The sequence below is a fragment of the Protopterus annectens genome, chromosome 1.part1 (assembly GCF_019279795.1).
Source record: "Protopterus annectens isolate FY-2018-M chromosome 1.part1, PAN1.0, whole genome shotgun sequence".
Taxonomy (NCBI): Eukaryota; Metazoa; Chordata; order Ceratodontiformes; family Protopteridae; genus Protopterus; species Protopterus annectens.
This window is the reverse complement of record NC_056726.1, coordinates 929,181,959-929,254,047: the sequence shown is the minus strand read 5'-3', so window position 1 is coordinate 929,254,047 and position 72,089 is coordinate 929,181,959. Positions and strand designations below refer to the sequence as shown.

Here is a 72,089-nt window from a genome sequence, read left to right as displayed (position 1 = left end):
TGCGGACAGCAGAGCTGCTAGTATGTCCCTGTCCACCCTGTAGCACACTACAATCTCCAGCTCATGTAGCCCATGGAAGGTTACTCTGGGCCTGAACACTCTTCACCTTCTCAGGCTAGGCCTATTGCCAGCATCAGCACTGACCTCAGCATCTAGCACATACAGATGTAGCAAAACAACAGCAGCCCCTAAAATTCTCTCAGTTAAAATTCCCCATGTCTGTACTACAATGGTGCAGAGTATGGGGGAAAATCAGATTGTAAGGTGTATGCATACTATATAGTGCTCTGCTACAGATATAGCCTCTATGATTGACTAACTATGATGCATTCCACCTGCTAAGACCATCATTGAGGGGTTGGAATGGCTAAGTTTAGGTGGAACAGGGGTCATCAGTAATTTATATATGATTGGCTTTCTCAGCCAATTTATTTATTTTTTCTTTTTTTGACAGCCTTCTTAGCTAAGCTTTGCAGCATGATGTGCAAACCTGTGCTACAGGTATAAACAATGCTCAGCAGTCAATAGACACACCTCCATGAACAGGCATGCTCGGCACAGCTCAAACCAGATGAAACACAGGCACCAAAGCTAAACACAGCTTAGCAGCACTGGACATACACCCCCCCTGCTCAGCTCAGTGGAGCGGTGCCCAGACAGGTGCTGCTGTGCTCCAATGTGGTAAAAGAAATGGAGACACATCCCTTTTTGATGTCAGCTACCTCTTCTGTGGACATTAACATGGTTCTGGGGCTACACTGGTTTGATCTGAGGGCACAGATAACCATTTTTGCTATTTAGTAACCCCAGCTCATTTGCATACAGATCCGTGCACATAACCTGGATACTACATTATTCCAGGACCTGCCTCCTTACCAACCACAGACATCTACCATTGTACATACACCATGCAAGGACCTATAATGCATTATTGTCACATATTTTATTGCTTTCATTTTTACACATTTAAATAATTGTTTTTGCATAACAGCATGTTTGTGCACTGCTGCATGCTGAGAAAACATATGGGTATTAAAAAAAATTATTTCAAATTTTGTTTCATTAGTTTTTGGACACACAGTGCACAGCTTTCCACATATCTGTGTCTGCTTTGCTGTTTTTGATCTTCTAACAGGGCTTTTACAGCCCCTGTTCACTTTTTAATTTCATATACACAGAATATTTCCATGTACACTTCTAACATTAACACGGGATCTGCAAGACTGCCTATCTGCTTGCTGGATCACTCTACACCCTCATTTGCATGCAATTCACCTGCTTATTAGGTGATTTGCATGCCACAGGACCTTCCATGTTGGCATGCTCATGCACACCCCTCACTTCTGTTTACTGGATCGCATAGCTGCTTACTTCCATCTAAGCTCTGTGCCACTATGCCTACATAGAAAATCAATCCATGTAGGCTTTAATGAATCCCCCTGTAAGTAGAACAAAACACTTAATCTAATAATAAACATTTCTTTTTTATGTGCTTTGCTCATGCATTTAGTTCTTTTTTATGTACTTTGCTAATGCATTTTTATTTTTATGTAAGTGTTTAGTTTATGTCATTGGCTATATTTAGTTTTTACTTTATTAACTCCCCAGTACACTCCCTAATTTTTTAAACTTCACTTATGGTGGTATGTATGTCATTAAGACTGCCCAATTACAACCTTCGATCCAGCCTTTAATTCATACATGTCTGTTGTTTTTATCTTTTTATCATTAGTCTTACCTTCCATCTTCACTGGATAACTCCTCCTCTTTGTCTTTTATTCCCCCGGGTTGAGATCACTACTGCATTTTTCCAACCCCTCTTAGTCTTTATGCTCTTCTATATTCAAATGCATCTCCTTCAAGGTAGTACATTGAGCTTTAATTCTCTTGATATGTGTTAATAGCTTGTCTCTTTTTATTCTATTTCTTAATCCATTACCTTCCCATGATTTAATATCTACTGTCTCATGATGCATGCTTTTCCTTGTGTATTCTTCATTAAGTTCTTCCTGTCTCATAACAGTTCATCCTTTTTGTGTCCTTTCCTTCACTTTCTTTCTTTCTACTCACAGCTTTTAATTCTCTCATTCTGTCTTCTTCTTTTATATCCTTGCTACCATACCACTTCTGACTATCCACTTTCTTATTTCATCTCTGTTTTCCTAGGACCTTATTACACTCATTACTTCTCATCTTCTTTATACTTCATCCTGCATCCTTCCCCTATAAAACTATATAAATACATACACCTGTAGCCCAAGTCAGATCATAGTCAAATGGGGCCCTAGGCAGGGTAATGGATTGGGGCCCCCAATCATTAGCAGCAGCTGCCTCCCCGGCCATTCAGTGCCCCATTACTTGACTATTTCTCCCCACTAAGCGTAAACACTGTTCAGACATCTTAGTGTGCATATTATTATTTTTTTTACATCTACAATGATTACAGATATTTGGATTTAATTTATGAATTAATTTATTTATTTATCATTTGCTTACTGATAAAGTCCGGCTGGATGATAAAGTACCCATTTTCAGTGGAGGCCCATGGAGAAAAGCTCCAGATACACATTGTTAACAAATTAGTTTATCAGAATGACAAACCTGACAGACATTATAAAGTCATAATATTTAAGCACGGAAATATGAAAAACTATTGGTTCACATATATTATCATATAATTCAAATTTTATAGCACAAGCACTGATAGTCATTTGCTAAATATATAAATACAGTCTATCAATGAAAACAGATTTAACATGAATAGTAAACCTCTCTGCCCTTGAAACTTGCATTCATTGGGACAGCATTGAAACCCACAATCAAAGAAAATCATAGGCCTCTTGCACACATTTTCAGTACAATGCATACGTGTGTGTTTGTTGATTCAGCACCCTAATAGTATTAAATTATATTCCTTGTATAATACAGCACCACTTGTTAAAATGGGTTTTAAATCTATTGAACATCCTTTCAGTAAGCAGGGAAACAAAATATATGAACCAGTAATGAAACAAACTACCCATTTCAAAGCATTTTAAACATAAAAGGCCATTCAAACGCCTGTTGTTTTCAACCAATATCAGTTAATATGCACAATCTCTCTCAAGTAAAAGTAATCTGAATAATTTCATGTTGAAGAGATCTCGAACTAATGAAGAAGTAGCTCCTGCAAACAATATTTCACTGCTTCATCTACAAATTCAGAGCCTGCTGCTCTTGAAGAATAAATTGCCTACATTTAAAAAAAATTGATAAGCTTTTAATATTGCAATAGGGAATGACTGGCAAACCAAGAACAGGTTCATAACAACCAGACATTTCATCAAAAGGAGGACACAGTCAGGAGTGCAATACCCCCACCCCCACCCCCTTAAAGTGCACCACAGTATCAGCACTTTATCTACATGGTGCCAGAGTAGAACTCACAGCTTTCTGCAGCAAAGGCTAGTATGCTACTAACACTACTTTCAAAGTGTATAGCACAAACACTGATTTTCTAAACAAAATAGTTGTGCACTGAAGACAGGCTTACATGAGCAAAAGTGCACATCTCTTCCCTTGAAATTCACAATTCCTTGAATATGCACTGAAACTAACAATTCCTTGAGTAGTCTGGTAGTTGGTATAGATGATGCAGTCTCTTGTCTCCTGTAATCAAGGTACAGGGTTTAATCCTGAACAAGTTAATTAACCAACCTGCTATCCCTAACTAGGACAATTCACACACACACACACACACACACACACACACACACACACACACACACACACGCACACACGCACACACGCACACACACACACACACACACACACTTGTTGTTCACATCTGCACTTACTGTTCTGTCCTGCTTCAGTCCCTGCCTGACTTCTGTTCTCTGGCTGGTTGCTGTACTGCTCCACCATTCAGCATCTGTTTCAGTCCTTAGGGCACCATAGCAAATCTCTGTTGATAGTTCTATCAGATGTTGAACTGCAGTGATCATTTTCAAGATCTCCCATGGTTTACATTAGGACAATGTAACATTCTAATGCTGAGATTTCTGGGGCTTGCTGTTCTTGCAGAAAGACTCCTATTTGGTCCTAATGCCCTGTGGTGTTTATGGGCATCGTCCGGTTTATGATATTTATGCTAGAGATTTTTATTTTTTATTGCCTGTCAAGCCAACTCGGTAGCCAACATTGGCCCTAGGCAGCTGTCTAGATTGCCTAGTGCTGGATCCAGCTCTGCCTGTCGCTTCTCTCATCAGAGATTGATTCTGTTTGACACCACAACCTCATGGGCCCTTTTACCTGTCATTACCATAAAAAGCATATCTGCCTAAGGACCTCTGCTGCAACATTTGTCTCATTGATTTGCTTTATTTCTCACTCCAGACTCTTTCCCATTTTTCCTCAGGTCCCTCCTTGCTCCTTCCCCTCCCTATGTTTATTATATCCGGTTCTGCAATCCATTCAGATTCATTCCTCATCAAAGGCTTCATGTTTTTTTTCCCTGCTTTAGGCCTTTTTCTCTGGTTAGCTTAGTAAGATATTTTTTTCATATTTCTCTCCTTCATTACTTTTAATTTATTTGTTGTCTTCTGATATCTTTATTGCCATTCTTGCAATCTCATTTCCATTTTTCTTTCTCCTTAATCGGGTATTTCCTCCTTCTGATTACTAGTTCATTATATATTTTAAGCCCTAGCCTTCCCAAGCCCAGGCCCACTCATAATCTACTCCTGTATTTATTAGGCCTTATCTTGTTCTGACTTTAAGGGCATATATTGCCTTTTCTTAACAATATTTAAATCTCTAGGTTTAGTGTTCCTTATACTTATCCTTTATTATCAATACATAGCCTCTGCTTTCTTTTAGCATGTGTTCAGTTTTTTCCCCTTTCTCTTCCTTAGCGCTCATTAATCTTTGGGGGCTTCTACCTCCCATTTCCCCCTCATTTGTATTCTGGTTCACTTTGCCCTTCATCTCCTTTAATATGGATCAGTTATTGGCTAACACATTTGTCTGCCCATTCTTTCTTATATTTGAAATTATTATAGCATCTCTTATCCAATATCCATCACCCATGCTTTAGTCACATTGTATAATGATTTTTTTTATATAATTCATACTGTGTATGACTGCCAGGTTGCTTTTTATACACTTAACTTGGATTTACTAGTCTCTTTAGGATTTATTTTTCCACCCATGTGAGCTTATTTCAAATTATTATGAAATCTTTCCTCTTCTGTCCCCCTTCTCTGTCTTATTCTCACAGCACACTGTTTTACATATACTCTTCACATTATTTTTCATGAAATTCGTGTTTTGTTTTATACAATTCAAATTGTGTTTACCTGTCGGTTCATTTCTTACATGCTCAGCAGACATTTAATGATCTGTTAAAATTTTATTTATTGCTCCCATGTGAAATTATTTCAAATGATGTCATCTTTCATCAGTTATCCCTTTCATATATCTCATCCATATATCATGCCAGCTTTATTTTATAGAATTCACTTTTTTTTCAAATTATGTCTTGCAGGATCGACAACTGTTTATCACTTTACTGTGTATTTATTTCTAACATATGGGTTTTTATACACATTATTGTTAGCGTGTATTTTCCTTCAGGACCCCAATCTTCATTCATTACCCATTATTCTTTTTCAGTTCTTTCAGCATCAACCCCTCCTTCATGTGCCCATTTTGTTTACATATTTATCCCTGTCCTTTACTCATATTAAAACAGCCACAGTCTTTGTCAAGATCAAAGTCTTAACTGTTCTTTCCATCCTCCATCTTTCTCATGTACCTTATCTTCATTGCAGGCCAAGTTAGAAAGTCCCTCGCTTCTTTCATTCTTGCCTCTCTTATTTTCTCTACCTTCCCTTGTAGCTGCTGCAGGTGGAGGAACATAGGAAAGTAGTCTTTTTCTTTTGTCTTACTCATTTCCCCTTCTTCACCTTGTTTCCTCCTTCCTCTCCTCCTCCCAGGTGTAGATTCACTGGCCTTCTCAAGAATAGCATTGCCTCCTTTGGATTTTTGAATGATTCAACATTGTCATGTGCATATACTATGATCATGGCCAAATAGATCATTCTCCACCCAATGTTCTTTTCTTTGCAGGCCGTAATGAAACCATAGCATTTAAGTTTTGTCTCGTATGAGACTTTATGTTCAACAAAAACATGTATATCTTGCACTTTTAGTTTATTTCATGGCTCCATGGCTCTGCCAAGATGATTTATTTTAAATCACGTGGTTGGAATCTCACTATAATTGGTTGTGGACAATGTCCTTCTCTTGTGGAACACCATGTTGTGCAATGTCTTCTTTCAGTTTTTATTTTTGCCTATGGGATTCCAGCAGATTTTGGGAAAACTCCAATCATGTCCATTAGACAATCTGCCCACTCAAATTGTTCTAGTATTTCCACTATTTTGAAATTTTTTTTTCTTGTCTTATCTTCCAAAGCTATAGGTTCATAGATTAGTACTAGGCTAACTGCCTTTGCAGGCAATTTAACCTATCCAATTACCCCATTGGAGTATCAAACCCTGCTCCTTAGGTCTATAAGATAAACACCTTAACAATTATTCCAACCTCCCCGGCTTCAAGGTAATCAAATCTCACCTCAGCTCTTTCAGTCTTTGTTTTCTGCTTAAAGTTCTTGGATTGATGCAATGTTCTGATTTAGCCACTCAGTTACTTGTATCATAGTCTTCCTGTCTGGTTATGTTTTCTGGCAGTGTTTACGTCACATCTTCTATTTCCTGCTATATTATCTTCAGGGTTACTTGCTCTACAGACTGCATCTCTGTTTCATCAGCTGACATACCCCCTCCCCCCGCCTGTAATTGTCTTCTGGATTTGCCTCATATTAAATGATGGGAGTCTTAATTGGGTATTTTTATTTGATTCTTGGTGAAGCATTGGGTATGAATTTATATGTTGGAGAGACAAAGGGATTGAAAAGCTGGGTTTTCTGGGATGAATGTGATAGTACAATTATGGGAGTTAGGTGACATGGTCTGTGCTCATACTTATATTGTTCGGTTAGATATTGTTTGAACTGAGGACAGAACTGCTTGTTGTTTCTAATTTTAGTAAGATGAGGTGGCAAATGCTGCAAAAGTTCAGTAAAAAGAACAAAGAAGCCATGGTCTGTGAAATAAAGTTAAGTTGATGTTGTTATGAGAACAAGGAGATTAGTGATTTGGCTTATTTGGTTATAGTGTTGGTTGCATGTAGGTATGTCTTAGTGTAAGAGTTTGTAGAGAAGGGATCCAAAATGGATGCCTGGTTCTGCCCTGAATGACTAGCCAATTTGCCTTTTCCAATGTGTTGCAGTGGTGTTCATGCCAGTAAATAGTGTGGGAAGAAATAGCCAGGGAATTGTTATGGCTAGGCTTGTGTAGGCCCTAGGGCTGATAGCCTAGTACCAACCTATGAACCAATGAAATTGCAGATTTTATTAGAAAGAGATTGCAATATGATATTATTTGTTTTGTAAAGTAGTGGTGAATAGGTGTAGGCAATATATTATCAGCATGTTGTGAGAGGAAATGAGATATATTTTAGAGCCAGAATAGAAAATAGTTGACTCTGGATATGACTTTCTGACTGTGGTCTTGGAAGTTCAGGAATTGGTTAAGCCAAATGCCAAGGTATCTATTTGATGTGGTGTATTCATTTGGGGTATTATCTAGCTCTTTGATATGGAGAGGGCTGGTGGCTTTAGTGAGTCTTTTCTTTGTGATAAACAGCATGGACCTGTTGATTTTTTTAGGGCTGAGGATAAGTTCTGTGCAGGAAAAATCCAATTGTTTAGTTGTAGAAGGTCATATTGAAGTTGATTTTTGTTGATGTCATGACATAGGATGGATCTAAAGATAGCCATGTCATCAACATAAAGGAGTAGTTCTAGATGAGATGCATCAAAAAGCAGTTTATTTATGAAAATAGAAAATAGTATTGGTTCAAGAACTGATTCCTGCTGAACTCTGAAAGAGTGAAGGCTGTATCTGATAAGGCAGGCCCCAATTTTAACTGTGAATGTCCAATTGGTCAGAAAATCTTTGAACCATTGTATATATTCAGAGTATACACTGACATCTCATAAGTGGGATAATAAGATGGAGTGGCCAATTAGGTCTAAGACAATGTCAATGAATATTTCCCAGTGAGATTACCTGTATCCATGTTAGTCAAGATGTCATCAGTGAGGGTCTAGAGAGTACTTATGGTATTTCTACCTTCCCAAAAGCAATTCTTCTTCCAAGAACATAAGTGGTATTTGTCAAGGTTGTGGCAAGCTGGTTATAAATGATTTTTTTCAAGGATTTTACAGAGGGTAAAAAGTAGTAAGTACTAAGATGGGACAGACCTGGAAGGATGAAAAAGGTTTAGGATATGTTGGTACAGGATTGACAAAGGCTGTTTTCCATACTGAAGCATAATATTGGTTGTGAGGCTAAAGTTGTAAAGGTAGTTTAGCGAGGTGACTATGAAATCACTACAGTTGTAGAGAAACCAAGGGCATAGGTTATCTGGACCTGAAGGTGAATCTAGAGGATTGCAGAGGTACAATTTCTCTGCTTGAGATTTTGCAAAAGTAGAAGGATAGAAGATATTCTGGGGAATGTGAGTGAATTTGTGTAGAAGAGGGTGTAATGTCCTGCTGTGTTTGAATATTTTAAAATTATTTGAGAAAATCAGCTGGTGAATGGTTCCCAGTAGAGCATCTGTTATCTTCTTTATGTTTGTATTTGTTTGTTTAAATTTGTTCAATACGAAAGAGGCTTGATCATAGTATCTTAGGATCATAGGAGATTACTAGGTTATCAAACCATAGGTCATTTCAAGCCTAGCCATTTCATCCCAATGTAATACCATAGTCAATACCCAAGATTGCATTTAGTAATGATTGTCCATGTCCAGGAGGGTTGTGGGTGATATCCCTGGTAAGAATGTATGGTGCCCCATCCACTCGTCCAAGTTCCTTTTGAATAATGTCATACAGGTGCTCTTTTTCACATGAATTGGTAGCCTATTCCAAAGAAGTGGCAGTTGCTGGGAGATAAATCTGTCCTTCCAGCATGTCCTATTTAAGTTGCAGGCCATATTTATGTCCCTGGAATAAGTAGCCCTAGTCCTGTTTGTTTTATGGATGTGCAGTATATTCATTAGCTTTGGTTCTGAGATAGCCCTGTAGGCCAGGCATAAGTCTCCTCTAAGAAGTCTGTATGATATAGACTATAGTGACAGGGGCTTTAGTTAGCCTGTGTAAGGCACGTGCTGGAGTCCCTTGATCTTCTTTATTAGAAACCTCTGAGTTCTCTCCAGTTGCTGCAGGTGCTTTGCACGGTACATGCCAAATGGGGCATTGCACTCAATTATGGTCCAGATTAGTGCCAAATATAGAGGGGTTATATCCTCTTTTTTTCTCAAGGTGATGCCTTTGCTAATCAAGTTTGCTACATAGAAAACCTTCTTTACTACAGTAGACACATGGTGGTCAAAGATAAGGTCACAGTCAACTTGTGATCCCAGGTCTCTTACCACTTCATGGGTACTTAGGGTATCGTTGTTGATTTGATAGTGTGAAGGGACATTGTTTGTGGTGATGGGAATGATGATGCATTTCTTTGCATTCAGTATGAGACCATAACTAAGACACCAGTTGTTTGCCTGAGTAAGACCCTCCTGGAGTATATTGACAACATCTGGAGATTCAACAATTATACCCAGATTGCAGTTATCTGAAAACTAGATCAGCCACGACCCCTTAGTTTTGACTTGAACTTCTGAGAATTTTATACCAAACAGTAGGGGGCCCAGCACTGACCCTATGGCTCCCCACTGGTAACATGTCTGTTGGTTGATGTAGAGTCACCCACTTGGATAGTGTGTGGCTGGTTTCTGAGCTACTTGGAAACCAATCTTACATTGAAGGGGTTTACATTAAGTTTGCTAAGTTTACCAGTAATGTATGAGTGTGGGATTGTGTCAAAAGCCTTTTTTCAAGTTGAGGTATGCTGTGTGCACAAATTTGCCCTTGTCAATGGCCCTGGTCACAGTTTTGAAGAAATCCACTGGATTTAACAGTCAGGATCTGCTCTTGACAAAGCTGAATTGGGTAGGATCCAGGGTTTGGAAGTCACCTGTGTCTTTATTTATGAGGTCCATAATGATACGTTCTATGGCCTTACAGATGAGAGTGGTCAGCCTTATGGGTCTGTAATTCCCTGAGTCTGTTCCTAGGCCACCTTTGTGGAGGGGAATAACTGTGTTTCTTCTCCAGTCCACAGGAGCAAAGTCTGTTGTTAGGCTATATTTGAAAAGGTTACTTAATGGTGATGATAGTTCATGTTTTACCCTGTTTAGAAGACAGCCTGGGATGCTGTATGGCCTCATAGAGGCTGTGTTTTTTGCCTTGGACAAGGCTTTGACGACCTGCACTTCAGATGTGTAGGGTGGGGAGGGAGTTTGGATGAAGATTTGTTATAAGTTTGGAGGGGATAAGGAAGTAAAATTTTCAGTAATCCTATCTGCTAGCAGGTTTGATATCTTTCTGGGGTCAGTGTGTGTGATATCGTTGGTCACTAGTTCTGCACATGCTTGGTTCCTACCTTTTTGGCTGTATACATAGCTGTAAAAGGCCTTATGATTATCTTTGGATGTGCTTGCTAAGTTTTTCTCAAAGAAGCTCTTAGAGGATTTGACAAGTTGTCTTATTTGCCTGTTGAAGCTGAGGATGGCGCTTTTCCACTGTGGGGGCCTCACCTTTGTTTCCTTGGACAGTAACTTTTTACATTTATTGTAAAGTTTGTTGAAGCTGGATGCCCACCATGGTGGCTTGATTTTACTTGAGGCTCTGGCTTTAATTCTTTTTGGTAGAACTAAGTCTATATACTTATGCAAGTGGGGTTAGGGTTAGGGTTAGGATTAGGGTACAGGGCTTTAGTGTAAGCTTTGCTGCAGTTACCACTTCCAGCTGGGGGTGGGGCTTGGAATGCATTTATACCTTTACCTAGGACGGTACAGATTGTCTTGGTGAGGTTTTTTTAGTCTGATTTCACCGTTTGTGAGTTCTGTTGTTCGCACCAGCTTGAAGATGATTGATTTGTTGTCAGATTTAACTAATGAGGGTTCAACATTTGTGGCAGTGCATCTGTTTGACATATTAGTGAGGCCCAGCTCTAGTATGTTTGTTCCTCTTGTCAGAGAAGGAACTTTTGCGCTAGCAAGTTAGGGCTACTATAGGTTTTCCATTTGATGGTTGGATAACTGAAATCCCCTATAATCAGAGTGTCATGACCTATGGAGGGCAAATCTCTCAACCTCTTAGAGCAAGAAATCTGGAAAAAGCTATTAATAAAAATGGGACAAATGCCAAAAAAATGGGGACAATTTTTAATTATTGCTCTAACAAACTTAAAAAGTCGATAAAGTAACAGGTTTTGCATTCGCATGAATTTTCTGAAGGATATGATGTCTGAAACTCAAATGCCAGTCATTATTTTCTAACTTCAGGCTTTAATGACTTGCCACTAATTTGCCGGAAAACCACAGATTCATGAAAAATGGACCAAACATTTGAGGCAAAAATCTGGACATTTTGGGAAAATCTGTACAGCTGAGAGGTATGATTGAGGGAGATCTATAATTGGCTATGACTTGAATGGAACCATGTAACCTGAACTTGGAGTAACTCCATGGAGTTGTCCAGTCTAACTAGATGGGGGGGGGGGGTGAATTTATCTCTAATATAGACAGGCAATGCCTCTTTGATTCTCACACTTTCATTTTGCAGTCTGAAGGTGTGAAAAGCATTGTAGACTTGCAAGGCTGGGGAACTCTCTGGGGTCTTGAACCAGATTTCTGTAACTACACAGACATCTACATCTTCCTGTGATAGAAATGATCCAGGGTGTGCAGTTTTTGGTTTAAGATCATAGCATTTACCAGCATGATCCTTATTTTGTTATGATTGGCAATTTTCACATCGGGAAGTTTGCTTTCAAGACCTTGCCTAACAAACGCACTATGTGGGAGGTAAGAGCCTTACCAGGAGCTGAAAGCTAGAGGTGCCAGGTGCAAACTATCTCTGGCAAAGCACCAAGGTTTGTCGACCATGCCTTCTTGGCAGACAGGAACTGGATACCCTTTGAATGACATCAAAAAATAAGCCAATTATTGACATCAATCATTTTTTGTTGATAATGTGGCATAATTCTAGATGAGGGTAGTCTTCTGCTCAAGGCTAGAGACATACCTGTCTGAGACACATACTCAGTGAACTCAATCATGTCTGTCTTCATGTCGTCCAGTGAGGTATGTCTCAGGTCTTTGAACGGGACAATGCTAAGGATGAGGGCTACACTAATGTACTACAGCTATATCTAAGGAAGACATTTTGAATTTAACTGTCTGGCTATGGTGCACAATTGCTCAGCAGTGCCTGGTGCTGCACGATGTACAAACGCGCAGAAACCTGCTAAAATGCAGGGCTTAAATACCAGAAGCTAAAAACTTGAAAAAAACTGTAAAAAGGTTCAAAAGCACTAGTGGGAATGATTAGCTCTAGTACAACCACCCTACACCAGACAGGTTCCAATCAACACACTCCTCTTATTTCAGTGCAGAAAGGCCCCTTCCAGTCCAAGATGACCTGGAAAACATGCTCAGAAAAAACAGCCATTACAAACAGATCCAGATGTAGCAAACCTGATCACAAATAATAATTTTCAATCTCAGTCTTAGAGTCATTATTAAAGTTGACAATTACAGATATATAGTATAAATGATAAAGTATATGTAATTATAGAATTCTTGAGAATATAGAGGAATTATATAAAGTAAAAGATATATATATGCATATATATGCATTTATTAAATTTCTGTAGAGTTATAGAGACAGATGAGCAGGTTTATAAAACATACATTGCACTGTTTTATACAGCTATACACAAATTAATATATCTTTTAGCAGAGGTATATATAAAATAAAGCTTGAACTGTATTACCAGTGCATTAATGTGATGAGAGTTTTAAGTATATAGGGGTTAAAGCAAAGGAAATTAGGATGATGCCACTGAATCAGAGTATATGGCTTGATTGGTTTATGTGATTTGATATAATATGCTGGCCTTTTACTGAGATTGCCACGGATTGCCAGATTCTGAAACTTAGTATAGACAAACAATGTTTAGTGCATTGCAGTTTAGTTTTAGGGGAACAGCAAATGAGGATGCAGAAGGGTCAATATTTCTAATGCTGTAGATTGGAGACTCTTGCATTAATCTTGAAAACTAGTGGAGAGAAAGCTTGGTTTTGTAGTGGTCTGAAAAACTATGATTTAAGGAGGCCTACCATTTTTTCAGTTAGCCATTTTGTTTTTTGTTTTTTGTAGTATTTTGCAATGGTGTTCTTCTTTTGGTGAGTGTGTGATGAACTTATAAATTTTATTGGTGACTGTTCGAATGAGTGTGATTTATGTTTGAAGGATATGGTATTAAGGAAGGTCGTATAAAAATTAGGATAGAACATTGTTTCCTCTAATTTCAGTTTGGGAGGAATTTTATTTATTTACTTATTTAGTTATGTATTTGGTTATTTATGTACTTATTTTAGGAATATGAATTTATTTGTTGACATCTGTGCATGTCACCACCCATTATATGTTATTTCTGTTGTTCCTTATTAAAGTGTACAAGTGCTCACATACTCTTTGCCCATAACACATTTGCTCATTGCCACTTGCTCAAAAAGGCAAGTGCTCAAACTCCCACTAATTCAATTTCCTGTACCTAGCCCTCTTAACACCCTGTCCTATAAAACTATATTGCTCTACCAGAATCCTAACTTAACCCTTAAAACACCAGTCTCACTCCATAACTCTAAAACTCCCTTCCCCGTCTCTCTAAACCTAAAATGACCCCTGATGCTGCCTAATCCTAAGACTTCATTTATGCTTCCTTACCCTCATACTCACTTTCTGTCCCCTAAACCCAAAGCCCCATTTCCACTCAGAAACCCTAAGCCTTCCTTCTTTCTATCTAACCCCCAAACGTCTGTCCCACTCCTTAAATGTAAAATCCCATCCATGTTCTCCAAAACTAAGACTTCCTTCTCATTCTCTAATGCTAAAACTCCTTTTCCATTCCTTAACTTAAAATACCCTTCGTTAATCCTAAAATCCGCCTTCCTAATGTAAATCCCACTTCCTGACCATTGCAAAAATCTCTCACTTGAACTCGAAAAATATGTTCAGATAAGCTGCAGTATCTGCTTGCCTGAACTCATATTTGAGTTTGAGTATAATGCAAACAGCAACCTACCTGTGTTATGAAACAAGTAAGACCTTGGTTTTGAAATAGGAGTACTTCAGGATTTGTGCAACACCATCCTTGTTATGATTGTGTACCAATATGCAGTTTCATTTAAATAATGAATGAACATATAGTAAAACATTCTTTGATTTTACAGACTCATTTACTATAATTATGTGTAGAATATATTCTATTTAAGTGTCTTTGATTTGGAAAGGGATAGACACTTATAGTCTAGGGCCAAGTATGGAAAAGCTATCATCTGTGTAGTAGAGTTTTGTTTTGAGGAGCTGTAATTGAGTGCAGTGCAGTATGGTCATCTGAAGCTCCTGAAGATGGTTTACAAATAAATAGAACAGAAGAAAGTAGATGACTAAAGGGTCTGGGGAAGTGCAGACTACAGGTTTACCTAGTCAGAAAAGCAGCAGTATAAGCAATAATGCAATAATTCAGCAAGAAACATTTCAGAATGTTTTATTAGAAACACATTTAAAAGCATTACTATACCTTACATTTTTCTTTCTGTTTTGTTTCTTGTATTAGCAATGAAGTGGACAGACAAATGCTATTGCTTCATTTCTACCACCATTTTCTGGTCATATTGAAGCCACATATTAAAGAATATGCATAAAAGAGAAGCTAACACATGGTCAATAACAGTACAATTGTTCTGAGTTTGATTAATGGAGTAAACAATACATTAAAAAGAATATTTCAGTACTGGGAGAACCCTTCCATAATTCCTTGAAGTTATACCATCATAGTTATAGTGCAGAAACCCCAACCCACCCAAATATTCAATGCATGGGTTTTAAGAACTGCTCTTGGGTTTTTCTCTAACTGAATTTTCTAGTCTTCATAAAGCACATGATCAATCTCTTTGAAGTCAGATTCTCCTCATTCACAGTTCCAGATGCAAAATTTTCTTCCTTCTTTATGAAAGCAATTACGAATACAGTGTTTGAATGTACGCCTTCCTCCTGTTTTCAGAGAATCATCATCATCATTAGTGGTTGCACCTAAAAGATGAGAAATAAGATTACTGAGTTGTTTCCTAACTTCCTGGGAGAAATCACCTCACAGACTGACCTACACAAATGCAAAAATTCTTCAGCTGTGTAACCATTTTGTAACAGATGGAATTTCAAAATATGCCAGTTTACATTTCTGAAATGAGCAGAGTTAACAATACTTTAGTGGTCAGAGATCACCTGGTCCAAATAATCTGTTGATTTTCTTGTTAAAGTAAGTGGATGCTCTTTATTCAGTAGTGCTCTTACTTTACTGGTAGCTACATTAAAGCTTTGTATGTGTACATCATATGTTGAAATCCACAATTTCATTTTGAATCTCTATATATGTCATTTTCAACAAAGCTTCCTGTGTATTTGCAATCCTGACTGTAAAGGGGGAAACCACTCACCTCCATTTCCATAATAACTCTACTTCTTCTTGTCCTTGCTTCTTTCAGAAAAGTGTTCTTAAAAAAAAATAAAGAATTCTGTTGTGTTTGAATAGAATGTTCTGAAATATGTTTCCTCTCCTCTATTCCTGCTTGGTATGATGTATATATATATATATATATATATATATATATATATATATATATATATATATATATATATATACATACATATACATATATGGAGTCACTTTATAATTTAGAAATACTGAAATCCCGAATTTCAGTATTTCGAATCCATAAAGTTGAACGGCCTAAATCCCTAAACTACAAAATCACGAAACACACAATCACGAAACACACAATCACGAAAAGAAACAAACCATATACCACACAACACATACATCATCCAACCCAAACCACAACAAACAAAACACACACAAACACAAAAACACAAATAAATAAACCTACACTACATATAAGCAGGGGGGCAAGCCCCCCTGCACCCCCCTACTTATATATACCAACTCCGAGATCTCACAAACACACACAGAAAGGAAACTCATCCCCACACATTCTATAGCCCCTCGCACACACACACAAACAAACATTAAACATATACAAACACCACCACATCCAACACTTACACACCCATACTTTCACCTGCCTACCCTAACCCACACATACAACTAACAAACACATTCACACAAACTCAAACTCCCACACAAAACCCTAACAAAACACTCACTTACCTTAAATTACACCTAAATCCATACACAACATGAAACACCATCCAGTCACAACACCGCACGCAACGCACCGTAAAGCCATAACTGCGAATTCCAGATATTCGGATTCGTGATTATGCACTTTCGCGATTTTCAACGTTTGACTTTATAAGTTTGAGATACTGAAATTTGAAATTATAAAGTGAACCCATATATATAGATATATATATATATATATATATATATATATATATATATAGAGAGAGAGAGAGAGAGAGAGAGTAGATTTGCCTGTTGTATGTGTGTGTGGGGGGTGGAGTGGATTTTTATGTGTGAGTATGTTTGTGTACTGTGATGGACTAGTGTCCTTTCTGGGAGTGACCTTACACCATCTATATGCTAAGATAAGTTCTGTTTCTCACACAGCCCTGAATAAAAAAAAAGTAATTATACACTAATAAATTCCTGAAACTGAACGGAAATGAGCAGTACATAGGAGAACAAAGTAAAGTACAGCACAGTATGGTGTAATAGAATAGAACATTATACAATGATAAGTCATTACTATTCAAAAACATGCATGCTGATTGGACAGCCCAACTAGCATGCCCATTGTAAATTGAGCATATACCAATAGAAAAAAGTCTTGACTTTTTTCTATTAGTATATACTACAGAGGCTTACATTTTAACTCTCCAGATCTTCATAGAATGTCTGGATTTTTGCCTCACATTTTTGGACTGTCCCTCATTAAATTTGTGGTTCTCAGACAAATCAACGAGGACGGAAGTCACTAGATAATGGCATGCATTTCAGTTTCAGAATTCATATCTTTCAGACAATGCATGATAGCACAAATCTTGTATTCTGACATCTTTCTAAGGTTATAAGAGCAACATTTACAATCAGTCCCTATTTTGGGGCCTTTGTCCCCCATTATTGAAGGATTTGTCCAGGTTTCCTGAGCTAAGCAATTGAGAGTACGTACAGAGGGCAGAGCAATTACAAGGAAAATTGGGTATGTTCTGCAAAACTAAAGAAACATACTTGATTTTCTTTGTATTTTTGCCCTGGCTCTCTTCTATCTCTAAAGTGCCCAGTTTTTATAGTTAAAAAAATGGACATCCTCCTTTCTCTGTTGCTTGTTTTCAACAACACTGATGTACTGTACAAGCATCGGAACATAAGTCCCATACACATGTGCAATACATCAACAAGCCTGGAAGAATGAGGAAACAATGTGGAAGAACAGTATGGTGCCATCATGCAAAGACATTATTTAAGAAAAAATAAGCAATTTCTTTCTTAATTAATGTCATTGTATAACAGCAATAACTGACTCTGTGGATGTGGGTATATGAGTATTTACCCATGGTTGGCTTTGGTTAATCACTTGGGCTTCACCATCATGATTAAACCACATCAGCCATGGGTAAATCCTCAATATACCCACACCCACTCATTCATTACTGCTTAAGAATAGAATATAATAGAACAGAAATCTCTGTAAGCTTTTTCATCATGTGTCTGCCAAGACCTATAATTTGAGAAGTGCTTGGTCTAAAACTTACTAATAGATATTGCTACAGCAATGAAGACTTTTGACATTTCTAGTAACTGTGTTTTACTTTTAGATTTAACAACCTCAAAGAGAGGTGCCAGATCACTATTTATGAAGTAATGCTTTCTTTCTTTATCATAAAAATAGATTAAACATTTTGTGCAGCTTTCATTAAAATTCATTACTGCTTATTATTGTGATGGGGATTGTGCAGCATTTTTGTTACTCTCTTCTGAGCATCTTTTTCTGTGGGTAGGAATTCATAAATTAGTGGGGATGAGGTTTCTGAAAGTGTATAAGTGTTCTAAGTGCAGTTTACTGAGAAATCTATAGATAAAAATAAATGCTTCCTTTTTTCCTGAAAGTACTGCCTTTCCCTCTAAATACACACATCATCCTATCAGCACCTGTTTTTTTCTTCTCTCTTTTCACAGTGACACCTTCATTTACTTATTTTGATGCCCAAGACCTTCAGCATGAACTTACACTCTTATGTACATGATGTGCTAATAATGTGCTTAAACTAAATGCTGAAAAGTACAATATTATCACATTTAGTAGACATTCCCTTTTAAGCAACATATTCATAAAGGATATGCACATCTCCAGACTAGTAGCCCAGCATAATGCAACTGAGATACTTCAGGTACAACTAACATTGGGTAAGACAGCGATCCAGGCCCCCCACCATGTCCCTAGACTCTCACTCCACATTCCTAAGCACCCTGGAATTTATCAAGGTACAATCCAACAATCTCATACTAGGAGATTTCAACTACCCCTCCATCAGCTGGGAAAACTACTCAAGCACCAATACACTGGCCCAATGCTTTCTGGAATTCATCAGTTCCAATGCCCTGGACCAGATCATTCTGGCTCCCACTAGAGGAAGCAACATCCTTGATCTGGTTATTACTAACATGGGTGACCGTTGCTCTACACCAGTGGTCAAACCCTCCCTGGTCAGATACAACCATAAACTAATCACCATGGGAATCCTAATCTAAGCCCCCCCCCCCCCACACACACAAAGGTAACCACCTTGAAAAACTTCTGCAAAGCTGACTTTTGGGTCCTAAAAATAGAGGTCGGTAACTTCATGGCACTCATGCCAATGGAAAATAGCTGCATGACTGCTAAATTATACACCAATGCACTGTACAAATATGTATATAGATGCATGGAACTAGCCATACTCAACAGAACCAAGATGCTCTCCTTCAAAAAAAGGAAGCCAATCTGGTGGTCTTCTGCCATTAATCAACTCTACAACAGAAGGAAGAAACTGTTGCAGAAAAAGATGAAGTCCCAAGACTAGAAAAACTCCCTTATTAGCCTCAACAAAAAGTTGATATCCTTCATCAAATCCTCTAAAGCCAGCTATGAAGGCAGAATTGTGGCAGACACTAAAAACAGCCACAAAGCCTTCTATAGTTACATCAAGAACCTCCACAGCAATACCCAGATTTGCTCTGAGTTACTGCACAATGGTACCTCTTATACTGACCCAACAGATATTGCCAACATACTGGCCAACAGATTCAGTGCCAACTTTACCACTCTCTCCTCCCCTAAAGGACCAATCACAGTACCAGAAGAATGCTAGGCACCCAGCATTATTGCAGCACAGGTTAAAGCTGCATTATCCAAGGCCAAGAATACAGCTTCCATGGGTCCTGATAATATCCCTGGCTGTGTTCTACATGAACTACAAAGTGAAGTGGCACCACATCTGTGTGCCCTGTTCGGTCACAGCCTCACCTCAGGCTTTGTCCCTACCAAATGGTACACTGTTAAAATCATCCATCTCCATAAAGGGGGAGTGACCACAGACCCTGGGAATTATCGCCACATTAACCTGCCAAGTCTGATATGTAAAGCTATGGAGCATATCATCCTGGACCTGATTAACAAGGATGTAGGAAATCTCCAAATTCTAGACCCCACACAATTTGGCTTTGTGAAAGGGAGATCATGCCTGTGCAACCTGGTTGACTTCTTTGAGTCCGTCATCAAGGCTGTGGATGAAGGTAAGGCAGTGCATACAGCCTACCTCAATCTGGCCAAGGCCTTTGATACCATTCCTCACTCGGGAATTATTGATAAACTCACCAAACTAGCCATCAACCCCTATATCACTAGGTGGGTTGCAAATTGGCTCACAGATTGAACACACAGTGTAAAAGTAGCGAACTCCAAGTCAGACTACTGATCAGTCATGAGTGGAGTCCCACAGGGATCAGTCCTGGGTCCTATCCTGTTCAGCATCTACTTCTCAGAAGTCCAGTCCAACACAAAGTGACTCTGGCTGACCATGTTCGCAGATGACTGCAAGCTGGGAGCCATTATTAACTCCCCAAGTGATGCAGACATCCTACAGAAAGGCATCACTGAGACCAATGACGGGTGTCAAAACCATGGCCTTAAGCTTAATGCCAAAAAATATGTTGTCATCCCCTTTGGTAAAAACTCAGTTCCCACTAATTACCAGATCAGTGGGAGCCCACTGAACACTGAATGTGTTATAAGAGATCTAGGGATGCAGGTTGACAGCAACCTCTCCTTCGACCACCACATTGCCACTGTGGTCAGAAATTCCTTCTATGTGGCACATCTCATTACCAAGGGTTTTGCATCCAGGAAGAAAGCAGTCATCATTTCTCTCTACTCTTCCCTCAATAGACCAATCATTGAGTATAATGCCCCATTTGGCATGGACTTCACTAGACACCTACAACAGCTGGGAAGCCATAGAAGTACCTCATAAAGAGGATCCTAGGCATTAAACACATGTCCTACATGGACAGACTCAAAGACTCCAGCTATTCTCTGTCTCATATCGCCTACTTAGAGTGATCTCTGCTTGACTTACAAAGCCATGTCTGACCCAACTCTGTTAGAGATGCTACATCTAAAGAAATCCCAATTCCTCTGCACCACATGCTCCAGAGGGGTCTACTTTATTTACGCGAAAGCGTAAAACCACGAATACATATGGATCGAACCATAAGCATCGAAAGTGCAAGCCATCTAAACTTTATACAGAAATCTCCGTAGGTGGAGATTTCCATTTACTTCAATGTAGTGCGATCTCGGAGTTGGTATATTTAAGTAGTGGGGTGTGTGGGGGGGGGCACAGTCCCCACATGGGGGGTGCAGGGAGGCTTGCCCCCTTGCCTACATCTTTTTTTTTTCTGTGCTTTTTTTTCTTTATTAACATTCAACCATTTAAAAGTTCGATGCATATGTGTCGATCTTTATGCATTCGAACTTTTGAATGTTCGAGTTAATAAAGTAGACCCACTCCAGAGACCTCAAGCTCATTACCACAAGTATAGAACATACTGGAGCGACAGGTTCCTCGCCCAGAGACTGCCCATGTTCTGAAATAGACTTCCAATTCATGTCAAGCAAGTACCTTGCTGTCCCTCTTCAAGAGAAATCTTGATGAGTGGATGGGTAATAGGAAAGTTCACTCTGGGGATCACTCCATTGGCTCCACTTGATAGATGCACTGGAAACTAATGTCAGGTGGCATGATAACAGGGCTCTTCTATGGGCTAGGCTTGTAAAGGCTCAAGGCCCATTAGCCTAGTACATACCTATGAACCTATGAACAATATAGATAGCACTCCACTCCAAAATTATAATGTTGTTAGGGATCTTGGAACTTGGGTTGATAATTCCCTCTCTCTTGAAAATCCTGTATTAACATTAGTCATAATGTTTTTCTTCTTACCAAAGCTAGTCTTCAAAACAATACCATCCAGCTATAAAGAGGTCATTGTCACCTTATATTCATTGATCAGACCTATTTTTGAATAAAATGCGAAATGAAACTCAGTAGGGATATCAAACCCCTGAAAGTTCCCAGATGTTCCTGACTACAAAGATTACTGTGTTAAAACCCTAAGCAACCTGAACTAGCTGTCCTTTTATTCAATATCTTATAGACTTCTGAAAGAAGATCTAGGCCTTGCTTTCTGTGCCATTAGGGACCCATTGGGCCTGAGTCTTTTGTATCTTAACAAATCAAATAGTACAGCAAATACCAAAACCAAGGCTCCACATCTTCACTAAAAGATAAATAAAACATGGCGGAAAGATAAGTTTATTGTACAGCACCTTCCCTACTTCAGGAATAGACTCATTCTGTAAATTAAGCAGTATAATACATTATTTTTGTTCAGATATGGACTGGATGACTGGATGGGTATTCACAAATTGTCCCTTCTGTTGACTGGCCTATGTTCCTCATAAAAAGGATGCATAGTGTAAGGATGGCTCCTGGCAAGGTGGAAATGACCACAAGAGCCACTTGCCTTGCATTTCCCTTGATCCTATGATTTTATGGTCCTACAAACCCCTTAAGGATCATAATTCTTGGGTACTACCTAACCATATAGGCAAATATACTGAATCCAGTGATTTTATGCTAATCACAGCATTAATTAAGTAGCCCTTTCAATACAATACTGACTGTCTCAGAAAAGTATGTGACAATAAGAGATTGTAATATCTGTGAAAAAACAGAAGCAGGGTGTGTCACGTTTATTAAGTTCTCATAATAAAAATAAGCTCATTTGCCTTTATAAAATACAACATAAGCAAATTCTTTAAATTTTCTTGGCTGTATAAAACACAACATAAGTAGCATCTTTAAATAGTTCAACATTCTATAAACTCAGCTCTGAAAATTGACTGCCCCAGAACTTCCAGGATAGTCCCATAATGAAAGTCTCCTTCTGAGTTAAGTCTTCCCAGCTTCTGTCTTTTATATTACAGCTCATATGATTGGCTAACTGATTATAATCATCTCTATAAGAATATTTCTATGCTTCAAATTGCCAACCACTTAAAGTAATACAAACTTTTTAATCAACATGCCACATAATCATAACTTTAACAAAACTTTACTCAGTTTTTACAGATTTAACAATTTAAACATAATACAGTATTTATAATTTGAAAGTGAAGCTTATGGTGGTTAAAACAGGGACTTCAATTTCTATTATGCTTCCTTGCTTTCTGGCACCTCTGAAACACAGTTTCACCTAGTGTACCTGAGCTCTCTCAGCTTCTCTGAAAAGTTTATTGTCTTCAAAAGAGGCAGCAAAATGAAGTTTTTTATAATTAACTATCTTGGAGATGTTTAGCTATTGTACTGTACTGAATTTGGTTATACTGAATGGATATTCATCAAGTGTGGTTCTTGTAAGAGAAGCACAAAGCAAGCTCACTAGAATAACTGGACAACACATATGAGGGAGAACTAGATGACTGCAACAGTGTCTCCATGCAGTCACAGCAATCATATCAGGTAGAAGACATGCTGTATATTTATTCTTTGCATACTGTTGAGCCTCATTCTAAAGCATTGAGTATCTTTTACCATGTTGATCCTGAGTGACTCTTTCTCAGCTATTAGTCTTGAAAATGCTTCTTTGAGTACACCACTGCTTAACAGACCTCATGAGAACACAGGCATAGCTGTGCTGATAGCTGCTACACATGATTAATGCAATATTCTGAGTTTCCAGGCTGTTTTTCATCTACCCCCGTGTTACTGAAGCTCCCATCAGACAGTAGTCCTTTCATTCTCCTCTCCTAAACATGGCTCAAGGACACCGAGAGATGGTAGTCAGAGCCTAGGATTGAGAGCATCATCTTACAATGACCAAAGGTTTTTCTGCTGGGTCCCAGTCTAACTTGCTCCATTGGCCTAACAAACAAACTGCCAATGTGGCTGCATTAATTGCCCTCAGATATATGTGTGCCTCCACACACCTGCTGAAACTTGGTTAAAACACCACCTGCTGCTATGTAGGTTGAAGAACACAATTCATGAGTAAATAATTCTGTCTAAAAGATATGATGGGGAGGATGCCACAGTAGAACCTAACACTTAATTAAGCAGTTTTGTGTAACAAAAGGATACTTAGTCAGCCTGCTGTTATAAACTACCCACAGTGGATGTAGATCGATGAACTTGTGGATCACCCCTCCAAAGAGATACTTGTACCTCACACCCTAATAATTTTACTTGGGTGACAAACAAACACAATAAAAATCCTGCATTATATTTTAAGTGGAAGCCTTGTGTGCATATCCACTGCCAGTTTTGCATCTAGTTTCTGTTATAGTTATTCACTTTGATTTATTTATTGATATGAGAGTATATATCTCAAGCAGTGCTGTTTGGTAAAATGTAAGAAGATATACTTTGTAACCCCCTATGTTGCCTTTCACCTGCCATAAAAATAGTTGTTTGCAGCTAATCCAAGTCAGCCTGAGTTTTATAGGTGAGTGAGATGAATTAATGTGTCCCTGCACTATGTACTCACCCAAACATTAATATGTAGTAACCATCCCAAATGGAATGTTTCTAATCCTCTCAATATTTGCAACATTGTTTTCACTTCATAGAGACACCATTTTATGTGTAATAGAAGCAAGGAATAAAGTGAGTCCAAACTTGTTACTCGGTCCTTTGATGAATTATCCTTTTGCACTAAATTTCTGAAGGTGACCTCATCATATGCTAGAAAACTCTACTGTACAATGAATTTATGGCAGTTTAGTTTAGGGGTTAAAGTTAGAATCTATTGATAAACTTCTTCCTGTAGCATACAGTCTGATTCTCTTAATTTCCACTTGCAAATTGTGTGACTGAACACATCACTTAATTGGGCTGCTCCTAAAAAGACACACGTCTAGTGGGCTTAGTGTGAAGAAATGAATAACAAACTAAATAAACGTTCAACAGTTACCAAAAATCCCAGCAGAAGCACAGCGGAGGTGAAGAAGCAGTATAATTGTTTTCCCTTCAGTATATCATAAAATGCCAATAGCAAATAATACCCGAGGCAGAAATATATTAGCAGCAGTCCAAGTTGTAAATATCACAGGCAAGTAATCGTAGAATAAAAGCATAGTTTATTATAAATCAGGGTTAGCACATTCACTGTAAAACTTCATCAGACCACAATTATAAACAATGAACTAACATTTAAATACTAACTACCAATAAAATTGTACCTTTTTTCACCAATCAGATTCAAACATCACAAGTTGTTAAGTTACACAGCAAAAACCTCCAGTAGCAAAAACACTTATGAAAACAAAAAAAAAAAAGATATGTAAAAATCACTTTTTCAGTCTTCTCTATTTTACTACAATTTCTTAAAAGTCTGAAGGATCAGACAACAAAATAAAAAAAAATTGTGACAAGGTGTCTCCTTGCTTTGCTGGGTTGACTCATGATACTGGGCTGCTAGACTGCAGCTCCCTCCCCCACTTTGATAGAGTTTTTATTAAAATATTTACTCAAGTTAAGCAAATTGTAGCAGCTGCATTTTGTCTGCCCACAGAACTTGAGTGTGCAAGCACACAGCTCAAGTTCGGGTGTACCTTGTTTTAAAAAAAAACAAAAAAGGAAAGCACAACTGAGCTGTTTTTAAAATCAGCTCTGAATCAGGGTCTAGATAAAAAAGTTGCCATTGTGGTTTTAACTGAAGAAATTTACTTGGGGACCAGGATGTTATTATCTGCAGCTTGTCACGTGATCACTGCTTGTATGTGAATGGGATGCCGATGAAAGTGAAGGAGGGAAAATCCATGAAGAGGCAAAACCAAGGAGATCCCTTACTATGACTTTCGGGAGTGAGAAAATCAATAGCATAGCATAGCATAGCATGTGCCAACAATATACTGTGCTGTATAGAACATTACTAGTGAGCAGCTGAGCTGTTTCTTTCATGTAAATTTGGATGTTGGCTTGTAATTTGACCAACTAAGCATAGTTAGTTAACCACTTCACCTTCTGACTTTTTTTTTTTTTTGCTCCCCAGCATCACTGCCCTTCATTGTACCAGCTTGTATTTGTGAATGAAAAAAAATATGTCCTTGCTGTTTACTAATGTAATTCTGGCTTGGCAAGACTAATGTACATTTGGGTGAAGTAAGCTCTGAGCACTAGCTGATGTTTGTGTGAAAAATACAATAATGCAATGTGTCTTCTGTTTTCATTTTTTTAACCTCCCAATGCCAATCCAGATACTGTGGGAGTACCCTGCCACATTGCAAGTAGTCCCACCCCATCTGGTTGCCTTCTGAAGCACCACCAGTTTGAAGTCACCAGCCACCACTGTTTATTTGTACCATTCTAAATGGTAAAGTACATAGAAACTACTTCAAAGTAGTTAACCTGAAATAAGGCACACACGGAGCTCAGCAAACGGACAACTTCTTTAATGGACACAAGCACAAATAAATCCACAGCAAACAAAATCACAGCTGCACAGCACAGCAAACGAACTCACAGCAGTGTTGTGCTGCTGTGATTTTTTTTGCTGTGGATTTATTTGTGCTTATGTCCATTAAAGAAGCTGTTCATTTGCTGAGCTCCGTGTGTGCCTTATTTCAGGTTTACTAGTTTTAATTTTGGGCACTCAGACCACTCTTTTGGTTTATTAATTCAAAGTAGTTGCAATATATGAAATTTTCTCCTATGAAGACAAAATCTGGAGCAATCCCCAAAACTTTTAATAATCCTATAGATGATCTCAATAAATGGAGTTGAAGGGTTTTGAAAAATCTAGGATATCAACATCTAATAGAACAGGGACACCATCTGTACATGTCACCATTGCCAAAGCAGTCCTCATGTTGACATTACTGCACATTCTTTTCATAAAATTAGTTTATGATGAAATATATAATATGACATAACTCAGTGGTTACACAGATTTTAGACACAATCTATATTCCCATTTTGGGTCTATATTACATAGTTGAAGTTCCGTAACTTCGACTACCATATGTACGAACACATATGTCCAAATTTACAGAACTTTGACTATGTATAAAAAATAAAAAAGGGAAAAGAAAATAAAAGGTTATATGAAGGGGGCAAGCCCCCCTGCACCCCCACACCCTCCACTCTTTAAATATACCAATTCCGAGGTCGCTCTACAGTGCAGTTAAGGGAAAATTTCCTTTACTGCACTGTAGCGCAACCTCAGAGTTGGCATATTTAAAGAGCGGGGGGTGTGGGGGTGCAGCCCCCCACATGGGTTGTGCAGGGGGGCTTGCCCCCCTGCTTACAACCTTTAGGTATGTTCTTTTTGTTTTTATTTTTCCCAATCGAAGTATGACAAATTCAAACGTATGGTTTTGACCATATCACGTTCGAAGTTGTCATACTTCGACTATGTAATGTAGACCCGTCTATAATTCATAACTACTTTGTGTCTGGAGCAGTACAGTTTCTGTGGGGCTTTCTTCATTCAGAAACTGTTGAAAGTACTCCTTCCATTTGGCTTGGAAATCATGTGTACTGGTGATTAAGTTATTGCTGGTATATCTTATGAAAATTGTCTGATGAGTATCCTTTTTATCTTTCTGTCTTTGCCTTGCAACCTGATTGATTTTCTTTGTGCCATCTGCTGAGTTACTTTCTAGAAGCTAGTAGAGTGCCTTAGATGTCTTATTCTTTGCTAATGTGACTGCTTTTTACCCTGTCTGTTAGCCAGCCAGTATCCTTTCATAGCCAGGTATGTCTTTTGTATCTCCCACTTTTTCATGCACCCCATCTTTCTTTTGATAACTTCCTGGACTTCTGGATTCTACCACCAGCTTTCCTTATGTACCTTACTTCCACACAGGGCTTGGCTACATTTCTAAAGTCTTGGGAAGCTGGCCTAATGCTTAAGGTATAGCATTTGATTCTTACATTGGATCATTAACTAGGCTTAAAATGGCCGACAAGGGCAATTAACCTAGTACTAACCTATGAACCTGGATATGTATCTATCTATGGTGTTGACTGGTGTAGTTTGGATGTGTTAAGAAGGATCTATTAATTTGGAGAATTTTAATATTATTTCCAAGTGCCAAGAGGATTGGGACTCTGTGGATGATTTGCCACACTCTACTGATGCAGTGGGTGGGTTAAGCATGAAAACTTACTTTAAGGACAGGTACTTTTCATCTCTATGGCCTTATGATTGGTCAAACTCAAGAAGTAGGGATATTACTTTTTTGAGTTGGCAGGAAGAGTTGTGTAGTAAGAGGATAATTCTCTGTTTGGATAATGTAGCCTTGGTACACTTATTGCTGAACAAGTGGATAAAGGCTGATATGATTCAACACTTGTTGAGGAAGTTAACCTTATATTCCCTTAAGATTATTGTTTCCTTATCTGCTAAGCATATTCCAGGGAGAATTAATGTGCTTACTGATATTTTGTCTCATTTTCAGTTTTACAGGTTTCATAAGTGATTGGCGACAACAATTCTAGTGAAGGTTTCGGAGACTAGAAGATTATAGCATGGTTGTTAACTCTGAGGTCATGGTCGGTGTCTACTAATAAATCAGACAGCATTATGTTGTTGACTTTTAGAATTTTTGGGGTGGAATTATTTATGCAATTGGAAGTGGTCACTGAGCAGATGAGAAATTGGTGAGTCACAAGCTTAATTTGTCTCCACTTAGTAGTACTAAATGTGACTGCTAAATGTGTAGGTGCTGTTGATTTCATAAAGCATTTGTAATTAGGAGATTGTCAAATGGCTGGGAGAGTGTTAGAAGTGTGCCAGTGGATGGTAGGATGTAAAACCGGATTCAGGCTGAGCCAGTTTGCCTAGGCTCACTTGCTTGGGTGCCCACTGGGGGTTGCCACAACAACTTTTTTAGTAAGTCTGATGCATTGCTGTACATGCTGACATAGAACACATGCACAGCAATGCATGTTAGATCAGGCTGCTTGCTTCCAATGCACATACAATGCTTCTCACAGAGAACTTGGAATTATAACTTTTCAGGGCATTACATGACAATATTTTGCTAACATAGCTGGGCTGCTTGGGGAGACTGTTCCGGGTACTATACACATGTGCGTGTGTTGGCTGCATAGCAAGACTGAGTCTGTGTAAGTAAAATGCCTGAGTTAAGATTGGCAGGTTAGTTAATTAGCTTACTCAGGCTCAAACACTGTAACTTACAGGTGACAAGAACCTTAATCCTCTATACCGACTAGCAAATTGATCAGAGTTAATTGGAATGTGCTAAAAATTGTACTTTTTATCTTTTGTTGGTTAATTGGTTTATACATTTTGTTTCAGTGCATAATGGGGAAAAAAATAAAACTACAGGACTGAATGTAAGTTTATAGTGCATTTTCAAGAAATGTGAGTTTCAGTACATTTTCAAAGAATGTGAATTTCAAATGAAGAGAAGTTTACTGTTGCTCATGCTAAATCTGTTTTCAGTGTGCAACTGTTTTGTTTAGCAAATGGCCATCAGTGTTTTTCTATAAAGTTTTGAAGCAGTGTTAGTAGCACAAAAAGAAGCATACTTGCCCTTGTTTCAGAAGGCTACAGGTTCTACTCCCCCACCACATAGATGGATTGCTGTAGTGTACGTTAAGAGGGATGTGGTATTGCACTCCTGAGTATGTTGCCCTTTGGATAAGATGTTAAACTGAAGCCTCATCTGTCTGTGTTAATGGAAGATTCTGTGAGAACTTTTACATCCAATTGAGCTATCCTGTCAGATCTTTTACATCCACCTGAGCTATCAGAAAAAGAAAGTGGAACTCCCCAATGCCCTGGCCAAATCCTCCCAGGTAGTATAAATACCAACAAGGTTGCAGAGGAGGGCCTGGTCAAACCCTGCCTAGGGCCCCATTTAACCATGATCTAGCTATGGTAGGATCCTATTGGCATGCAGTTATTGAAGATGGTATTAAAAGTTATGCATGCAGTATTGGCTACTAATGACTTCTATGTTTTGTGGGTAATATTACTCTGTTTGTATAAGAGTGCATTCCAGATTAGTGAGCTTTTAGGTAGTTTAAAGTGAGCTGTTGTGTGTGTGACAGAAGATGCAGTTTTAATTTAGATGCCAATATCTATGACAGATAAAGTGCAACATATGATTTTGGTGAACATTTGTGAGGCTGTGCTATGTCCAGTCAGATGGGTTACTTCTTGGAGACAGGTAACATTGTCTAAGCAAACTAAATTAATTTTTCATTTTTTTTCAGTGGGACTCCTGTATAGCTATGTCAATTTAATGTGGTGTGAAGACAGCATTTAGTATCCAAAGTGTAGTTAAAGCAAATATTTCTCTCAATCTTTTTGCATAGGTAGGACATCAGATTTAGCTCAGTATTGTAAGTCTACTGATTTTTTTAAAGAAGAGGTAGATGAGTTTTGAAAGCTTATAGGTTCATAGGTTCATAGGTTCATACTAGGCTATCTGCCCAAGGGCATTTATAAGCCTAGCCCATAGTTATGTGGCTTTAGCCACCCCTTTAGTTTGAAGAAAACTATGCCCATTATTTTGCTGTGCCTCTGTCAAGCAGTGACACTGAAGTAATCCCTAGGGTATATCTGCGATCTCCCATCCATTGGTCAAGATTCCTCTTGAACAAGGCCAGCGAGGTGCTCTGCCTCACATGTGTATTTTGTTCCACAGCATAGGGAGTCTCTGGATGATGAATCTGTCCCTCCAGCACGTTCTGTTTATAACTGTGTCAAGGTTTAAGTCTCTCGCCCTTGTGGTTCTGAGGGATCTAGATTTTTTGAGGTGAAGCATGTTCATCAAATCTGGGTTTGACATGGCCTTGTATGTCAGGCACAGGTCACCTCTGAGCAAGCGGTATGCGACTGAATAGAGCTGGAGTTCTTTCAGTCGGGCAGCATAAGACATATTTTTGAGACCCTTTATCCTTTTGGTGAGGAACTTTTGGGGCCTTTCCAGCTGCTGCAGGTGTTGGGTCAGATACATTCTGAATGGGGCATTGTACTCAATCATTGGTCTGATGAGTGATGAGTACAGGGGGACGATGACCTCCCTTGATCTAGATGTGAATCCCTTCATGATCAGGTGGGCAATGTAGAAGGTCTTCCTAACTACTTTAGCAATGTGAGTGTCAAACAAAAGGTTGCTGTCAACCTTTGTCCCCAGATCCCTGATAACTTCTTCTGTGCTCAGTGGATTGCCACCTATATGGTAGCTAGGGGTAACCTTGTTTTTCCTGAAGGGTATGACTATGCATTTCTTGGCGTTTAACTTTAGGCCATGGCTCTGGCACCAGTTATCCATTTCTGTGAGGCCCTTCTGAAGGATATCTGTGTCAGATGTGTTTTCGACTATGGCGCCCAGTTTGCAGTCATCTGCAAACTTTGTCAGCCATAACCCTCCTGTGTTTGCTTGTACTTCAGAAAAGTAGATGCCGAACAAGAGTGGACCCAGGACTGAGCCCTGTGGGACACCACTTGTGACAGGCTTTGAGTCTGACATGGCGCCAGCAACTCTGACCCTGTGGGTTCTGTCACTTAGCCAGTTTGCAACCCATCTTGTGATGTATGGGTTTACATTCAAGCTGATGAGTTTTTTGATGATACCTGAGTGGGGTATTGTGTCGAAGGCCTTTGCCAGGTCGAGGCAGGCTGTATGGACTGCCTTACCCTCATCAATGGCCTTGGTGACTGTTTCGAAAAAGTCAACCAAGTTTAAAAGGCATGATCTGCCTTTGGCAAAGCCAAACTGGGTTGGATCCAAAGTCTGCAAGTTCCCTATGTCTTTATTTATGAGTTCCATTATGATCCTCTTCATGGCTTTGCAGATAAGGCTTGTCAAGCTGATGGGACAGTAATTTCCAGGGTCGGTGGAGGCACCACCCTTGTGAAGTGGGACCACAGTCGCCGTGCGCCACTCCTTGGGTACGTACCCTGAGGTGAGGCTAAGATTAAACAGCTGTCCTAACTGCGGGTTTAATTCCTCATTGAGTTCGTGGAGCACACAGCCGGGAACACCATCTGGTCCCATGGATGCTGTGTTTTTTGCCTTGGAGAGAGCAGTTCTCACCTGGGCGTTAGAGATGTTTGGGGGGCTACAATCCTCTAGTATAGATATTTCTCTTTTTGGGGGGGGGGAGAAGTTTGCACTGAACCTGTCAGCCAGTATGTTGGCAATGTCTGTAGGTTCAGTAATCTTCACATCATTTTGAACTAGTTCTGAGCATATCTGAGAGTTTCCACCTAGGTTTCTAACATAGCTAAAGAAGACCTTATGATTGTCTTTTGAGTCCTTGTCGATTTTTCTCTCAAAATTTGCCTTGGATGATTTTATGAGAGCTCTTAGTTTTTTACTTATAATGATTTTTTCCTTTTTTGTGTTCTAGGGTGGTAGGTTTAGAATTTGAGCCTTGCCTAAAAAAGACGCTATGGGGGTGGCAAGAGCCTTTGCCAATATCCGGAAGCCCAGGGGTGACAGGTGCAAGCCGTCCCTTGCGAAGCAGCGTGTCTTACCTTTTAAGGATTTTGCTCTATCTTGTAGTAGCTTCCTCCTTTTGTTGTAGAGCTTGTTTATGGCTGGGGTCCACCAGACAGGATGCTTGCCTTTGGTACAAAGAGTCTTAGTTTTGTTTGGGATTGCCTGATCCATGCAGTCCTGTAGCTGCTGGTAGAAGGCATTTGTAAGTGATTCAGCGGTTTGAGTAATGTTTACCACCGGCTCAGGGGCCTTAAAGGAGACCACACTAGTTTTTAGAAGTGTGAAGTTGGCTTTTGAGAAGTTCTTCACTGTGGTCTTTTTTATTTCAGGTGGGGGTGGGATGAGGACCTCCAGCGAGATTAGTTTATGATCTGATCTCACCAGTGAGGGGTATACTTCCGGTGTTGAACATTGTGATCCCATGTTCGTGATGATGAGATCAAGTATGTTTTCTCCTCTTGTGGGGATGGTGACTAGTTGTTCCATGGCATTTGAGTTTATGAACTCCAGGAACCTTTGGGCTAGAGTGTTTGGGCTTGAGTAGTGTTCCCAGTCTATATTAGGGTAGTTGAAGTCACCTAGTATGATGGTGTTTGGAGATACATTTATCCCCTCCAGTGTTTTCAGGAAGGCCATGCGAGGTTCCTGAGTTTGGGAGGGTGGCCTGTAACATGCTACAAATTGCAGAGCAGTCTTGCCTATGGTTAATTGCACCTGGATGGTCTCCGATGCATCGTGCATTGCCACCAACCTTGAGGTGTGGGTGTCCTTTATGAATATGGACACCCCCTTCCTTTCTTGGTGTTGTCCGGATTTTGGGGCCGGAACGCATGATATGAGGTAAAACCTGATAGTGCTGGGGTGCTCTCAGGAGCCTTGAACCAGGTTTCTGTCACAGCACAGACATCGATGTTCTCCATACTGAGAAGGGCCTCGAGTGCGTGCATCTTGAGATTGAGACTTCTGGCATTGAGCAGCATTACCCTTAGTTTTTTTCCTTTTTTGTGTTCTAGGGTGGTAGGTTTAGAATTTGAGCCTTGCCTAAAAAACACGCTATGGGGGTGGCAAGAGCCTTTGCCAATATCCGGAAGCCCAGGGGTGACAGGTGCAAGCCGTCCCTTGCGAAGCAGCGTGGCTTGTCCAGCATGTCATCCCAGGCAGACAGACATTGGATCCCCTTTGAATGACACCAGAATTTAAGCTAATTATTAAAGCCGATCATCTTATCTCTGTATTGTGGCATCATTCTTGGTGAAGGTAGGATACTGCTCAAGGTCAGGGTCATACCTGCCTGGGCTACATAATCAGAGAGCTCCTCAATGTCTCTTTTCATGTAGTCCAAGGAGGTACGTCTGAGGTCGTTGACACCAGCGTGGACAATGACTGAGTCATACTTGCACCTGCTGTTGAGAGACCTGAGTGTTTGCGTTATGTGGCGGATTCTAGCGCCTGACAGGCAGCTTACTGTGACCTTCTCCTTACTCAGTCTGGTGAGCGGGACGTCAGTGTGTCTGACTATGGAGTCACCAATGACGAGTGTGTCTGGCATTGTGTTTGGCCTTAAGGGCTGTGACTGTTTGACACTCTGACTGTGTGGTCTATGTGTTGCATGTGTTGGGTCCTGAGGTGGTAGTTGTTTAGGTGTCTGCTTTGGTGGCCTCTGCTGTTTTGGTAGATTTTTGATCAGAGCCTCCGAGTATGTCTTTGTGTGTTTATGTGTGTGATTTGAAGTTGTGATGGTACTATGTGTGACTGGGTATGTAGTGTGTGTGGTTACCTTCTCCTCCTGTCTGGTCTTGCCAGTCCTATGTTGAGAGAGCTCAGCCTCCAGTTTGGCTGTATAGTTGCATCTCTCACATGTATTTGTGTTTTGTGGGAGGAGGAGGGGGTTGTCTGTGTACATGAGGCAATTGTAACATTGCCTCAATATTCCCAGGTTCACCAGCTGAGCAGGAGAGGACACTAGCAACTGATCCCTCGACATGCTAGAAGGAATAGATACAAAAAAAAAACTTACAAATGACTCTGGGGGATGTGGGTTCTAGGCTGGTGGAGTACTATCTATAATAAAAGTGCTTTATCAAGGTGAAAGTACTGTAGGAGCAAGTGCTAGGCATTACAGATAGAGAATAGTCTACTTGGGAATCAAGTAGAGATGAACTTTTTAGTTATAGGATACGCTGGTTAGATCAGCAGTACAGTTCGAGGAAGGTAGTTTTAAGGGAAAATTTGAAGAGTGGAATTTAGGTAGCCCGAATAGTTTAACCTTGTTTAACCGCCGCTGCTCTTGTGTGCAACAGTGGCAACTCCGCGCTAAAACACGCTAAAGCGCGCTAACGTGCGCTTTATAGCAGGGGGCTGGAAAAAACAGGAAATGACCCAAAATGGCCAACAAATTACTAGTTGCTGTCTCTAACCACTCCTCTGAGGACAAACAAGCAGCTCAGTACTCCCCACTCCCACTGGTGAGTAAAGAAACTACCTCTGGCCACACAAGAAAATGGAGGAACACAGGAACCAAATACAAAGCCCAGGGATCAGCAAGCTTATAAGATTATTAGAGTTATTGATGGCACAGCAGCAATTTCCACTGACATTAGAGGCATGGTCTTCTGTTATTCACAGACATTTTGAAGCTTATAAGTTTTACAAGATATTTTTAAAATGCTGCTTTATTAGCTATGTGGTGATGATGGCATTTGTTTATTTGCAAAGCATATGAAAATATTGCTTATAAGTCATTCTTATATATTTGGGTGCCCAGGTGAGCTGCTATAACATCAGGAGAAGGTTGTTGGGGTTCAGTACAAATACATGTAAAGTTATATGAAAACTCAAGTGAAGTATGCTGTGATGCCACCTTTCAACTTTGTTGTAAGAGACTAAGTGAGATAAAACGGCCAACTTTAACTGTTAAGGCTATTGTGATACAAATGGAAGATAATGATTTGGGTAATGCAACTAAAGGAAGATTCTTACCTTGGATTATTAGAGTTATTGATGGCACAGCAGCAATTTACACTGACATTAGAGGCATGGTCTTCTGTTATTCACAGACATTTTGAAGAGAAGCAGTCAAGGCATCAGCAATGGAAACTGCTTGGTGGTGTATTAGTCTTATAGTGGCAAGGGCAGCACCTTCCTTAAATTTGCCAGTACTGTAGCATTGAGACTTTGCAGATAGGTATCAGGTTTGGATTGGACAGGATGGTGTCTCTTTGCGGTGGATCTTTTCAATACCCATACTTCATTGCTGCTTTAGGAGATACTTGGGAAACTGCTTAAAATTCAGTGTGTAAGAAGGGATTACAGGTAAGGAAGGGAAAAGGGAGGATGAGGCTGCCCTGCCAATTTATCAGTCTGGTGGGTGTCTCATGGCTCCAAACATAGTTCCCACATTTTCAATTTTGGTAGTGGAAAGTATAATGCTAGGACTGAAAAATGTCAGACAATGCTCTTGGGGACTACTTCTATGCTCAGAGTGAGCAAAAGTGTTTTTTAATAACTCTCAATGCTGAGCAGTCTGTGGAATGCTGCTATTGCTTGAGAGTTATATTATTTGATCAGACACAATGGTTTGTATTTACACTGAATGCAAATAAACTTTAATGTCAATTTTTTTATGGTCTGGTAAAGATAATTTATTGATCACATGTCAATATGGTGTGGTCATTGTGCCTTGGGTGGGGGTTCATGGACAATTGTTTTCCCCAAATATTGTTAAGAGGTCGGAATTTAAAAAAAGAAGTAGTCATGTGCAAATAGTTGTTACCCTGCACTCCTAAAAAATATATATTTCGCTCAGGTAATCTAAGCTAACATGTTCAAACTTTTTTGTGAAAGATGTTACAATAATCAAGTTGTCGACACTGTAAATGACAGCCTAAAGAGCTAAAGAATATTACATATTACAGAAGCTCTCAAGTGACAATAGATGATTTCCTGGTGTGTTAGGAACAGAGAATGATAAATAGTTCACTGCCACAGTGGTAGAGAATGGTTTGGATAGTTATGAGATAAACAGAACAAGAATAACCAAAAAGGTGTGCTAGTTGGGGTTTGGCATAATGGTTAAAGTAGAAATAGAAGAAAAGCAACAAGCACAATAACGGCTGAGGAATATAAGTCACTGGATACAAATTTAGTAGAAACAAGAAATACTTTAATTCCAGAGTGCTTTCACAATTCACCAATTGCTTCTTCAGACTAAAGCCATTATAAAAAAGAAGCATTTAAATAGCACATACACTCAAACATTCATCCAATCACTCACATTTCTAAAAACACATGACTGAATGTCAAGCATCATCTCCATTAACTATATGCATTCTCTTTTCTTAGTGGTCTCCCTTTCAATTCTGGTTTTAAAGGGACCATATCATTCAAACCAGATCCCTTATGTGCTCTTAGCCTTAAAATCCAGCGTGTCTCACTACATTCAGTTTTATTTGTCATATCACCTAATCACATTCCTTCCTGAATGACATCTAACACCTGAAATAAAAATCTATGCTGTTCACCTTCTATTTTATTATGCTTTGCTAAGGCACTATGATCTAAGTCCTTCCCCATGCAATATATATGGTCCCTGTTATGTTCACACAACTTCCTATTTGTTTTTCTCACATAGAATTTCTTACATAGAGTACAATGGGTGAGATATACTAAATGTTTTGTGTTGCATGTAGCTGAGACCTGGATGTTAAAAACCTTTCCCAAGTCTGGATGCACAAAGGAGTTGGATTCATCTATAAATATACAATATCTACACTCCCCACATGCCTTTGTACCTATCGCATCATTGATCTAACTAATCTCATTTCAGCATAACATAATTGTCGTTTCAAAGATTTCTTATTTCCGTAGCTAAAAGTAGGTCCCGCACTCACTAACTGTGCCACATTGTCACCAGTTTTTAGTATATGCCAGTTTCTTCTGGCAATCCGTCTAATTTCTTCAATGTCGGTACTGTAAGTTAATGTGAATGTAAGCCTATTACTTTGCTTGCATCCCAGGGACGTTGTCCTGTATGAGGTAGAAAAATAGGGTCTATTGGTATAGTTCCTATTGCTCTTGACCAATGCACTAGTTTCATTCACCTCTACTTCATTGTAAGCTCTACTCATAAAATCACTGCCAATCTGCTTTAGACTTAGATCAAAATCCATTTCATCTAGTGTGAATCTGGAGATCCTCACCATTGGTCACTTCAATACATAGAGAAAACATGTCCTGGGTGCATGCTATTTCGATGTATGAAAGTAGGATAGTAACATTCTTTCCTAAATATTTTGGTAGAAACCTTATTCATTTCATCCTTGGCTATCTGTATATCAAGGTAATCAATGCTATAATATGAATATTTGTAAGTGAATTTCAAAAATTCAGTAGTAGGATTCATACATTTTATAAATATTTCCAGCTCAGTTACACTCCCCTACCAAAGTAGGAACAAATCATCCACAATTCTGTAAAATTAACATATGTTTCCACCTATTTGACTCAATATATTATGATGTTCCCATTCAACTACGACCAGATTAGCATAGCTGTTGGCACACGGAGTGCCCATAGCTACACCTGATGTTTGTAGATAGTAACCTTAATCAAAGGTAAAGACATAATGCCATCTGTAATAGAAAGCAAATTAGATCTATACATTCAGGTGTATAGTCACTGTTTCTACCCAAATTTTTTTTTTACCATTTCAATACCCAGTGAATTGGGCATTGACGTAAACAAGGATACAATATCCATAGTTACAAACAAATCAAACATTCTATTTCCATTTTCACTTAAATGGCCATATAGATCCTGTAGAAAGTGTTTGCTATCCTTAAGCACAAACTTATATTGATCTATAACTGGTCGTAGTTGTTTCTCTCTCTCTCTCTCTCTATATATATATATATATATATATATATATATATATATATATATAAAAACTCGACAGAGGCTCTGTGAGCCAACCGGCTCCAGAAACAATTGGTCTTAATTTAGGGCAGAATAAATCTTTATGAATTTTTGGTAACCCGTGGATGGTAGGGATAACCGGATAATCTTCTACCAAGTATTGAAATAAATCTTTAGAAATGGCACCCATCTGCAGACATTCCATCAATGAAGTCAAGATTCTATGCTTTATATTATCTATTGCTTGCTTATTTATAACTTTATATACATTCATATCCATGAGCATATCTCGCATAGTATTAAAATATAAGTCTCTATTCATAACAACTATATACCCACCTTTATCGGCCGGTTTAATCAATATTTTCTCATCATTCTGTAATGCTATAAGAACCCCTTTTTTCTGCTAAGGTAAGGTTAAAAAACTTTTTGCTTTTCTTATTCTGACTGAACCATTCATACAAATCATCTTCACACAGCCTCATAAAAGCATCAATAACGGTATTATTTTGTGGCATAAAAGCAATGGGCTTTCTGAATAAACAGGAAGCACTATCAAAATCTTCATTATTAAACATTAGTTTCAAAGATAAGTTATGAACTTCTTCTTCTTTCGGCTTTTCCTGATTAGGGGTCACCACAGCGGATCACCTGTCTGCTCATGATTGGCAGTGGAGTTTTACAGTGTCAAGTGTCCAGCCCAGCGCCCAACCTTCCACAGAAGGCACACACACACACACACACACACACACACACACACACACACACACACACACACACACACACACACACACACACACACACACACACACACACACACACACACACACACACTCACACCTAGGGCCAGTTTAGAGTGTCCAATCCACCTAAAGCATGTCTTTGGGATGTGGGAGGAAACTGGAGCACCCAGAGGAAACCCGCATGACCACAGGGAGGACATGCAGACTCCGCACAGAAGGCACCCCAGCTGAGGATATAACTGGAGAACCTCTTGCTGTGAGGCGGCAATGCTAACTGCTGCACCACCGCGGCTGCCCTCACCACTGCGGATGCCCTTAAAAGTAAGTTATGAACAAATAGTCTAAAATCTATCAATGTCTCAGTTAATTTATTCAGTACCTTAGATTTCAAATCATTAAGTACTTGATCAGATATATTCCAAACTAACCCATGTCACTCATTGCCCACAACTTTTTGAGTGCCCTGGTGTTCTCATCTTGGATGGGCTGTTTTCTCTTCATACTGCCTTTGTTTACAGGCCCCTCACTTGATTTCAGCCTGTTTCTGTGGAATGGTAGTGGCAATCCTTGAAAAACTGGTCACATGCAGTTTGAGGTCTCTTCCTCACAACAGCTTCAGGTTCTACCCCCCCTATCTTTGTTAGTAGATATGTCAGTGGTAACCTTACCCATCAACAGAGTGATTTTTTTCTATTTCTATTTTTACTGTTAAATGAGTTATCACTTGAAGTGTTGTTTTATTTTGACTGTATAATAGTTAAAATGTTTATTTCTCAGCCAGTCAGTGTGTGGTTTGATTTCCACATCAGGTCAACTTATGATTATTGGAAAAGCACATAGTAAATTACTTAGTCTTTACCTAATGAAAATTTTGGAAAGAAATCTTGACTTAATCCAAAAAGTTAGGAAGGAGCCATCATTTATACTGTACATAAAATGGGATGAACCTAAAGAAGTCTTTGAAACAAAAACACAGACTTGAAGGGATAAAAGTACCTACAAACATGTACCTTCAAATATTATTTTTGTAAATTCTGTAAGTATATTGATGAAAGATTGTCCTCTAATTATAGTGATATGAATCAGCTGCTTTGATTCTTTACACAGAGCTGGTTGTTGTACCATTTTATTTTTGTTTATACTGCTACCTGCTTCAGTTGGGATTTTTTTTCCATTGGAAAAACTACTAGAAAATTATAAGAGCATATAAAATAATAGTTATAAGTCGTCAATATACATAATAAAATATGGAGCAGTGGATGTCTTATTTGCTACCCAGTGCTGCTCCCTGACATATGCTGGATCAGAGTCAAAAATCAAAGTGGAGGATTCCTCTGTAACAAATTGTGTCTGAATAGAGGAATCAGACAGGGGTATCCTCTTAGTGTGTCTATATCATAACATGAGCAGCTTAGGTTATTGAATCCAAAATCATCGACACCTAAGCATTGAAAGCTAAAAACAGTGAATGGCTAAATCATTGAATTCTTTCCTAGGGAAAGAATTCACTTGGCCGTCCACAAACAAAATAAACAAACACACCCAAACATAGTGGGGGGGTGTTCACCTCCACACCCCCCCTAACTAAATATATCAACTTTGAGACCGCTCTACATTGAGGAAAGGGCAAATCCCCGAGAATGGCCATGCAAATTCTTTCCCGAGGAAAAAATTCGATGATGTGGCCTTTCGCTATTTTAAGCGTTTGACGCTTAGGTGTTGATGAATACACATTCGACAACCTAAGCTGTTGACAAATCAATAGGGAACCCTCTTTCCCCTCTGTTATTTGTTTTATATTTAGAACCATTGGCAAAAAAATGAGTGACTCAGAAATTAACGGATATAATGCTATAGTAATCAATAAAATTTAGCTTTATTTGCAGATGGCATTATTTTGTACCTGATAAAAAACAGAAAAGGACATCTCAATGTTGTGGAACATTCTGAGACAGCTCCAAGTTATTTCAACATATAAAGTTGACGATAAAATAAAGGCTATAGCTATAAACGTATGTACCTACATGTGAACTGATTCAGCAATATACATATTTATGGGGACATGATAAAATGAAGTATTTAGGAGTATGGGTAAAAATAGATTCTGTTATGGCAGCTAAGGATATGTGGGAAGAGAATAAATAAAAGATAATGCAAAAACTCAGAAACTGATGGATTTTGCCTATAAATATCAATAGCAAGACACAAGCAGTAAAATGTTTTAGTCCCTTTAGTTTTATACACAGATCAGGTACATTTTTTATCAACCATAGGAGAAGCTGTGGATAGAATTAATAAAGAATTAAAGGAGAAGAGGGCAAGAGTTAAGTGGAATAAGCAGATCCTTCCAATATTTAAGATGGTTTAGGATCAATTGATTTGAAAAGACATTTTAAAGCTGTGCAGTTAAAGCTCTTCTATACAACACAACAGGAAGCTACAATTCAAAGCTGAAATTGATGATGATGAAGCAGGGGAGAAATTCAAGAAATATGGAAAGAATGGGATTTTGGATGCAGGTTATTAACAAGAATAACAACAGTTATACAGAATATTATAGTTATTAAGTAACATAAAATATACTATGAACTAAGGCAACACAATAATGGAGGAAAGAGATTCTGATGATAGGGATGATTGCAATTTAGGTTACAGAGAATAGGCAAGAGGGGATACAATTTACTGTCAGAAAATGCTAAAGGAACCAAGGTATCAGGAACAAATAATTAGAGAAAGAAAGGTACTGGAATGAGAAAAGGCCAAGAAGACATTTGGACTGCAGGCTGGAGACTGCCTTCCCTATTGATATCAGAATATTGGCAAAGATAAAGAGATTGGGTATCCTAACAGAAAGACCTGTACTGGTTTAGTTTCTAGATGAATCTAGAACAGAAGCTGCTGTTAAAAATAGGATAATTAGTAAGGCATACAAAATATTGCACAATAACTATAGGAATCAATCAGATAGTCAGAAAAGATGGATAAAAACAATTACATAAGCAATTCAGAAAGAAACAATGGAGGAACATACATTTGGCTTCGAAATATGCAACAAAGTGTAGAAGATATAGGATTTTTGTTTAAAATGTTTGCATAGGTACTTTTATACCCCATGCAGACTACACATATTTTTTACACAGAAAGATGACAAATTTTAGAGCTGTGATGAGGAAAAAGAGGTACCTGGGCACATCATGTTTAGCGTATGAGTTGGTAGACTTTAAAAATTCCCTCCAGAGTACTCTGTCAAGAATAGCAATTGAGCAACCGAGTGTAACTAAGGAAACAATTTTTTGAGCTGGGTTATAGGATCTGCATTGCCTAGATATAGTAAGGCTTTGGTAAATTCTATTCTGGTGGCTACCAACAAGCAGTTACTAGAAAATGGAAACCAAAGTCTAAATCAAGTGCACTTGAAGAAATAAATATTGTAACAGAGACAAAAGAAGAGGAAGTAGGATCTTTAGGAAAAGGGTAGGAGCAAATTACATAGAAAAAAAAAGGAAATTATGGGAACAATACATGCAAGACAATGTTTTGAAGGAGGAAAGAGATTTAAGAAAAGGCATGAAGTGAACAATTTATGTAATGCTGGATTGATCATGTTCTGCAGAAGAATATATGGGATGTGTAATGTTTGCAAATGTGAACTTGTTACTATAGTTTGCTTACTTTTATATACGTGTACATTTGCCCATGTCACAAGTGAGAATTCAATAAAGGCATTTAAAAAATACTTTCAGTGACAATGAAATGAATTGGCTTAGCAGGTGGAAGGAATCCTGAAGCTAGTGTTTCAGAACAGATACATTTGCTCAGAGTTTCACCCTTTAACTATAACTTGGCCACACAGGCAATAGCAAGTCACCCATGTACTGGATTGTAAGGAAGTTAGTATAGTGACCTACTGGAAGCTTCCATTAAAGCTGAAAAAAAGTGGCAAGTAAATGTGAAATTCCCTTGTCATCCACAAACTTTGAAAAAATTCTTTGTCCTGAATTAAGAATGTATAAATTCACTAGCTTCTAAAGCAGCTTAAACAGATAGCTGGCCCACAAAGTCTGGATGGCTAATGGCTGGATGTATAAAAGCATTTGACCAATCAATAAACAGGCCTGATACAACATGACCAATGCAAAGTGCATTTTGTACAAAATAAGCAGTTGTCAGTGGTCTTGTCTTTATAGAGAAAATGTTTACAAAACTGCATCGGGATTTGAGTAATATGTTATCCCACTTAGTGCAGTTGGTTTACGATGGACTATTCATTCTAGAATAATTACTATAATTACTATAGTGCTTGCAATTGTATTAAACCTGAAGTTATTAGATTAACACATTGTTTTCTTTGTAAAGAGGTTTTATGTATGTTTACTTCCACAGTGTAGGAAATGAGCCTTCCCGAATCTCTGCACTCACTTGATTGTTCATTCATGTAACCAGATAATGTTAGGCAAGTGTGTTATTTGAATTTAAGCTAATGGCATCATTGCTAAAGGGAACAGAGCTCCTCATTAGCACTCTTCAAGAAAAATCTTGATGATTGAATGGGAAATAGGAAATTCACCCCAGGGATCACTTCTGTGGCTCTGCTCAACAAGGGCACAGGAAAATAATTTTCTTGGGTGGCAAAAGCCAGGGTACCTTTTTGCCTAGGCTTATATAGGCCCTAGGGCCAATAGCCTAGTACCTACCTAAGAACCTATGAAAAACAGCATAAATTTAATTTGAACAATCTTGATGATTGAATGGGAAATAGGAAATTCACCCCAGGGATCACTTCTGTGGCTCTGCTCAACAAGGGCACAGGAAAATAATTTTCTTGGGTGGCAAAAGCCAGGGTACTTTTTTGCCTAGGCTTATATAGGCCCTAGGGCCAATAGCCTAGTACCTACCTAAGAACTTATGAAAAACACAGCATAAATTTCATTTGAAAAAGGCAATGTCTAGAAATGTGACAGAGTTCTTTGAGTATCGAGGATTCTAGCTTATAAAGAGTCTAACAAGGTTATTTATTTACATGTTACAAATAGTATCCTTTGGAGACACAGCATACCAGATATTGTTATATTACAAATTAGATTATAAACTATGCCACGTTGCATTGCTTTACTCTGTTTCACTATTGCATTTATCTAGTGTTGTTGTAACAAATAAGTGCATTAGCTACTGCATGTCTTTTGAAACCCAAATGCCAAATTGTACTTTACAATAAGGGTGTCATCATTAGATGATGATCTTTGTGTTTTACTGAACTATATTTCACTGCAGCATGTACAGTTGACTTCGACTGTATGTAAACAAGCATTGTAAAAGATGGATGCCATATAAGTCAAACTGTATTGGAGAGAATTCCTTTCTAAAGCTAGAGGAAATGGAGACGGCAGAAAAGGTGAGGCCTCCACAGAAAGGGTGCATATTAGATGAACAAATGCTTAAAATGTCGAGTACCATATGCTCGACAGCTTTTAAGCAAATGTTCATCTAAGTGAAACCCCATAATGTCAAAACAAATAGTTTTGAAAACTGAGAGTTGGCCAGCCATGAGGAAGCCAACAGCTGATGGCTAAAATGTACTGTACACCATTAACCCCCCCCCAAAAAAAAACAAATCTACAAACAAAATAAAGTGAGGGGGCTTCACTCCCACACCCCCCAACGTAGGGGGGCTGTGCCCTCCACACACCCCTACTTAAATATACCAACTCCAAAATCACACTACATTGGAGGACTGTCATAACATTACACAGGGTGAATGACGAAATTGCACCACAGTGGAGGACTGTAAGAATGGCTAGACAAGGTGAATGTTCTGACGTCAGCCGTTGGCTTCCTGATGGCTGGCCAACTATAACTTTTCAAAACTCCTTCTTTTGACATTCTTAGGTTTTTCTTAGATGAACATTCACTTAAAAGCTGTTGAGCATGTCGTACTCGACATTTTAAGCATTTGTTCATCTAATAGGGAACCCACAGAAATTGCTTTGCATACATGTCTGTTAAAAGTTTTCGGGGGGGTTCATCCTTTTTAGTTTGATTTTTGTGCATTCCTTTGTTGGTATTTTGTTTATTTTACTTTCTTTTTGTAATCACGATTACTGATTTCTAGATCATTTGTTTTGATTCTACACAAGTCGTGTAATTACTATGCATACTACAAGTCCAATGGCTTCATTTGATATGTTTAAGCACAGAAGCCTAGCACTTCACTGACTATTATAGCTGGGACTGTTATTGTTATTACAATTACTATCATTACCATTATCATCATCATTATTATTACTATTACTTTCATTAACTGTTTAGTGTGGTTTTCTTTAGTGTGAAAGACAAGATCTTGACAGCAAGATGAAAGAAAAGAGCAACATTTCGAAGACAAACCCTTCAGCAAGGCATTTACTGGAAACCATACATGTGCTAACATTGAAAAGACATTGACATTTACAGAAGACAAACATTTTTCAAACTATAATTAGTGAACACTAGAGGGTCTATATTATATGAACGAGAGTTCATATAAGCGAACGCTCAATGAGCAAAAATCCTGGTGATTGAAGACAATATTGTGGGGGGCTGCACCCTCCACACCCCCTATTAAATATATATTCCAACTCCAGGATCGCACTTCAGTGAGGAAATGGCAAAAGCTTCAATCTTTACTGTACTGCGATCCCACAACACACACCTCAATGTCATGAGTTTTGCTCATTAGAGCATTCGCTTATATGAACTTTCGTTCATATAATATAGACCCAACACTAGAAAGATTAATAGTGTTCACCATCAGCCAAACAAAAGATAAAGAGGATAATGTTGTAACACATAGGCCAAGTAACAGCCAAATCAATAAACTCTCTTACTAATATAAGAATCATTCTAAAAAGGTAAGTGATGTTAAGGTCCATTAACGTAGATTTGCCTCAGAACCACTTTACCTGTCAACAACTAAAAGGTTCAAACATTTAAAGTATTATTTTCATAAATCTACAAACCTATATAAATGCTACCTCTGGCAGAGTGGGATGACTTAGATTTAACATAAATGTGTCCTCTCAGCTGATGGTATCTGCTTTTCTGTGATGGCAATAAAAGCACATAAAAGTCAGAAGTGCATATTGCATTTTTTCATGACGAAATATACTATCAGACATCTGCTTTAATATTTCTTATTTTTCTAAAAAAACAATACTTATGGCTAGTTGTACATGTTTTTCATGCTGATAGAGTTTTCTGCAGGTATAAAACAGATTAAACATTACAAGGATTTGGTGCAAAGTATTAACCGGATGACCTGAATATAGTTAGATGACATAAGGATCTTTCAGGACATAACTTTATATATTTGTCTTTCTAAATTATAACAATAAAGCCAAACTTACAATGTTAGATTATCTACATTTTTATAGGTATACCGAATGTTTTTTTTTTTTTTTTAATTCAGGAAACAAATATCTGAGGACAAGTTTAGCATTGCTTTCTTTAGTAATTATTTTAACGGTTATTTTGTTCATCAAGTGCTGTTTCACAATTTGCATAATTAACTTGAGGATGTGCCTTGCTGTATTCCCATGATTCAACACACACACACACACACACACACACACACACACACACACACACACACACACACACACACACACACACATATGTGCACATGTTTTATTAGTTGAAAGTTGTAGCACAAATAATTTCTCTACTTTTTTTTCAAATTATTTGTTTTCTAGAATAGAATATTGCAAATATCATTAATTTTAATGAAAGTGTCTGCCAGATTTGATAGACAATAATATGGTTTCATAGCTACTGTATTATTGTCAGCCAGCTTGTGTATCATTGTATCACCATGAACTGTATGCAGTACTATATTTGGTGTTGTTATAAAGCTTTTACACGTTAAATCTTATAACCAATGAATCATCATTGTATGCAAAATGTATTCTAGAATATGAAGTGATGGTGATCTTGGTTACTTTATGAAAAAAAATGTTTTACCTGTGACACAAAATCAAACTTACCTGGATCTGCAGCAGTGGTCTGCAGTACAACTGATGCAATAAAAAGCAAGGCAATGTACTTCTTCCACATTTTGATAAGTTAGTCTGCCTGAGATCTGTAACTTGTTCATTGTGCTCCAGTACTTATATCGAAAAATCCTATTCTGACCACAACTATAATTTACATATTAGGTCACAGGATGCTGTGTCACGAATTAACAAAGAGGAAAAAGAAAGCATAAGAAATCCAATCAAACTGAGGCTTAGCTAGATTTCGTAAGGAAGGAATGCATTACAGAGGGCCAAAAAGGTCTGCCTTTCTCCTTCTCCATTTCCACTCAGCAGAAGATTTCAGCAGTATTCTGTTTTTAGATATGTTTCTTTTATAGCCCTAATAGGTGCAAATTTAGTATTATAGCTTGTGACACCTCTCTGATTTTATTATGCTTTGATATAAAATATGTTATAAATGTAATTCTTTAAAGCATGCTGCACACATTTGATCTGGTTAAATGACTAATCGAGTCATATTATAAATATTTGGTACTTCAGGAAATTAAAAGTTTGCATGATATTTCCTTTTCATAGAATGTTTCCAAAACCATTAGGATCTTTTATGCTACATATTTCAAATTATTTATTGTCATACAGTAGTTTGATCCACCTGCAATCCTAATGTGTCTGTGTATTTATAGATGGTCACATGCTAGTAGTGTGGAATGGTTTACTATCAAAATGATGAATGGACATACTCTACAGACAGAAAATCGAATGGTAGATGTTTGATTCCTCTGTTGCCGAGCAGTACATGACTGAAAGTTCACATAAGCGAATGCTATTGTGCTTTCGCTGATAAGAACTCAAAGTAATGTACAGAGATCTCAGTATAGTGTGGATTGGGGCATTCACCCCTTTCCTCACTGTAATATGATCTTGTAGTTGGAATATATAGTTACCAGGGGTTGCAGGGGGCTTGCCCCTATGCAAAAACGTGCTGTGAGGTGTGTGTGTTTCACTTACCTGACCTCCTATGCGAATATCACATGCTCTGTTCAGAGACAATGTCGAATCCCCTAAATTCATTCAGCTGATTTGGCACTGTGAACTGCTGTAGATTTTAACTTTCACTGTTTTCTTTGTGTTATGAACAAGAGTTTGTTTTTCAGCTTGACATTTTGATAGTAAACAGCGTGGAACAGATCTGATCCCTGTAACTAGTTCAAAAATGCAAGTGTTCAAATTTTATATAGCCCGACCTCCACTTGCTACATAGCTTTCAACACCTGACCCTACATGACTTTATAACTCTAAGCAGAACCTAAACACAAACGCTAAAATTCCCATGCAGTTCCCAAGCTGAGTCCTCGCTCCTTACCCTTAAGCTCCACTATCCCTTCCTAAACCTAAAGTCCAAGCTCCTTCCATAAACCTAAATTCCATGAACCATAACACTGCCTTCCTGCTCTCTTACCCAAAAATGTCTTCCCTGCTGTTCTCTCCCCATAGATAGTTGCTCTAATTCATATTTAAGTTCAGTTTGAACAGCAGCCTACTCGAGCTACAAGCTGCTCATGTCCCACACTTTGAAACAGTGCTTTTCATGTGCTTTTGATTCAAGTGCCTGCATGGTTCCCTTTTCAAAGGCCTATTTGACTGCCCTTTAAGCGCTCACACAAGTTAGATTTAATTATGGATATTCCTGGCCACTTTCAGTTTTTAGTGCTTGTACCCTGACACAAAAGCAGCTGCCTTTTTCTGACAACTTCTGAACTCAAACACTCCTTGTTTGTCATCTCTTAAATCAGGTGAGAGAAATTCAGTTTGCCAGAAAACAACACTGACCACCTAAGTTTAGTCTGAGCACCAACAATTTTCTTGCTACCCTGTACTTTTCTCATTTTAATTCTCTAGTTACTTCTTTTTGTTTAGGATAAAATAATACATTTTCTGTTTTATTATCCTAACTATAAATACATAGACAGTTTTCCATTTTCTTACAATTTCTCAGAGGTAGGATGAAAAAAATACTCACAGGAAATAAAACAGTTCATGCTAGTATTCTATAACTTGTTCCATTAGGTTAATAATTTAAAGACAGTGATCAATTTGTTTGGTTCTGGCATTTCTAATGATGCCTAAGAAATGAGAGTGTCTTATGTGTCTATGCTTCAAAACAAATATGTCCATGGACTGAACCTGAAAGTGGTTTGAGTGGATCGGTGTTCTATCCCAGTAAACATATGTACACATAAATAAATAAATAAACAATAAAAGCACTGTCCATACTAACTGATGTGTAAACTTTCTGGGGGTAATTCATAAATTTACCATGAGGTGTACATGATCTGTACCCTTGCAGTAACCTTTATGAATTCACAGATGGCCCTAACAGGGTGCTTTTGCACAAAGACATGCAACACTGTGTCAGCTATCTCTGCACTCATGCTACGTGCTAATGAGGCAGCCCAGGGGAGAGGTACATTTTTCTCAACGCACTCTGACCAGATATTTATCTTAGCCTATCTTTATTCAATCTTACCATTATGTTCTGTATTTTAATATATACTTATTTTGTATATAATAGTATTGATTGAAAGACTGATGCATTTTCTCTTCTTTGGGTGTGGGTCATGGCTGAAAAGGATAAATAGACCAGTCCACTAACCCAGTGGACAAATAGTAAATAAATATTAATAAGTAATCGCAAATCCACAACCAGTTTTGTAGCCCTGTCCCCCATTAGTAAGAAAAACATGTAAATATCATTGTTCGGCAAAATTTAAGAGTTAAGAACTACCGTGAAAATATAAAGCTAGGCTCCTCAAGATCCTCACAGATCAATAGTTTTGTAAGAACTTATGAACTTATAATAAGGTCAAACATTATAATTGCAAAGAGGCAATGGAAAGAATGGTCATAGCTTCATAGATTAGTACTTGGCTAACTGCTGTTGTGAGCCATTTTAAGCCTAGCCAATTATCCCTTGTGAGAATCAAACCCTGCACCTTGTTCTTGCAAGGCAAACACCTTAACCATTAGGCCAACCTAGAGCATATGATGCATTCTGTAAACATAAGATAACAGCATTAGAGTAAAGGTTGTAGCATTAGCTCACATTATACATATTGCACATATAAGACAACAGCATTAGAGACTGAAGACAGAACAGACAATGTCAGAGCACATGATACTTAATACATTTATAAAACAACATCAAAAGACAAAGGTTCAATGCCAGGGCATGCAAAGCATGTTATGCATATAAGATATCAGCATTTAAGACAGATGTTATAATGTCAGAGCAGAGGAAGCAAGTTACTCTTATTTTATAGATAGTATGGCATCTCTAACTAAACATTCCTCTACATCTAATTCATTCCCTTCCCAAAAGCCAAAAATTACTACATCCACTTTCATCTTCAAACTTGTGGCCACATCCTATATAAAACTACTCTTAACCTTAAACCGTGTTCTTCTTCAGCTGATGACCTTCCAAGCAAGTACCTAAAAATAGCAGCCAACAGCTTTGCCTTTCTTGTCTCAATCCTTATAAATACATCTCTCAAGGAATCCTGTAGTCCCTCTCTCTGGAAAAAGTCATACATTATCCTCCTGCACAAAGGAGTAAATTCAACAGACATTAACAACTTTAGACCTATAGCTATCTTATCTCCCCTCTCCAAAATACTTGACAAATGTATTCAAAAACAATTGGTAGACTATCTCTTTCAGGAAAAATTCCTGTCCCCTAACCAACATGGAGTCCATCCTTCCCACAGTACTAACACTGCTCTTCTAACCTATATAGATACTGTCAATAAAGCTAGTGGTAATGGCAAACTAGTTTCTTCCTTATTTCTAATCTTGTCTAAAGCCTTTGACATAAGTTTGTCACAGCAAACATCTTCAAATGTCCTCGCTATCCCACCTTTCTGTGGTTCAAAAGCTACCTGTCAAACATGTTATCAGTTAGTAAAATGGCACTCTACGCTTTCTCCTTACCTCCTAGTCATGATCAGAGTACCACAAGGCTCTATCCTTGGTTCCCTGCTGTTTAACATTTTCACAAGCACCCTCTATGCTTCCACACAGCAGGCCACCCTAATACAACATGCAGATGATTTACTTGCATCTGCACATCTGACAATATGGTACACCACTAAAAAATTACTCAGGAAGCTTTAACAGCCACTGAAACATGGCTTTGTAACTCACAACTCATGCTCCTCCCAAAAAAGACCAAACTACTACTTTTTTCCCCAAAATCTTTCTCTCTCATGAAAAAACAAAATTTAAAGTCCTCTCTCTTGATAAGACAACTATTGAAGTCACTTCTCATAGCAAACTATTAGGGGTGATAGTGGATGATAATCTTACATTTGACCTGCATATACAAAATTGCATAAGAAAAAAAAATCATCAAAAGATAGGGATGCTTTACAGAGTCAAAAACTTTCTCAATGACACAACTAAAACTGCACTTGCCACTACTTATCTCCTCCCCACTCTTCTTTATGATGCTCCCATCCTTATTAACCTTCAGACGTCAGAAAAATTAAAACTTGAACAATGCTATTACAAATTTGCTAAATTAGCAGCACATAAACCTTACAGAACCCACCACTGTATAGCACTGAAAAGCCTAAATTGGTTAGAACTACCACATCAACTAACATATACACAACTTCGTACCACCTATAAAATTATCCAGCATCCATCTGTCTGTCCAGCACTAAAAACATTCTGCACAACTATGTTCCCAGTAGGTCATTGCGATCCAGTGACCAAAAACGTCTGTCTGTCTACAAACCTAAAAATTCTGCTGGACACTGTCTGTACTCCTTACCTGTATACCCTCCCTCCCATCTTTCAAAACCACTCTGAAAGACTTCCTATCTAAAATCTGGCTCTGTTCTTGCTCAAAACCAGGATAAACTACATCCTTAAATGTGACCAAGTACCTTTTCATTCCTTATATCTCCTTAGTCTCCCCTTTTCACTTACTTCCTCACTGGTATCTAAATTCTCTTCCCTGACCTTCTGTCTAAATATACCATAAGCCTGTTTTTTCTTCACTTCATATTGCAATTCCTGTTTGTATTAGACTAACTTACCTTTAATTTCTCTACAAACTGTCTAAAATGTCTGTAATATTAAATTATTGTCATATGCTTTCTATCAATTCTTAACCAATGTTATATTATGTCTAGTTGTGCTATAATTATTTCATCTGCAGATGTTTTATTTTTATTTTTGAAGATTGTATAATTATTGTTCTTAAAATGTTTTATAATAACTTGAAGCTTTTCTCCCCAGGCCTCTGATAAAAATAGGCTTCTACCCAGTCTAATTTTCCCAGTAATCAAATGTCAATAAATAAGTAAATAAATAATATACATGTAAAATAGTCACAGTGTCAAAGCACATGAAAAATGTTACAAAATAACAGCATTACTGACAAAAGTTACTGTATTAGGGAACATGATGTATGTTATACATGTAAGATTAAAATGATTATGATCATGACTCTGGTCACGACCAGCTTATCATGTGTTTGAGACCTGAATGCCAATAAATGCACTGCAAGAGTAAAGCTAAAAAGCTGCATAATTTCATACATATGGAGATAATATAATAAAATGTTATGATCAGTGACTTGATCATAATTCTTTTCAGTGCACCATGGTTTATCTGCTCCATGCATTTCCAATAACAGAAAAAAAGGAAAGAATAGGGCCACAAAGTGTTTTACTGACTCTGAATGCTAGTCAAGCATTGTGTACTTTTGCATAGAAATTCTGACTAATCTAAAATAATGGAGGGACAAGGGATCAGAAGCAGGGATAGTTTTTAAATATTACTTGATTCACTCAAAACGTTAATTGAAGTACAGTAATAAGTATTAAACTCTAGTGTATGGCATTACTGACTGACTGCAATCCCTAGTGATTTACAAGTTACTGAAATAGTTATAAGGGACACAGCAAAAATGTGAGTCAAACTCCTGGTCCTTTTAGAGGCATGGACAACAGCCAGAAAGAAGTCTGTTTTACCTTCTCTGGTTGTTTGCTGACCAGCACTGTCCACTATTAGAACCCATTGCTTGCCCAAATATGCTAGCCCTGTTGCTATCTGGTTTTGTGGCAGAGAAGCCGTTAACAACTTTATTTTTTTCTGACATCAAATTGTAATCTCGGTGCTCTGTGCACTACAACAGCATTATAGATGAACATTAAAGAGGACATGATACATGTTACAAAAAATAATAACATTAAAAACAAAGGATGCATACCACACTACAGCAGCATTATAGATGAAGGTTACACAGGACATGATCAGTGGTGGTTCATCCTATTGGACTGCAGCCCCCACCTGAAAACCAAAAATAAAAAAAAAATCCCAAAACTCTCATGCATGGATGAGTAGAAACTTGAATCCAGACTGCTCTTTCACCAGTCTGGATTTGGAAGAGGCAGCAGCAATTTTACAGATGCCCCAGAGGTCTATGCGGTTACAACCACATAGACTGGACAATCTGTGTTCAGCATTTCAGAACACATGCATGCATGCTCGGCAACTTTGCAATGGAGAAATGCGATGCAGGCAATTTGTCTGCATGTGTGTGTGTGTGTGTGTGTGTGTGTGTGTGTGTGTGTGTGTGTGTGTGTGTGTGTGAAATGCCCCAGTTAACTATAACTGGTGGCTAGAGAGAAACCCAGGTTCAAACCCTCAGCCTTGGATACAGGTAGCAAGAACCTGAATTCCCTACCCACCACCATTTGTGAAAAGCATTCAGATTTTTGCCTTATAGTTTGTTCTGTTCCTCATAAAATCTGTGGTTTTCTGGATTTTCATACGTTTAAATTTCAGACTTCTTATTCTTCAAAAAGTACACGGTAACACAAAACATTTTATGCTAAGTCTATAAGATCAATATTTGAAATTTGTCCCTATTTTTGGGGCTGTATTCCCCCATTATTTGCTTTGTGCTCTTTTTGTGCTAAGAGGTTGAGAGCTATGGTGAGAACTGAATTTACTGAATATGTTTGGGGGCTGTATTCCCCCATTATTGCATTTATGTATGTTTTTTGTGCTAAGAGGTTCAGAGCTATGGTAAGAACTAAATTCACTAAATGATAGCCATTTAAGTTTCAGTCTTCCTGTCTTTCAAAAAACAGCTGGTTTGTTATAGTGGTATGTTGCTGTGACTGTAGTGCACAAGATCCTGAGTTCAAGACTTGCAAGTAAAATGCATGGTGGTAGCACAGCATTTTAGTCTAGCAACTTTCCAAGGTTATACAAGCAATGTTTAAAATGTGTCCCTGGTTTTTGGGCTTTTATCCCCCTCCAATAAATTTTGGCTTTTTCAAGATTTCTTGTGCTCATGTTCCGCAAAGTTGAGAGATACAGTTGAGTGTCAAGTGGATTTTACAAGGAGCTAAGAGCTTCAGGGGAAGAAAAGTTTAGTGCTGCTTATGCTGAATCAGCTTGCATTGTTAATAGCACATCAGGTAGTGGTCTTGCTTTTGATGCAGAAGGCTGTGGGGTCTACTCCCACAGTATGTAGATGCATTGCTGATACTGTGCTGTGTTTTACTTTTAAAGGGAGTGGATGTTGCAGTCCTCAGAATGTCCTCTTTGGCAGAGATACCTAATAACTATGAACCTGTTATTAGTTTGCCATCCATTCCCTATTGCAATTTTACTAGTTTATCATTTAACAGGCACGTTATTTGTACAATGAAATATAACATTGTTTGCTAGCAGCAACCTCTTCATTAGTTACAGATCTCTTTAATGTGGAATTATTTAGATAACTTTTACTTCTGCAGAGATTGTGCATATTTACTGATACTGGTGGATTGTAGCAGTAGACTTTTATGATGGAAATGTTCTGAATTGGGTAGTTTTGTCATTATTGGTGCATACATTTTGTTTCATTGTTTACTGGAAAAATGTTCAAAACAGTAAATTTAAAATGCCCTCTAACAGCTGTACTATATTATACAAGGAATATAATTTAATACAATCTGGAAGGTGTATCAAAGAACACATGTATGTTTCATGTGCAAGGAGCCTATGATTTGAAAATAGCCCAAAGTTAATCCTTATCTGCCACTGGCCAGATGTATTTTCTTTGAATGTGGGTTTCAATGCTGTTTCAATGAATGTGAGTTTCAAGGGCAGAGAAGTTTTAATGCTAAGTATATTTTCATTGTGAGACTGCATTGCTTTGTTTAGCAGATGTCTATTAGTGTTTGTGCCATAAAATGTAAAATAAAACTTTAAAATGAAATCTAAATCATCGTTGAAGTAAAGCAGTATGCACATTACAGTAAATGGAGTGAAATAGACAAGTAATGGGACATTGGAATGGCTGCAGGGGGCAGGACCCATTCGAACATGATTTTATGGGGGGGGGTGGCAGCAAACTCAAAGACAGCCTCGGCTGAACTATAACTCTCAACTGTCCAGATCTTCACAGAATGAATAGATATTTGCTTCTTATTTTTGGTTTGTTCCTCATAAAATGTGCGATATTCTGGAAAATCATTTAGGAACGAAGTCATTAAATAATGACAGACATTGAGTTTAAGACTTCATACCCTTAAGAAAAATGCATGCTAAAGCAAGACCTGTTATTTTATCAACTGTCTAAGTTTATACAACAGCAATTTTTAGTAATGTCTGTATGTTCCTCCAATATATTTGGCCTTGTCCAGATTTCCTGCATGAAGAGGTTGAGCAGTATGTGCAAATAAATCACTTTATGGAATTAGGTATATCCAAACCTTTCAACTGTCCCCAACTTTGGCTTAAAATGTTGCTCTCCCCTTAATAATCCCTCTACAAAATGGCAATATTGGAAGAAAATGTGGAGGGTTTACAATTAAGAAATAATTGTAATGATCAGAGTTATAGATTACATTTATTCTAGAAATGCATATAGATTCTCTTATTTTTTCAGTTGCTAAACTTAACAGTACTAATATTAAAAAGTGTCCCTTCTTTGACAAGTTCTCAGTTGTATTGTGTGACTATTTCATATTTTTGCATCACATTTCTGGTCCATTTTTTATAAAATTGTGGTTTTCTGGCAAATTAATGGCAAATCATTAAAGACTGAAGTTAGAAAATAATGACAGCTATTTGAGTTTCAGATTTCATACCCTTCAGAAAATTCATACTAATGCAAGACCTACTATTCTATTATCTTTCTAGGTTTATAAGAGCAATATTTAAAACTTGTCCTTATTTTTGGGCCTTTGTCCCACTTCTATTTATGGCTTTGTTCAGATGTCTTGCTCTGAGGTTGAGAGGCATGACAAATGTGTCAGGGCCATCACTGTCAGCCAGAGATATTTCAAAATGTGACATGCTTGTTGCCACCCTCTCCCCCTTGTAGTGACTTTGGATGTGTCCAAGCAAGGCAAGGAGCAGTTATGCAGTGTAAGTGTGCAGAGTATCCCCCCATCCAAGGTATACACAAGTACTACAGTGGCTTTTTATCTGTCCTTGATTTTGCAGAATGTTCCGTTTTTTTGTCATATTTTTTATACTGTTGATTTATGCTTATTATTATTCAGAAATTGCAGGTGTTGCACTGCCTGTTGCTCTGTGTTTAAGTAGCAAGGCTTTAATGACCATCATGTAAGCTTGTCTGAGATTGTAAGATGCAAGTAAGCTTTAATAAACATACTGTTAAAGGATTACAGACACTGAAAGCATTTTTGTTGTTGCCATGCAGAGAATATTTACATAACTAGATAACATATAAGCCTTAGCTATTGAAATGCATATGACAGTATTTGTAATAAAGGACAGGATTACAGTATTTTCAGAAGCTCACTGCATTTGTTGGAGACTTGCAGTCATCTTTGCATGCTTTACCAGTAAACTAAACAGAATGCCAATCTATTGTGTGTGGTCCATAACCTGTGCAGTAATCCTTTAAGCGATTTATCTCGACCTTGTTTCTTGTTTGCTGTTCATTTTTTACTTTGATCATGTTTTCCCCATGAAACAAATAGATAGTTGTTATCAGGCAGCTGGTCTTTTTTGGATAAGAAACATTTTTACAAGTGGGGGTATCACAGAGATTGCTACTTTCAGCATGTTACTTTGTACTTTTATAAAGCTGAATATAAGTTATAATTAAAACTGCAGTGCAAGGAGAAGTGATTTGAGTTGAGTGCTGCTTGTTTTTTTTATACTTGATTTTTGACTGGCATTCAGGTAATTTATTTAAAAAGTAATTTCTTTTTTCATGCCTCGTAACCTTTTTGTCTCAATCTAGATATTAAGTAAGCTGTTATGTAGCCAATGCATTGAAATATTTTTCTTCTACACTTCATTTTGTCTTGATTGGACTCTCATAATGATGGTTTGGCACCCAGGGCAGCATATTTAATTAAGGTCCCAGTTTTTGTGGTTTCCATCACTTTCTAGTTGGTCACACCCCTTCCCATTGGCCCCACCCATTCATCTGTCTCCTGTAGCCCCCCTTTGATTTGAAGTCACCAGCCAACACTGGACATGATACATGTTATACACAAAAAAATAATAACAGTAAAAACAAAGAATTCAGTATCAGAATCCATTATATACCACACAGAAAAGATAAGAGAATTAGAGACAAATGTTTCAATATCAGAACACATAATAAATGTCACACATATATGATAACAGAGTTAGAGGCAAAGATCATGCTGACAGAAGAAATTATACAACCACGGTCAGTCATTTTTGAAGGGAGCTCGCAAGGTTGCACTTGGTTTACTTGAATACAGTTTGGGTTTTATGTCATTTTTATGATCAATATTCCAAAACAAAATGGTGGTCACCATTTTGCTGAAGGAGAGCATTTTGAATCATATTCTGACATTCCTTCAAATTAAGATGACAAATAAAGGAAATAAAACAGTTTAAAACTCAGAACTTTCAGCTCAGCATGGGCAGTTTCATACTCTGCTTGGAAAGGTGAAATCACATTATCATTTTTTGAAATGCAGGTCTGTCTGAGGTTTAGGAGAGAAACAAACAGCAATAAAAATACATATGTGAATTGAACAGCCCCATGCAGACAAGCAAGAACAGTTGCACAATACAGCTTGCCACATTTACACTTTCAAAACAGACCTGATGTCAATGGCAGATGTTGCAATATGTGGTTCATTATATGTAAGTTCAGATGTTAATATAGTAACCATGCTGCATGATGTAGAACATAATAAGCATATACTTAACAGAAAAAAGAGATTACAATAATAGCTTAAGGGAGGCAGTAAATTATACAAAATATATAAATACACATAATGTATGGGTTTAGAAAGACTGATAGCAGCAAATATGTACAAATAAAGATAAACTGGAATAAAATGTACTTATCATACAGTGTAACAGAAAATGACATACATTTTATATTTATACAATTCTCTTCTGTAACTCTCTTATTGTCCCTCATATTGCAAGTTCTCTTGCATCAGTCTTCACCTGTCTCACACATACTTTCTGCAAGAAACTTGTCTTTATTTTTGTAAGCAATTTATATTATACTTGTAGATAATCTTTCCTTTGTATTAGCTGATGTGCATTTTCATTAGATTCTTGCTATCTCTTATAAAATGTAATTGTGATTTTCTTGCTAATAATGGGGTGAGGTTGAAACTGGTCACTTGTGAGTAGTGCTGTGCCCTGGTTAACACATTTTAAATAAAAATAAATTTTTAATAAATATTCTGGTCTCATTCTGTCATTTTTGGATATATTTATTGTGCCTGCAGTGACTGTGTACTGCCGTATTTTTTATGATTAGACTATGCTGCTGTTTTACATCATACAGCATGGCTGAAATGGATACATGGACCAGCCTGCCTACCTAGTTAACAAATGATCACCAAAATAAATAAAATGAAATAATATGCTCAAAGGATGTAATAACATCAACAGGAATATAAATAACTAAACCATAGATGTTGGTTTGATCCTACTTTTTGAATTTAGGAAAGATCCCAAGGAACATTCTAAAGCTTCTCCCTCTCACCGACACTGATTTCTACTTAAAAGTTATTTTTGTAAACATTCTGACTCCCATATCCCACTTTGGCACAAAAGGGTCAAAGCATGCTTAGACCCTTTGCTTACTCTGCTCACTGAGCAATTAATGCACCAAAACATGTCCACAAACTATTATCAGAATTACCCCTCCATTCTCAAAAAAAACAAATGCCCAACTATAGTCTGACAAAATGACCTACTTTATCTCAGAACAGAGTATCTTCTTCTTCTCCTTTCAGCTTTTCCCTGTTAGGGGTCGCCACAGCGTATCACCTTGTCCGCTCATGATTGGCAGTGGAGTTTTACAGTGTCGAGTTGCCAGCCCGGTGCCCAACTTTCCACAGAAGGCAAGGCACACACACACACACACACACACACACACTCACACCTATGGCCAATTTTAGTGTGTGCAATCCACCTACAGCATGTCTTTGGGATGTGTGAAGAAACCGGAGCACCCAGAGGAAACCCACGCGACCACAGGGAGGACATGCAGACTCCGCACAGAAGGCACCCCAGCTGAGGATCAGAACAGAGTATCTAAACCCCTTATATTAGTTTGTTCCTACATTTCTAAACTCCTTAACCCAAGAAAATGCTCCCAACCCCAATTACTTTCCTACAGAATCTGACTTCAATATAGCTTGCACTTTCAACTCTCACTTTATAAATACTGCAACCTCTCTGTCATAAGCCAGTCGAAGTATAGAAACACCTGTTACTCCCTTATTTCATGTCAGCTCTTTAGTCTTCCAACCCTTACCTACCAAAACCATCACACAATACCTCAGGAGACTATATGTTTCTACCACTACCCCACACAGGTTAATCACTGAATACTTGTACTAGATGCTGGCATCCTTGCTTCATCCATTTCCTTCCTATCTATAAAAAAAACTACTTTCCATCAACATTGAAATGACCTTATATCTTGACACCACAGAAATGTGACATATTTTCTGCTTTTACTAAATTAACATCTATAGCAATATTATATTCCTTCTCAAGAACCCTGCAGAAGTTTATCCACACTCAGCTATTAACCTTTCTCCTCAACCAAAGTATCCTGACATCTCAAAAAGGTTTTCATCCCTTTCACAGTAAAGATACTGCTCTTCTTTTCATCCTTAATCCAATAAATGAGCAGTGAAGAAACAAGCTCCTTTTCTCCCCAGCATTCTTTGGCCTCTCACATGGCTTTGACACTGTCTTCACCACTTTACTCCTACTACAACTTTCAAAAATAGGCCTCTCAAACAAACCTGCCCACTGGTTGAAATCCTACATCCACCATATAACACAGAGTGAAAAATGTCAACAGGCTGCATCTAGCTGTGTCTCCATCCCTGTCTGTGCCCCACAAGGATCTACTGATGGCCCTGTACAAATCAATGCCACCCTCATCCAATATGCAGATGATTGTACCATTATATCACTGAAAAGGAAACGGACACACAACACTTCTTCTCAACTACTGAGTCATGACTGTAAGAATCTAACCTAGTCCTAACCCCCCCCCCAAGTAAAAAAAGAAAACCAAAATGTGTTCTCTTTGCTCCCAAGACAGTGCCAATCTCAAGTAACTCACTGTCCCTCCATTCATCTGATTCCACAGCAATTGACCCATTTAATACTTAGCGTTACCATTGATGTCCACCTAAACTTTGACCTGAAAATTTATCAAATAACATTTAAAAATTAATCAAAAGTTAGGCATGCTCTATTGATCCAATTGATTCATATCAAGTCCAAAAATCTACTGTTGCAGCCTACCTTCTGCATCCCTGATTTACTACACATCAGTTTTCACCAACCTGTAATCAACCCAGTAGGCAAAACATGTGTGATCATGCAATAAAATTTCAAAGTTTTCCATCACTCTTCCCAACAAAACATGCCATTGCATAACCTTCAGGCAGATAAAGTGGCTCAATTCTACAATCTCCTTAAACAAACCCAATTAAAACTGCATATAATATCCTACATCAACCTCAAACATGTCCATTCCTTACCATTCTTCTGTGATATAACCTCACTTGCACACTCTATCTGACATAGTCCTAACAAAAGTGGCTGCCTCATCTTATTTTCATGGTGACTCATCATATGCCATCTATTTATCAGAAGTCTGGAATTTCTTCCCTGTGTACCTTCACCAAACAGAAAATACAACAAAATTCAAACACAACACAAAACCTTTTCACTACAACTACTGACAATGCCACTGCTCAGAACTACCTTATTAATACCTACAATATACTCAGACACTCAGCACATCACTAATCTCAATACTTGTTCTCTCATTATCCCTATCTCCTTTATCAATATTGCAATTAATTCCATGAAGTAGGTCTTGTTAAGTGCTGCTGTGAGTAACATATGACCACTATTACAGATACTTTGTAAGCAGCACCTAAGAATCTTTTTACACATGCAATCATTGTAGTTTAAGTTTTCCACATAATTTGTACAGCCACTGTATGTTCTTTATATAATCTTATGGATGCCTTTCTTAATTCAAACCTCAACTGAAGTCTAGGGGTATATAACTATTATTGTCTCCTCTTCACCTATCCACCTGGAGTCATAAAACAATTGGATAAAGGTCTATGAAGAGAAAATTGTATTCAGTTTTGCACAATTTCAAAGTCTGATACAAGTTCCAATATTAATATAAATAAATCACTATTGTTCTGTTTATTTTCTATTTCGTAGTTTATCTGTTCTTCAGTTTGTGTTTAAAAGTTGGTATCCCACAATTCATTTGGAGTGGGTGAGGTTACTTAATTATGCATCCAAATTTTGTGTTAATCAACCTGCAGATTTTTGGCCAGTTGCTCATATCCTATACTTGTTTTCCACCTTTCTGAAGCTAGTAGAGTCCATATTTCAGAGTTTGCTGAATCCAGGACTGTTTTGTAGTTCCTGTGTTGGCTCATACCTTACTTGGATAGAAGGAAGTTTCTCTGTTCACCAGTAAGAGTGGGAAGCTTTGAGCAGTCTATCTGTCCCTGGAGGAGTGGTTTTCAGCTCAGAATTTGTAGTTGATTGGCCATTTTGGGCTAATTTCTATCCCTTTTATCTTCCTGCTATAAAAACCTGCATTTGCGCAGTTTTGCACACCACACAGCGCTGGTTAGCTGGGGTTAACCATCCCCTGCTCCACAAAGTCTTCTCTTCAGTTTTTCACTTATAACTTGTCAGTCTTTTCACCTAAAGCACTCAGACCCGCACCTGTCAGCCCAGCATTTGTTCTAAACCTACTGCAGCACTAGATAAACCCCCAACACTCAACCCAACATATGCCAAGAAGGGAATAGTCTTTATACTCCCCTACTTATACAGGCATGTCCAAGAGACAGCTCTCGGTGTACTCTACAGCCTATCTGATGAGCCTGGGCATCTTGAGGCAATGCTACAACTGCCTCAAGTACACAGACAACCCTCTCCTCCTAATACCAAACATTAACACTTGTGAGAGATGCACTTATACAGCCAATCTAGAGACAAAGGTCTCTCCAACTAAGACTGGAACAGACAGTCAAGAGGCAGAGGTAACAACCCATAACACCCCACTCACTACACATAGACCAACTAAACCAACACCTCAAAAACCTACACATAAAAAGACCAAGACATATATGGAGGCTCTGATTAAAAATCTAAATCTGCCTAGGCAACGGGGACCTCCAAAGCAGACACACAAGCAACCTCCCACCATCTCACCCCAAACAACACATAGTCCACAAACTCGGTCTGCCATTCAACCACATAAGGCCCATAAGGCAAAACAACATACCCAACACACTGCTGACTAGTGACTCTATAGTCAGGCACACTGACATCCCACTCACCAGGCTAGACAAAGAGAAGGTCACAGTCAGCTGCTTGTCAGGTGCCAGAATCTGCCACATAACACATGCACTCAGATCACTACAAGGCAAGTACAAATATGACTCTGTCATAGTCCATGTCAGTGCAAATAACATGAGACATACCTCCCTGGACTACATGAAAAGAGACATAGAAGAGCTCTCCAGTCTTATAGCCCAGGCAGGTATGACTCTAGCCCTGGGAAGCATCCTGCCTTCACCAAAAATTATACCACAGTACAAGGATAAGATGATCAACTTCAACAATTGGCTAAGCTTCCATTGTCATTCAAAGGGGATCCAGTATCTGTCTGCCTGGGATGACATGCTTGACAGGCCACAATGCTTCACCAGAGATGGCCTGCACCTGTCACCCCTGGGATTCAGAATATTGGCCAAGGCTCTTGCTGCCCCTATAGTGCCATTTTAGGCAAGGCTCAAAAAACAAACCCACCACCAAAGGAACTACAGGAAACAAAAAAACTGAGGGCAATGTTACTCAATGCTAGTAGTCTAAACCTCAAAATACACTCACTTGAGGCGCTCCTCAAAATGGAGAACATCGATATCTGTGCAGTGACTGAGACCTGGTTCAAGGCTCCTGAGAGCACCCAAGCACTACCAGGCTATAACTCATACCACACGTTTCAGCCACAAATCCCGGACCGAAACATGAAGGGTGGAGGCGTGTCCATATTCATCAGGACATCCACACCTCCAGGCTAGTTGCAAAATATGATGCCTCTGAAATCATCCAAGTGCAACTAACCGAGGGAAAAAATGCATTCCAAATTGTAGCTTGTTGTAGATCTCCCACTATGACCCAGGACATTCACTCCTCATTCCTGGGGACACTGGAAAAAATGAGGGTCCAACCAAATTCCATAATAATGGGTGATTTCAACTACCGCAACATTAACTGGGAAAAATACTCTTGTACTAACCCCCTTGCTCAACGATTCCTGGAGTTCATAAACTCTAACACCCTGGATCAACTTGTCAACCCCCCCCCCCACCAGGAGCAACAATACTCTGGACCTGGTCATTACAACATGGGTGACTGGTGCTCAACACCCGAGATCAACTCCTCGCTTGTCAGATGAGACCATAAACTAATCACCCTAGATATCCACATCCCGATCCCACCCCCACACAAGGAAACCATCATAAAAAATGTTTCCAAAGTGAACTTCATGCTTCTCAAAACTGAAGTGACTAACTTTGCGACACCCCTGCAGATGGATAACACAGTCAATACAGTCACGACTGCTGAATCCTACACAAATGCACTCTAGAAGCAGCTGCATGAGTGCATGGATCATGCTATTCCCAACAAAACCAAGATGCTATCCTCCAAAAAAAGGAAGCCAATCTGGTGGTCCGCTGCCATTAACAAACTCTACAACAGAAGGAAGATACTGTTGCAAAAGAGAGTAAAAACCCAGGTATGGAGTAACTCACTGATGAGCCTCAGTAAGAAACTAAGATCTGTCATAAAATCCTCCAAAGCTAATTTTGAAAGAAAAATTGCCACGGATTCCAAAGACAACCACAAGGCATTCTTTAGCTATGTCAAGAATCTCCATGGCAACAACCCGATCTGCACCAAGGGGATGGCAGAATGGTTAAGGTGTTTACCTTGCAGCAACAAGGTGCAGGGTTTGATTCTCACATGGGGTAATTGGCTAGGCTTAAAATGGCCCGGAAGGGCAATTAGCCTAGTATTAATCTAAAAAAAAAAAATATACAGAGCCAACTGATATTGCCAACATATTGACATATAAGATAGGGTCAGTGCAAACTTTAATCCCCCCTCACCCCCCAAAGGGCCCATAACTACACCAGATGGTTGTAGAGCCCTGGCAGTCACAAACACGCAGGTAAAATTGGCACTCTCTAAAGCCAAAAACACAGAATCCAAGGGACCGGACAACATCCCAGGCTGCGTCATACATGAACTCCAAAATGAACTAGCCCCCCACCTAAAATACATGTTCAACCACAGCCTCACCACAGGCTATGTGCTCACAGAATGGCACACAGCAATGGTTATCCCACTCCACAAAGGAGGAACGACCACAGACCCCAGAAACTATAGACCCATTAGCCTGATAAGCCTGGTCTGCAAGGCAAAGGAGCGTATCATCATGGAACTCATAAACAAGGATATAGGTAACCTCCAAACTCTGGATGCTACCCAATTCAGATTTGTAAAAGGTAGGTCATGTCTCCTAAACCTGGTAGACTTCTTTGAAACAGTTACTAAGGCCATAGACAAGGGCAAGGTAGTCCACACAGCCTACCTGGACCACGCTAAAGCCTTTGACACTATACCTCATTCAGGAATCATTGATAAACTCACCATCCTTAACTTAAACCAACTGGCTCACAGACAGAACACACACAGTAAGTGGTGCCGACTCCAGATCTGACTCCAAACAAGTGACAAGTGGAGTACCCCAGGGTTCAGTCCTGGGACCCCTCCTGTTTGGTATATACTTCTCTGAAGTGCAAGCGAACACCAAGGGTCTTTGGCTAACCAAGTTTGCAGATGACTGCAAACTTGGTGCCATTATCGATTCTCCTGCCGACATAGACATCCTGCAAAAAGGCCTCACCGAAACTGACACCTGGTGTCAAAATCATGGCCTCAAACTAAATGCCAAAAAGTGCATTGTTATCCCCTTTGGAAATAACATGGTACCCATGAATTACCAAATAGGGAGAAGTTCACTTAACACAGAAAGTGTGATAAGAGACCGTGGGCCTCAAGTGGATAGTAACCTCTCCTTTGATAACCACATTACAACAGTGGTCAGAAAATCTTTCTGCATGGCCCACTTAATCACAAACGGGTTCACATCTAGAAATAAGGAAGTCATCATTCCCCTCTACTCATCACTTATCAGACCCCTCATTGAATACAATGCCCCATTTGGAATGTACCTCACAAGACACCTACAACAATTTGAGAGGTCCCAAATGTACCTCACCAAGAGGATTGCTGGCCTCAAGCAATTGCCCTATGCCGACCAGCTCAAGAAACTCAAACTCTACTCGGTCGCATACCGCTTACTCCGAGGAGACCTCTGTCTGACATACAAAGCTATGTCAAACCCAGAATTGTTGGACATGCTGCACTTGAAGAAATCCCAATCTCCCCAAGCTACACGCTCTAGGGACCTAAACCTCACCACAGCAATAAATAGGACATGTTGGAGGGATAGATTTGTGACCCATGGACTTCCCATGCTCTGGAACAAGATTCCCATCCACATCAAGCAGAGCTCGTCATTAGCACTATTCAAGGAAAAACCTTGATAAGTAGATGGGTGATAGGAAATTCACACCTGGGATTATGTCTGTGGCACTGCTTGGTAGAGGGGCAGGAATTTAACAATACATGGGTGGCGAAAGCCAATACACTGTTGGCTAGGCTTACTTTGTTCCTCGGGCTAATAGCCTAGTACCTACCTATAAACCTATGAACCTATGAATTAAATAAGGTCTGACTTCTAAACTGGTATAAAATAAAACTAAAATAAATACAAATCAAATTTTTACCTATTAATTAACTAACTAACTAATTAACTAACTACTGAACTAATATAAAGTGAACCTACTCAGTCACAGTTAAAATTAAACAAAAATGGCAACCAAATAAAATAAACAATTCTTTGTAAACAAAAAAGTCACCCAACTACTCAGTCACAGATCACAGATTATTTCTTTTTGCTCTTCACCTTCTTCAGTCATATAGGCCTAAGAGTCTGGTAGTGCTGCCTGGAGAGCATGGTCTGTATTGTAAGCTAGAGTCGCCATTTTTTGCTGTTTGTAGTACATGGTGGGACTTCTACAGAAAAACAGTCACTGTTCTCATTCATTTTTATTGTTAGCAATGAGTTGTGTTTTGACATTTAATGACTGCCTCAGCTCTGTTTTAACTTTTCTCACCATTCTGAGTGCTTGCTCATGTTTACTATTTGAACATGGCAAACAAAGCAGTGTTAATATGAGCTTCTTAAAGAGAGGTATTCATTCCACTTAAGGGTTTTGTAGGACTGTTGAGCAGTACTTGAGAAAACATGTATCTGTTTCAGACTCCCGCCTGTGTTGTTGCTGTGGCAGCTTGAAGTTAGTAAGTTGGTAGAAGGCAAATTCATCCTTAACCTGACTACATTCTTGCCATGACTTGCAAAGTCCTAGACAAGTTGCAATGTTCATTACAACTTCATTGTCAAGATTCAATTTCAAAGAAGGGTTCAATCAACTGCGAATATTTTGCAGTATGGTGTCACCAACAGGCAAATGCTTTTTCATTTTCAGAAGGACTGCAACATAAAATGATTTTACTTTGTTAGAGAAGGTGTGCTCAATTACAGTACCAATAATGTCATCACCATTTTCATGCAGATATTTTGCAACATCAGGTCCAACATGAAGGTGTTGGTACTGCAAAATATCAAAAAAAAGAAAATTACTGGTGGTACTGATATTACTTAGAAATTTTATAGCAGCACATAGCTTCAACAAACTGCTTACGTACTCCTGTAGAAGTTTTGTGATATCACTGTACAGAGTTAAAAGTTGACTACTTCTGGCCTGCTAAGAACGCGGACAGCACACGATGAGAGAAGTAAAAAGCACAGATTTATTTCACAATCCAGACAAATAAACGTAAGCGCTTTCGGCAGGTTCAAATAACCCGCCTTCTTCAGACAACCACGAATTTCCAAACCATTTATTATATACATTCATATTGAAATTCATTATCCTATCATGATAAAGTGCATTCTACAATTTGATGAAACCATGACAACCTTAAAGAACTAAAAACTCATAGTCAAGATGCCTTATTAAATTACTGACTTTAAAAATTATAATAGGTTCCTTTAAAAACACATTCAAGATGTTATGAACTTAGAGTCTCATCCCCATAACAATACAAACAATTATTATGTTCTTTAATGCTTCGTGTTTATATACTATTAATGTATTAATATAACACCTATAGTAGTGTTATTGCTACTGAAGCTATATACAAGGAAGGATCCCAAGGCTAGTTTTAAACACGAATTTTGGGAATCACATCTAAGACTTTACTTTAAACTACTGTTTGCAGTTGAAATCTATAACTGTAAACACATGTTATGTTAACGTGGTTAAACAGAAAAATGTACAAAAAAATTATTTATTTTACTATTAATAAATTTAAACATTGGTGACCATTTTACGCCAATGTTGTTGGTTAAAATCCTCCGCTCTGGTGATGTTATGAATTAAAGCAGGGAAACTAGTAAAACAAATATCCACTTACAAATAAAATAACAAATGAATAAAAATGTGCCTTATTAGAAATTAATCCCTGGTAACTAATTAATTCGAAAATAATACTTACATCATATAATTACAAATGCCATATAACTTATTTTAACCCTATACGGGGTTATAGTAATAGTTAATAAAAATAAAAATAAAAATAAAAATAAAAATGCCTATAACAAAATTATAACTATGAATTATAATTATTTACCTATTAAGAGAAAGCCATTTTAATACGCATTTGATAGAAAGGCTTTCATTAATGCCAGGGAAGACATGAGCCCTAGTCCTGATCTGCCAAAGCAGTTCATCGATCTCTAACAAAATCTGCCATGGTCCTCCTCTTAGATCAATCTCACGCTGTTGTAATACGAAAAAATGGAACCCATGGCCTGGGGACTCAAGGGAATGCCTTGCAAGAGCGTTGTTAATATCAAGTCTTTTAACAGCATATTGATGTTCATAGATTCTGTTTTTTAGCCTTCTCTCGGTCTTACCGATATAGAAGGCTTTACAAGAATCACAAATAGCTGCGTAAATGATGGCTTTAGAATCACAATCATAATGCCCATTACACTTGTATTCTTTCTCATTAATTGTGCATGCTGTTGTTACTCTGATAAATTTACATTGTGGACATGCGCCATGCTTACGTTTATTTGTCTGGATTGTGAAATAAATCTGTGCTTTTTACTTCTCTCATCGTGTGCTGTCCGCGTTCTTTGCTGCTTCAGTTTTACTTGGTTTGGTGTGTACTTCTGGCCTGCTATTGTACATTGAACTTAAGGAGAGACTCCATAGCATACTTCAGGAAAAGGAATACTAGTTTTACCTCATGACTATTCAGCCATTCTGTTATGAGGTCTATTCTGTGTGACTGGGGCTCATACAATTGGAAGTATGACAAAAGCGCAGACCACAGGTCCAGTATTCACTTTTCAACTTTATGAAGACTCAGCCAAGAAGTGGGGGGTTGTTGGGTAAGTACAAGTGTCTTAATGTCAACAAATAATGCAAATTCATTTAGCTTCTGTTGCATCTGTCTACTATATGGAAAGTGATTATAAATGTCTGATATTAAGTCTTCTACATGTGATTTCATTGCTTTCAGACTTGATTTGATGAAAAGGTCTGCTATATGGCGCAGGCAACCCATAATGAAGAGATCAGGATTGACAGTCTTTAATCATGACAGTACAGAATTGTATTTATCAATCATGACTGCTGCCTTATCTGATGAGTATGTAGCCATATTATTTGTTGGAATATTGACTCTGTGAAGAATTTCCACAAGGCAGTTGTATATTACTTCATCTGTACCTAGCCACACAAATGGGTATGTCAAAGAACTGAACAACATTTCCACATTTTGCCTTGTCAAAAAATCCACCCAGAACCACAAGGAGCGTATTATCCTGTATATTAGTGCTCTGATCTAAATAAATGCAATAAGACTGCTTCTGACAAAATTCTGCTGCATCTTCTTGATATTTTGGGTCCATGACTTCAGATGTAATGCATGCAGACTTAGTGCCCTGACAGCTCATCTTCTTCAACACTTCAGGATCAGTGAAGTGTTTTCTCATGTATTTCAGCAGATGATTCACAGCACTAAAGGGTAGGCTGTGCTCTGCAAGTAAGGCAGGAAATCTCACTTTAGCTGTTAATACTTTCTGAGCTGTATTTGCTTGTCGGGCTTGGATGACAAATTTGACTGTCACTTTCTTTCCTGATGTGACCTGCTTTATATTTGTCTTGCGTTTCTCTGCATTTATTGGGTCTATACTATAAGAACGAAGATTTAAATATTCGAACACCATATGGGCGACACCAAATGATTGAATATTTAAAACCTTGCAAGTGTGAACAGAGATCACTGTAGGGAATTTTTCCCTTTACTTCAATGTAGTGTGATCTTGGAGTTGGTATATTTAAGTAGTGTGGGTGTGGGGTCACAGCCCCCCCATGTCTGGGGTGAAGGGGGGGGCTCCCCCCTGCTCAGAGTGATCAGGTAGGTTTTTCTTTTATTTTTACATTTTTTATTTTAGTTTTGATGTTTTACAACTTTGCTCATATGGTGTCATCCATATGGTGTTCAAAGTTGTAAAACTTTGTTCTTATAATATAGGCCCATAGTTATGTGCCTGTGCAGATCATGGCATCCTCAATGGCCAACACTAATGTTACAGTGACACACTTTACAGAAAGCATACTCTAACCCATGCTTGTTCTCACTTAGCCAAGCAAATTACATCTTCCAAGCTGCTTGAAATGAAGACAGTCTTCTTTTTTGTCAACACGATATGTTAAATAAACACAAAAACCTCCTCTGAGCATGAAGACATTGATTGTCTTGCACATCATTGTACTACTACTAATAAAGAAGTATATGACTAAGAAAACACCTAATAACTTTTCAATCTTTAGGCATCTCTGCCTCTGATTGCTCTGCACAGGTGATCACTGGGTCCTCAGTTCAAAGGTTCATAGATGTGTAATAGGCTAATGGCCCTTAAGCCTTTACAAGCCTAGCCCAAACAAATTGCTCAGGCACTGTGCCACTTGATGTTAGTTCACAGTGCCCCTATCCAGTAGGGCAACTGGAGTGATCTCTGGGGTGAACTTTCTGTTACCCATCCACTTGTCAATATCTCTTGAAGAGGGCCAGCAAGGTGCTCTGCTTGACATGAATGGGAAGTTTATTCCAGAGTATGGGCACTCTTAGGGAGATTAACCTGGCCCTCCAGCATGTTCTGTTAATTGTGATAATTAGGTTGTGATCTCTGGAGCGTGTGGCACAGGGGGATTGGAATTTTTTAGGTGTAGCATTTCAAGTAGGGCTGGGTTGGACATGGTTTTGTAAGTCAAGCAGAGATCACCTCTAAGTAGATGGTATGAGACAGAGAACAGCTGAAGTTTCTTGAGTCTGTTCATGTAGGACATGTTTGTAAGGGCCAGGATCCTTTTTGTGAGGTACTTTTGTGGCCTCTCCAGCTGCTGTAGGTGTCTGGTCAGGTACATGCCAAATGGGACATTATATTCGATGACTGGTCTAAAGAGGGATGAGTAGAGAGGGATGATGACCTCTTTTTTTCCTGGATGTGAAACCTTTTGTTATAAGATGTTCCACGTAGAAGGACTTTTTAACCACAGTGGCAATGTAGTGGTCGAAGGTGACGTGGCTGTCAACCTGGGTGCCCAGATCTCTTATGGCCCCTTCAGTGTTCAGTGGGCTTCCATCAATGTGGTAATTCATGGGAACTGAGTTTTTTCCAAAGGGGTTGATAACGCATTTTTTGGCATTAAGCTTCAGGCCATGGTTCCGACACCAGTCATTGTTCTCTGAGAGGCCCTTTTGTAGGATGTCTGCATCACTTGGGGAGTTGATAATGACTCCTAGGTTGCAGACATCAGTGAACTTGGTCAGTCAGAATACTTCTGTGCTGGTCTGGACTTCTGAGAAGTAGATGTCGAACAGCAGAGGGCCAAGGACCGAACCCTGTGGGACTCCACTCATGACTGGTCAACAGTCTAACTTGGCATCTGCAACTTTCACTCTGTGGGTCCTGTCTGTGAGCCAATTTGCAATCCATTTAGTGATGTAAGGATTGATGCCCAGTTTAGTGAGTTTATCAATGATACCTGAGTGGGGAATGATATCAAAGGCCTTGGCCAGGTCAAGGTAAGCTGTATGCACTGCTTTAGCCTCATCCACAGCCTTGGTGACTGCCTCAAAGAAGTCAACCAGGATCAGCAGGCAAGATCTCCCCTTGACAAAGCCAAACTGTGTAGGGTCAAGAGTTTGTAGATTGCTTATATCTTTGTTAAACAGGTCCATGATGATTTGCTCCATAGATTTGCATACCAGACTCATCAGGCTAATGGGGTGATAGTTCCCA

General features: G+C 38.5%; 1 long non-coding RNA gene across 1 annotated transcript; it reads right to left on the bottom strand.

Moving 5' to 3' along the window:
• Positions 1-14,969: 14,969 nt before the first annotated feature.
• Positions 14,970-47,250, bottom strand: LOC122808011. The gene is made up of 2 exons (XR_006365756.1): positions 46,961-47,250; positions 14,970-15,334 (listed from the first exon to the last, which is right to left on the bottom strand). It is a non-coding gene; the product is annotated as an uncharacterized LOC122808011 (long non-coding RNA).
• Positions 47,251-72,089: the final 24,839 nt, after the last annotated feature.